At 30.6% G+C, this 72,089-nt stretch overlaps 9 protein-coding genes across 9 annotated transcripts; 5 read left to right on the plus strand and 4 right to left on the minus strand.

Annotated features, from left to right (window-relative positions):
• Positions 1-4,447: 4,447 nt before the first annotated feature.
• On the minus strand, positions 4,448-7,688 carry LOC112694396 (actin, muscle). The gene is made up of 4 exons (XM_025569850.1): positions 7,581-7,688; positions 6,897-7,045; positions 5,209-5,695; positions 4,448-5,129 (listed from the first exon to the last, which is right to left on the minus strand). The coding sequence occupies exons 2-4, from the start codon at positions 7,020-7,022 to the stop codon at positions 4,612-4,614; spliced, it is 1,131 nt and encodes a 376-aa protein (XP_025425635.1). The 5' UTR covers positions 7,023-7,045; positions 7,581-7,688; the 3' UTR covers positions 4,448-4,611.
• A 12,882-nt stretch (positions 7,689-20,570) lies between these two features.
• Positions 20,571-23,108, minus strand: LOC112694373 (the record flags this gene model as incomplete). The annotated part of the gene is made up of 4 exons (XM_025569819.1): positions 22,629-23,108; positions 22,286-22,390; positions 20,886-21,054; positions 20,571-20,794 (listed from the first exon to the last, which is right to left on the minus strand). Coding segments are annotated over exons 1-4 (735 nt in total), but the record flags the coding sequence as incomplete, so codon positions are not given.
• Positions 23,109-23,233: 125 nt separating this feature from the next.
• Positions 23,234-27,722, plus strand: LOC112694372 (regulator of chromosome condensation-like). The gene is made up of 12 exons (XM_025569818.1): positions 23,234-23,411; positions 24,780-24,904; positions 25,108-25,179; positions 25,257-25,393; positions 25,460-25,552; positions 25,631-25,708; positions 25,772-25,959; positions 26,019-26,207; positions 26,267-26,477; positions 26,546-26,797; positions 27,189-27,338; positions 27,448-27,722. The coding sequence occupies exons 2-12, from the start codon at positions 24,795-24,797 to the stop codon at positions 27,606-27,608; spliced, it is 1,641 nt and encodes a 546-aa protein (XP_025425603.1). The 5' UTR covers positions 23,234-23,411; positions 24,780-24,794; the 3' UTR covers positions 27,609-27,722.
• A 429-nt stretch (positions 27,723-28,151) lies between these two features.
• LOC112694371 (gonadal protein gdl) lies at positions 28,152-29,962 on the minus strand. The gene is made up of 4 exons (XM_025569817.1): positions 29,577-29,962; positions 29,165-29,325; positions 28,958-29,091; positions 28,152-28,321 (listed from the first exon to the last, which is right to left on the minus strand). The coding sequence occupies exons 1-4, from the start codon at positions 29,678-29,680 to the stop codon at positions 28,175-28,177; spliced, it is 546 nt and encodes a 181-aa protein (XP_025425602.1). The 5' UTR covers positions 29,681-29,962; the 3' UTR covers positions 28,152-28,174.
• Positions 29,963-30,879: 917 nt separating this feature from the next.
• Positions 30,880-41,464, plus strand: LOC112694376 (sodium-coupled monocarboxylate transporter 1-like). The gene is made up of 11 exons (XM_025569821.1): positions 30,880-31,271; positions 33,209-33,368; positions 33,453-33,570; positions 34,763-34,830; positions 34,909-35,063; positions 36,359-36,608; positions 37,315-37,424; positions 38,720-38,906; positions 38,999-39,085; positions 39,593-39,756; positions 40,913-41,464. The coding sequence occupies exons 1-11, from the start codon at positions 31,093-31,095 to the stop codon at positions 41,178-41,180; spliced, it is 1,746 nt and encodes a 581-aa protein (XP_025425606.1). The 5' UTR covers positions 30,880-31,092; the 3' UTR covers positions 41,181-41,464.
• Positions 41,465-41,734: 270 nt separating this feature from the next.
• LOC112694375 (39S ribosomal protein L20, mitochondrial) lies at positions 41,735-43,038 on the minus strand. Its single transcript, XM_025569820.1, has 4 exons — positions 42,817-43,038; positions 42,577-42,687; positions 42,112-42,255; positions 41,735-41,943 (listed from the first exon to the last, which is right to left on the minus strand). The coding sequence occupies exons 1-4, from the start codon at positions 42,901-42,903 to the stop codon at positions 41,836-41,838; spliced, it is 450 nt and encodes a 149-aa protein (XP_025425605.1). The 5' UTR covers positions 42,904-43,038; the 3' UTR covers positions 41,735-41,835.
• Positions 43,039-47,926: 4,888 nt separating this feature from the next.
• On the plus strand, positions 47,927-49,206 carry LOC112694380. The gene is made up of 3 exons (XM_025569826.1): positions 47,927-48,129; positions 48,191-48,369; positions 48,685-49,206. Exons 1-3 carry the CDS (start codon positions 47,986-47,988, stop codon positions 48,758-48,760), a joined length of 399 nt encoding a protein of 132 aa, XP_025425611.1. The 5' UTR covers positions 47,927-47,985; the 3' UTR covers positions 48,761-49,206.
• Positions 49,207-49,629: 423 nt separating this feature from the next.
• On the plus strand, positions 49,630-53,094 carry LOC112694385. Its single transcript, XM_025569836.1, has 3 exons — positions 49,630-49,965; positions 52,316-52,528; positions 52,820-53,094. The coding sequence occupies exons 1-3, from the start codon at positions 49,881-49,883 to the stop codon at positions 53,092-53,094; spliced, it is 573 nt and encodes a 190-aa protein (XP_025425621.1). The 5' UTR covers positions 49,630-49,880.
• An 8,372-nt stretch (positions 53,095-61,466) lies between these two features.
• Positions 61,467-65,018, plus strand: LOC112694366 (something about silencing protein 10). The gene is made up of 10 exons (XM_025569807.1): positions 61,467-61,597; positions 62,851-63,007; positions 63,191-63,458; positions 63,525-63,643; positions 63,720-63,879; positions 63,947-64,064; positions 64,134-64,313; positions 64,385-64,560; positions 64,622-64,776; positions 64,869-65,018. Exons 1-10 carry the CDS (start codon positions 61,581-61,583, stop codon positions 64,959-64,961), a joined length of 1,443 nt encoding a protein of 480 aa, XP_025425592.1. The 5' UTR covers positions 61,467-61,580; the 3' UTR covers positions 64,962-65,018.
• The last annotated feature ends 7,071 nt before the right edge of the window (positions 65,019-72,089 follow it).

A 72,089-nucleotide genomic window follows, 5' to 3' on the forward strand; every position in this document is an offset into this window, starting at 1 on the left:
AGAAATCAATTTTGGCGATATCATTACTAAGTTCACTGAGCTCAAATCCCGCAAAATAAAATTTTAACTTAAAAAAAAGTATTTAATATAAATTAAAATATACTTGTTTTTTTCTTTTTTAATTCAAATAATATTTTAATGAAAAAAAATAAAATAGACATTATTAATATTGAAATGCTTATGAATCTTGAATTTGAATTAGTATAATGAAAAAAAAAATATTATTCTTAAAATTGTTATATATACCTATATATAAATAATAAATTGTATTTTTAGAAGTTAAATTGTATTTTTTTATTGTATTTTTAGAAGTTTTATAAAGGGCTCGGACAAACATTTAGTGTAGGGGACCGAAGTTTTATGTGGGAGCCCTGTGTACATGATCTCGGCACTAGGTACAAAATAAATCATTTTCATTTGACCGTTCAATATTTTATATTTTACCGCTCTTTTCGTTACCGATATTTTGATAACAAAATTATTATCAATAATATAATTCTAAATAAACAAATAAATAATATTTAACATATTTTTAACATACATTGACATATGCATTTTGAATTATTATCAAAAACGTTTATAACTAAATATGTCTTACTACATAGAGTCTATGCTTAATATATTTGAGGAATACAATGACGTAAAAGAGATTATCTGGATTAGCAATTTTATCCATAGAAAATTAAATGGCTTAAAAACTCAACTTAAACTCAATAATTGATGATTTTGCAGCTAAAAAATCTAGGAAAAAAATGTTTTCATGATCAATCATATTTTGTTCTTAATGTATAGTTAATCACTTGTAAGTTTAAATCTATAATTACATCTTTTGTTAAAGAAATTTGTTTTTCTTTTAAATCTATATATAGTATACATAAAAGAAGATGTCCTGACTAACTGACTTACCATAATCAAATTTGTGTAACTACCTGTTGGACTGAATTCTTCTGAGATATTAGGTATAGTTACACATTTTTGGTCATATAGACGTAGGTTTATAGTCAGAGGGCTATACTCTTTAAATCTTAAACGCTATCCACGCTTTTGATTTTCATAGTCTTATTATTATTAGTGATAGGAAATCTTATTAGTTTTATTCTACAATAGATTATGGAGCCTCGCATTTCGCAATTTAGATATTGCCTAAGGCCATGCAAATAGTAACGACGGCCTGTCCATTATTAGTAAAATTTGTCGTTTTTTAACATATGTTGTTGTCGAGAAAAACAATGAACATTATAGACAATTTAACAGTTAAAAAATTGCGTATTTCATACGAAGAATATTTGTAGACAGTACTGTACAAATACAAATACATCGAGTTTCTCATTATCTAATCGTTTTGAAATGTACACAGGATAAGAACTAAAATACGTATAATATATAAAATGTAATATTTGAACTATAAACTATTTTTAGTTCTTGATGATTTATTATTAGCTACCCGCCTAATCCAAACTAATACTCGAAAAGGATTACTCTGTTCGTTATATTCTATAAACTATCTGCTAACTTGTTATAAATAGTTTAGGTATTGTAGATAATTCAATTATTTTCTTGTGATTTTATTTTGTTTTTTTTTTTTACAATTGCAGCTTTTTGTCACATGCTGCAATCGTATAAAAAAAATCATTAGTTAAATATGACAGTTATCTAGTGAAAATACAAATATTATATTATAATTAGCATATGAAATTATATAAATAAAAAGATAATAAGTATAAGAGAAGTAATAACACTATTATGGTTTCTTAACTATGAATTATGTATACTTCGAGCACAAAAAAAAACTATTTTAAATGTTATTTTCGATTGAAAAATGTTGAGGCTGAAGTGGTTAAAAAACTAAAAATTCAGTTTTTTGTTTAAATTAAAATAGTACATTTTTATTTGATTTTAAAATTAATCAATGATGCAAAACCAAATTCTCATCAACCAAATAATTCATTAAAAATGTCTAAAAAATTGTATCTAAAGAAAATATTCGATTGTTGATCAATAGTGAGATTTAAAACTCGTAAAGTATTAAAAGTTTCTGTATAAACTATACGGACATTGATGTTCTCATAAATTTTTTTAAGAGTATACTACGACGATGAGTATCTGTATATGATAATTGATATGATTTATTTAGTGATGGTAGTGGAGAGGAGGTGTAAAAAATAACAAAAAAATTAAAACCCATACTATCTCTGTTCCTTTACAGCATTATAAATAAAAATTATAAGTTGCCAAAAAAATTCGGATTGACATTGACGTCGACCGTCGCGTGTACATTTCGTAGATATAAGTAACTCATTTATCTACTCAGGTTTCTGATATTATAATAGCCAGTAGCTAAAATATCCAACAGTAATATTAAAACATAGAAATACAATATTCTATCGTAAATTAAGCCATAGTAATTCACTGATTTTTCAAGGGAAATATTAATGTCCAATGCCAATGTTGGTCAAAATCGAATCATTTAACATAAATTTTAAACTTAATTTTGTATTTCTTCACGAACCGTCCAAGATTATACGTAGTTTACCCGTGGAGTTTCAAAATAATGTTAAGAAAATTCGGCAAGTATGTAGTATAAACATTATTAAATATAAATGGCGTTTACTAGTTGGGTCCCGAATACCCTTATTTAGTCTACTTAGGTCCCATTGTTTTTCAGATAGTACACTAGTTGGGTCCTACGATTTTACAAGCACTACTCGATTTGTGTACATACAAAAAAAAATTTTGCTTCTAACTTTTAGACTTAGAACTGTCAGTTACCTATAAATTAGAACACAGTAATGATTCTTCTTTTAAAGTTTCTAATATATGGTATATAATTACTAATTGACAATTAGAATACTGGTACATGGTAAATAAATAAATTAAATGATTAAAGAATTAAAAAATTTAAATTATAGAGTTTTTACAAACTTAAATCTATTAATTTTTTAACATCGATTTGAATTTGTAATTATTATTTTTTTAACATTATCAAGCGAATCTATAATTGTAAGTTACAGGTTTTATTGTCGTAGTGGTTGGACCGAACTAGTATGTTATGGTTATTTTAGTCGGACCAAACTCCTATATTATTGTTTTTATGATCGAACCCAATTAGTTGTTTATCTTTATCATAAATATTTTCTGAGACCCAATTCGGATACGCCCAATATAAATAAGTATCTACTTCAATAACAAATATTTTAATATTTCACTCTTTACGAGACTACTTAATTCAAACAATGGTAAATTAAATTAGGTTTTCTATCATTTTGAATGCCACCCAATTTAAATAATAAGTACTCTTAATAAGTCAAATACGCCTATTATCTTACTATCACGACTAAGTACTTTATCTTTTTTTTTAGGTTACTGATTATAGTATATATTAATAACTCATTTAGCACATACACAGAGCTATACGCACATATTTTGTATAACTTTAAATAAGATTATTTAAGTCATTAAAAATAATTTTGAATAATAATTATTGTTTCATACGTTGTGAAAATTTAAACAAAAAACGTATAAATTTGTTATAAAGTTATCTATTGTACGTCAAGTTGTAAAAAAAACTTGTACGTAATAGTGGCGTGCCGAGATAAATTTTTTTTGATTTTTGCAAAGTCTAGCTTACCACACACCCACCCATATTTAAATTCATCTCATTCAGAACTCGTATATCAATATTTCTCTACCTAAATATATACGATAATTATGTGATTTACATATTATTATCCAACAACCACCCACCCCTTTTTAACTTGATGCCTGGGCTTCATTTAGACCTATATTCGGCACGCCACTGATACGTAACATAGACGAAAATAACGTTCAAAAATAAGCTTTAGTATTATAACATTATTAATAGAAGCCAAGTTTACCTTATTTGGCCACCACCGCTTTAGAGGCAGCTCGTGATATTTTTAAATCTTTAGCATTTGTTCTAATCAAAATATATGATCTGTAAACATTTTTTCGAATAACAGAGCATATAAACTTGTCATAGTTTTCAAAATATGTATAAAAATATATCTTTTCATGCGGTCATATAGTTAAATATACTCGATTATATATGTAAAAAATTATAGTGTTTTAATATTGTATTTATATTATAAAATGATGTGGTATATATTTATCCCATTAGTGTTGAAACCAATTGATTATTATTATTATTTAACAATACTGTACTTACCATATAACGAGTGTATAATTAATTTATCCTTGAATTACATATTTTTTTAGATTACTTTTTGTATGATTAAAATGTTCTAGTTGAGTACTGGTGAATCATTCATTATTGCCATACCATTATGATAATGTTTCATATTTTTATTCATATATAAATATATATTGATGGCAAAAGATTTAAATATTTTACCAAAAGAAATAATGTCAACAACAAAAATAGTATAGAAACGTTTATTTCGAAACGATTAACGCGCTAATAAATACATTTTTTTTTTTTCAAAAATTGAACTGTTATTTTATCCCCGTGTAAAACGACGCAAAAATCGTCTCGATATGTACAAAAAGAAAAAACACATTGGTTTTCTTCAGTATAAATGAACATAAAGCGTGATTGTAATTTTGATTTTGTATGTTGTGGGAGGTGATGACTTAGAAGCATTTACGGTGGACAATGCCTGGGCCGGATTCGTCATATTCTTGTTTGGAGATCCACATCTGTTGGAAGGTGGACAGAGAAGCCAAGATGGAACCACCGATCCATACGGAGTATTTACGTTCTGGTGGGGCAATGATCTTGATCTTGATTGTGCTGGGAGCCAAAGCGGTGATTTCCTTTTGCATTCTGTCGGCAATACCAGGGTACATGGTGGTACCTCCGGAGAGTACAGTGTTGGCGTACAAGTCCTTCCTGATGTCAACGTCGCACTTCATGATGGAGTTGTATACGGTTTCGTGGATACCGCAAGATTCCATTCCCAAGAAGGAAGGTTGGAACAAGGCTTCTGGGCAACGGAAACGTTCGTTTCCGATGGTGATGACCTGTCCGTCAGGTAATTCGTAAGATTTCTCCAATGAGGTGGAAGCGGCGGCGGTGGCCATTTCCTGTTCGAAGTCCAGAGCGACATAGCACAATTTCTCCTTAATGTCACGGACGATTTCCCGTTCAGCTGTAATTGCATAAAAATTGGTTAGCTACGAGTAAAAATGTTAACCCTTGGGGTGGGTTCGGAAACCAAGATTACATACCGGTGGTGGTGAAGCTGTAACCTCTCTCGGTCAAGATTTTCATCAAGTAGTCGGTCAAGTCACGACCAGCCAAGTCCAAACGGAGGATAGCATGGGGTAAAGCGTAACCTTCGTAGATGGGTACTGTGTGGGAGACACCGTCACCAGAGTCCAAGACAATACCAGTGGTACGACCGGAAGCGTACAAGGAGAGTACAGCTTGGATGGCAACATACATGGCGGGTGTGTTGAAGGTTTCAAACATGATTTGGGTCATCTTTTCACGGTTAGCCTTTGGGTTCAATGGGGCTTCGGTCAACAGAATTGGGTGCTCTTCTGGGGCAACACGCAATTCGTTGTAGAAAGTGTGATGCCAGATTTTCTCCATATCATCCCAGTTGGTGATGATTCCGTGTTCAATGGGGTATTTCAAAGTAAGGATACCACGTTTGCTTTGGGCTTCATCTCCTACGTAGCTGTCTTTTTGTCCCATACCGACCATGACACCCTAATGAATAAAATAAATCCATTGGTCAGAAATCGAAACGACGTAATCAGAGCAATAATAACAATAAAAACAATAATAGCGATCTGACGGCTTATATCTCGTAACAGCTGTTCGTAAAAAAAACGTCCCCCTTAAAAAAAAATAAAAATTAAAGCGGAGAAGTAGTACATTAAATATAAAACACCCATCGGAAATGTAGTGTATGAACATTTACGTATTGAGTCTCATAATCAAATATTTTCCATGATCCTATTAACATTTTAAAATTTCGGAAATATTATTCCATTTGAATTTTTGAATTAATCAATTGTAAATATATGTACTGGCTATTATTATATAGTCGCTCAGATGTGAGAAACAAAATGAAATAATAGTTCATTTATCCTCTCAAATAGTTCCCTAAACGATTGGTTCTTAATTTGTTATAATTTTGTTTAGTGTGAATAATTTTTATTTCACCAAACGCGTAAAATAACAGTGAGATTATCTTCGATGTATTACGCTCGCGCTTGTTTCGTATCATCGTTTAATTTAATTAATGAAAAATCTACTTCGAAAGAATTTGAAATTACATTCAATGGTTAAAACGTATAAGATAAATAAACGAAAGTGAATAAGTTCACGTTGTATAGTTTATGGCGTTCTAAATTTATAACGCAATTAATACTGCACTGCGCTCTGGTCCAGCTGATGTGTAACGTTTATTTATACACCGTTCCAGACCCCCTCCAAGTACTTCCAGATGCACAAGTGTTATCTATTTTTAATTAGACGGCACGAGATGCAGCGAAAAGAGGAAGGGTTTGTTTGAAATCCGAAAAAAAAAACAACAATATAACGTAAAATCCTTTGGCTCCCGCACAGCATACACAGCTGGCGACGTAGACGAGTTTATTTTTACCCCGCCCAAAGACGGGTTGGTGAACGGCCTCACGGGCGGGATCGGGTGGCAGAGCTTCGCTGTCCTATTTTCAGGACGTTACCATTTATAGTCATGAATTCTGGGGGATCTTATGTACACGAAAAATTTAATGGTAATAAGACTATGAAAAATGCATAAGGTTATTACGGATGGGCACGGAACGCCAAGAGGTTTATGAAAACGCGGAAATAACGCGATCTAAACTAATCCCGGATTTTTGCAGATCTTTCAACGTTTTCGCGTTACGAAATGATTTACAATATTTTATGATATACTAACTTGATGACGTGGTCTGCCGACGATGGATGGAAAGACGGCACGGGGAGCGTCATCTCCGGCGAAACCAGCCTTGCACATACCGGAGCCGTTGTCGACAACCAAAGCTGCTACATCGTCGTCACACATTTTGCTGGTTTGAGTTTTAGAACCTGAAAGAAAACCAAAAACACCGATAAAATAACGGTTACACACTGTACAGATGATTCATGTTTTACGAAACGAACGCGGGGAAAGTTATAATTTTTGATGTGATAACTCGTGAAAATCGGACGAAAAAAATAATACACGGAACGTCAGACTTTCGTCGTTGGAATCGAAACGAAAGATTTTTTTTTTTTTTGTGTTTATCGGATTGACAACTCTTTCAGAAAATGTTTTAATGCAAATCACTGGAAACGTTTTACAATTATTTTATTCTACACTTGAATTTGAAGAGCGGACGAGAAACATTTTTGGAATAACGTGAAAAATGTGTTGGTAAAAAATGTTAAAAAAAAGTACGTATCGTGAAAACGGTGCGGTTTTTCAGAATCGATGTTCGGAAAAAAAGAAAGAAAAAAAAAAAAAACTGTAAGTCCGTTGAAACTACGATTCCCGTTTGTATTTTCGTGTTCGAATCGCACGGTTTAATAAAAAAAATCGCACTCGTACCGCCGCGGGGTACGTATCGCCGCGGGTACTCACCGGTTTACGATGGAAAAAAGAACTGAACGACTGCGGCGGGTCTGCGGCTGGTGTGTGGCTGCTGATCCTGTGCTGATGCGCTAATGAACGAACTGACGGTCGGTGCCGGCGGTTTTATAAACGGGCCCGGTCCAAAAATACCGGCAGCCGCCGCCCATACATGGCTATGCGACGGGGGGCACGGAACACTATTTTCGGGGCGCCGCCGGTGCGGTCGGCTGCGCGGCGGCCCTACGCGCGGCCGGCCCGCCATATATGGCTCGGGCCGGCGACCCTTCGTCGGAGGCGACCGCACGGTCCCCGGCGGCGGCGTCGTCGTTGCGCGCGCACGGGTGCCGGTGTAAACACAAGCGCGCGGGCGGGCGGGGTCGAGGCGCGAAACCGTCCGAAATTCGGAATCGTCCTCGGGCCGCCCGAACCACCGAGCGATTTTTGTTTACGTCTATTTTTACGCCGCCTGCGAACTTTCAATGACCCAATATGGGGAAACGGACGCGCCCGCCGGTGTATTATATTTTAAAATAAGGCACGCGCGCGCCGATCGACGCGCCCCGGCAACGGTCCCGCCGAGGGATTTCCGCGGACCGTTTTCGTTTTTCACTCCTGAAACGGTAAACGCGCGGGCTCAGGTACCTAACCGGCGGTCGGGCGGCGGAAGGGCGCGCGTACGTCCGGTGCAACTGCAACCCGCGCTCGTGCGTCCCGTCCAAACGCATCCGCGGTTGAAACGTTATCCTCGGCGAAACGATCGACGGTCTTTCGGCACGAAAACCCGCCAAACAATGCTCTTAACACAGCTGTTCAACTGTTTAGAATATTATTTTTCTGTTTGTTTTTTTTTTTTTTTTTGTTGTTCGTACGCTTACGTTTTTCCAACGTTTGGTAATTAGTTCGTACAAACGGTTGAATAGCATGTCGATTTTATAACACGTTTTCGAATCCAACGTGTAAAAACAATTCCTCGAAGAGGGGTGGCAACCGAACGGCCTACGACTGGGTAGTGTGTCGCGTTCGGCCTGAATAGTTGCTGGAAAGTCTCGAAAATGCGACGGCGTGTTCCGTACACGTTTATTTACCGTCGTACGTCACCTAGAATCGTGTGTGTCTTGTGTGATTTAAAAAATAAAAAAAAACCCTTCTTTTGACAGTCAACCGTATTTCGCACAGTCTTTCGGACGCAAACTGTCGACTGGGCGTCAAAATATTTTCACAGGGCGACTTTTTTTGTCTCCTCCTGGTTAACTGGTTTAGAAAATGCCCCGACGATAATATTCCGTACTACGGTGTACGATGTATAATATAACTCGTAATGGTCATGCTACGATGGAGCATTATTATTATTATTATCACTATTATCGCTTTCGGGGTGCAGAATATTTGCTCAATAACGTAATCGAGAACCCGGTTATAGCTGGTGTTATATCAGCGCTGGAATATCGTACATTACTCGGAAATGTATACCGACGGGACAAATCTATCGACGACTATGTGACGAATAATGAATTGTTACCAAAAATATAGTTGATAAATTATTAGAACTACAAAGGTTTTTTTAAAGTGTATTCAGTTCCATCGCCGGCCACTGTATTTTTATTCAGTCTACACGTTTAACAACATTGTGTATGTAGGTGCCGTATACATTATTTTATTGTTACTGCTCAATTGGACGACTGTATCGCATCAAAAACTTCCACGGTGTTGGTAGGGCTTACCCTGTGGCACTGCGTACGCTTGAGGGGGTGTATTGCAACCGAAAAACGGTTTCGGATTTGACCGTTTACGTTTTCAAAAGATTTCTAAAATAAATGTACTCGTATAATGCGTGCATGCAATTTGTCTTATCATTTCCAAAGAATACAACGTATACGTTACAATAAAAATATATAAATATATTTACATTAGCGTAATATTGTTTGGCTCGTTTTCATCAAAAGAGACACCATCAGTGGTACCAGTCCACCACACGTACAATTTTCCTGTTTTACTTGTATCATCCCCCAATAATTCTAATTTAAAATAGACACCCTATTGACATAACCCTCTAGTACATATTATTATTTCGCGATCTTACTTGTAAGTATAATCGGTTAACTTAATACAATTTTGTATTGTACGTCTTGAAATGTGGGTATTTACGCATATAACTTCCAGCAGTGTTTCGTATAATCATATTTTGCAAGTATACCAATTTTTTTTTTAACCAATAAATAATACTTTTTTTAGTAACTAGCTTCAAAAATATATATATATATAAAAATGTTTCATAAAATAACTCATACATTTTATTATTTGAAATTATATAAAAAAAAAATCAATAATTTGAATAATTACCGTTAAAGTTGATTACAAATATTTATGAAAAGGATTTTTTCCGCTTAAAAATAAGTATTATATTTATCATTTTCATTTAGTATTGTATAACTCGCTGTCAATTATTTGTTTACTAATTATAAGAAGTACGTCAAACGTACGGGACAGTTATGCATACAAATATAGGTCATATTTAAATTAAAAATAGACGTGCATTTAACATTTTAAATATAATTTTCAAAAAATTTATATTTTTTGAAGTCCACAGAACTTATTCGAATCTATAAATGCGAAGGAATTTACTATCCAGAGTGAATATTTGTATAATTTCATAAATATTAGTATTCGTTATTGTTCGATCATAGATAAAATTGTATCAATTAAATATTTTTTTAAATAATAATATCACTTTAAGAATTATTTTATATATTTTATTTATTTAATATAACATTATAGAAGTATATACACTTCTAATATGCATACATATTTATGAAGTAAACATTCTAAATTTTTAATTAATTACAATTCAAAATTGATAGAAAAAAAAATTCGATAGCGATTTAAAAGATATTTAAAAAAAATTAAGTCGAGAAATCTAAAATGCTTATAATGTTCATCCCTTGAATATAATATAAATTTTTTTTTCCAAACTAAACGATTAATTTCATTAGTTTATAAAACAACTTAAGTTATTATCAACAATTAATTATTTTTTTGACAAAAAAGTGAGCGTACATGGGGGTAAAAGTAAAAGAAAAATGATTATTTAAAAACTGAATTCTTATTATTTTATTTTAAAACTTCACGTCACGGACAGTCTATGTTCTTTAATTAAAATACCCTTTTCCGAAACAAATTTAACATTTAAATACTTTTTAATATATATTTTTTTAAGTGTTATGGGTATATAACATGACTGTACTGTGTCATAGTAGTGTACTTATGCATATGTATACAACGACCGTAAAGTGTGCACAACCAATATAGTAAATCAAATACTTTTCGTTCAAGCCACGTAGGCAGTTGTCCAAATTCTATACAAAGATTTATTTTTTGATTGACCATTAGGTCGGCAGATTAAAAGTGAAAGCTTAAGTCATAGTTAGCACGATTCCAAAGCGAACGAATATATAAACATGTAGGATAAATAATAGGTTCATATGTTATTACTTTTTAATTTCCTCGCAATATATAAAGATAAAAAATAATAAAACTATTGCACTATTTTTCTCGTTATATTTTTCATTGCGATCAAGGTGGTCTTTCCTTGTATCATACAGATAATAGGAAAAACGAAATAGTCACGTGCCTATTAATTTTGGTCCAGTATGGATTAATAAAAATACCACTGACATTACAATCAATACAAATTACAGATTTGATATTAATTTAAGTGAACGGAGGGGGCTAAAGTTAATGGAAACCAAATAATCTTGCAAATAATTTTAGAGTTCAGATGCTAGATTCATTTTACTTAGAGGTATATACCCTCCCCCCCTTTCTATGCTTATAGTACAAATACGTAATTCCCGTTTTGATTATTTGCAGATATTTTCGTATTTATAAATTAAACAGAAAGAGAAAAGTTATATACACAAATGCAAAATAGGACGTCATACAACGAATAATATTTGTCACTAATATTAAAATTATTTAACTATGGATTTCATTATATTGAGATCATGGTTAATATTATAACTAGCCAGTGAAGTGTACTTAAATCTGCGTTACGGGAGGAGGAGAATTTGCAAATTGGATAACCTAAACAAAAAAATACATCTTCCAAAAATGATTTGCGGGGAAAATTCCCCCTCACCAGTTTAGAATCTACACCATATCTTATACATAGTTGTATATAATCGATTTATTATATTCATAATAATTATAGTATTTATTCTGGTGTGTTATGCACTCAACGTAGTATATTTTTGCTCGTTACTATATAAGTTAAACAAATTACGACCGCCATAGACGCATAACAAAAACCTATTTAAGACTTGAGACACGTAGCGTAGTGGGAGAGGTATGCATGACTGTGCCAAAAATCGTTTTGATCCATTTTACTATTCCCGAGTATATGTTAATCGGTCAGTTTACTTATTCAGTTATGACGTGAACGAAATCCGTTTAAGTATATTCGCCAGTTTTTATTTTTCTGTTAAAGTCTATCTAGAACACGTACGGCTTTTACAGTCCAGTCCAGCTTAATAACACTTCTCGAGTTTTAGTGATTTCTAGTGATGAGCAAAACAAGACCAAGGCGTTGATATAGTTTCGGTCTTGGTCTTGGTCTTGTTATTGCCGAATCAATATTGGGCTTGTTGTAAGATTCTTGTAGTCATGATTATTTCATCAAATTCATAAATAACAAAAACTCTTTGACATAGCTTTTAGCAAGCATTAAATTGAACTTCTCTGACGCATGAAACAACTAACTCATATGATTGTGTACGCATTAAATGATTATTATCAATATATATAAATATATAATTCCAGAAATATTTACAGATATAAATATTAGTATTGGATTGCTAGTCTTATTCTTGATCTTGTATTGTGTATTAAATGAAGATCAAGGCTTACTTGCTCAATACTTGTGCTTTCGATTAAACCCTGTAAGCCCTCAACTATTCTCGTTTTATTTTCGGTTTTTTTGTTTTTCTATAAATAAATTCTTGGAGATTTTTCTTTATTTACACCATTAAAATTTATAAAAATGTAGTAATATATTAATAATGATAGAAAATTGAACTTTTATGATTTAACTACGTTCAACGTTAAAATTATCACAATTATAACATACGGGCAGAATAAATAGCATTTGCAAGAAATGATATATACTTGACTTTTCGGTTTGATTTACAGTTTAAATCTAATAATTATTGTTGATTATAAAATTAAACTAAGTTTAAATTTTATCGTTGGTTATTGAATTTTTGGTTACATCAGCTTCAGTAAGACACGAGATTAAAATGTAATATTTTTTTAATACTTTGCGCGTAATTACTGTAAACGAATATTTGCAATTGCTGCAACTTTTCTTAAACATACTTTTATTTGTAAAATAATTAATTCATTACTTTTAAGACGTTTGAATTACCTACTTAATTATTATAAATTTAAATATTATATTGCAAAATATTTTTATGATAAACTATTTTTTGACAATCTTTATTTATTTTATATTTTTTTGTTTGTTTTTTCCGGCCTTTAAGACCATCCCGTATTTAATATACCATTTCCCTCCATCTTATTCTGTCTTCAGCTAATTCTCTCTAGTCTACTTCTGGGTCTACTGCTTTAACTTTTCTTCTCACAGTCTTCCCATCTGAATTGTAGTCTGCTTAGTAGTATTTTTCCTTCCGGTTCTTCTTAATTACTGCATTTATCATTGCGTCTTTTTTGCTCCAGATGTGACCGGCCCACATCAATCTTCTTTTTGCGACTTTCCTTGAAGTGCTTGGTCTTTGAAACATATTTAGAAGTTCCTCATTGGTTCGAATTCTCCATTCTTCGAATTTTGAGTCGAGACAAAGTCCAAAAATTCGTCTCAGAACTTTTCTTTCAAATGTCCCCAATCTTATTTCCTCCATCTTTCTTAGTGCCCATATTTCTGACTCATATAAGATGACGGGGCGTATTAATGTCATGTACATTTAAATTTTTAAATTTAAAAATATCGATCTGGATTTTAGCAGAGTTTCCGTACTAGAAAAGCAGTTGTATTCTTTTTGATATTTCCTTCTTTAACTCATTTTCCTGAGTTAAGAGGACACCTAAGTATTTAAATTGTGGCAACTTGTGGAAAATATGTCTATCTTCATTCATACTCTCTCCATGTTTATACGTCCCGTCTCTTCTGTTGAGTTTCATATATTCTGTCTTTTCGTCATTTTTTATAAGACCGACTTTACTCGCAGCATCCATTAGTTTCTTACAATGTACTTTTATTATCTAAATATTGTCTCCTATAATGGCAATATCGTCCGCATATTATAAACCTTTATTTATACTTTATGATATATTAGTTTCCCATAAAAAAACAAATAAGAAACATTATATCTTTAGGTATAATCTAAATAAAATATTAACATACATAAATTATAACCCTCGTGTACAAATACATCCAACAAGTGGTTTCCACACTCTTCGTGCAGTTATACGACGCTCGTACTTGGTCAGAATTTAGCCAGATTAACGATTGTTATAATTTTTTTATTATTATCCTATTGTATTCGTAAATACTTTTTTATGAAATGGATATAACGTGAGAAATTGTACTACTGATTTGTACGTTATATGCTCGTCAAAAACTGACATTTTATAATCTGTGAGGTTATATAATGCCACACGTAAAACACTGGTAAGCATTTTGTGTTTTGAGAACTTAAACTTGTCATCACGCATCATAAGACTAAAATGTATTAATTTTAACATAAAAAAAAAAATACCTAATAAAAATATACTAACATCTTAAATGCGTTAATCAAAATAATAATATTCGTATGGGAATCTATTTTATATTACAATATTATTAAATATTATGAAAGCATAGTTAACAAAATAATTAATAAACATTTATCTAAAATAATGGTTATATTTTTTTTGTTAAATCCAAAAACACTAAATACATATTTAAAATTACTGTGGCAGTCGCATGATTTTAATAAATATGACAATTTTGGCATGCATTTGTTTTATAAATTATATGGGTTTAAACACGATCCATTTTAGTCATAGTTTATTAATAATAATAACTGAAGTACCCATAAAAATACTTAATAATATAATTTTATATGACACATAAGAATGGATATAAAATAAACTCTTTTTATAGATTTATATTCAATTTGTACTTGACATATTGACTTTACGTTTATATTTTCATGTAGTATAGGAGTATAATTTTAAACATTAATTACTTCTTGAGCCTTTTCCAACAAACCGTCTGAAGGGTACGTACTGTACCTATATAATTTATGTATACATAAATATAATGTAAATTTGTATTCGACATTTCGACTATTTCATTAAAATAGTATTTATTATAGTAATAATAAATCCTTAAAATAAAAATTTAATTGAAATCGATAAGTATAATTGTCAAGTATTAATATAGTGTTTAATTTTAAAAATAACATTACAAGCAATAAATTTACAATATTAAAATTTTTAATTATCTATCTTCTTTATACTAGACTTATGATGGAGATATAGAGCTACAGATTTGCATTAAAATAGATTATAATATAAAAATTAATAGGTCGGTACATTAAAACAGATAATAGAGTTACAAAAATTCAATAATGTAGATTATAACTTATGAAACTCATACATAATGACAGTTTATTAATGTGATACAATACACTATTAACACTTAAGAATAACTTTATAAATTGTTTAAATAAGAAATAAGAAAAAATAAAAAAATAAAAATAACTTAATTAATGTTTTTAGTTTTTATAAAGACTTTCTACAACCAAATGTATAAATGTTTTCCGTTTATTAAAATAACATACATTTCCATGGAATCTGTGTATTCTGTAGTTTAACGAAAACATAATCAAAAAAAAAAATAAATTTATATTTATGTTCTTAACTACATACGCAGTGTATTGTAATTTGTAAAATCATCATTATTTGAATATATTCATTATCTAATAATTAGGTACACCGCACTATAATATTTTGGTGGCTAACATTTAACAACATAAAAATTAATGAACTTGCTTATAGCATATATTATCATTAAAAATATAAACTAGGTAGTTTTTAAGATTATTATACATATTCAAATGCTCCGTAAAATAAAATTGTCATATATTTTGAGGAATTTGAAAAGAGTGGTTAATTCTTTGTTAATACAAAATAACTAGGTACATATTTGAGTCATAGTGAAGGAACGGTTTTTGTTTAACACTATTAGTAACAGTAAATCAAATTACAACTGAAAATTGAATAATATTGAAAAAAAAACAACAAAATAATACTTTTATCACTTAACGAAAAAAATCGATCTAGTTATGTAATTAAACAAAACAGTTGATTAATGTTTACTACATATTGCCATATAAAGATTGTATTTAACTATTTTAATATTTAAAACATAATTTGAATATACCGATTAATGGTAAACTGTATATAAATGTTGTGCATCAAATAAATTGACAAAATTGTATAAAACAGAATAAAGAGTTACCAAAGGATTATAGATATTTTTATTTTTTAAATTTAAAACGTTATATGTACCATAATTATTATTGTAGAACCGAGATAAGAAATAAAACAACCGTTCATTGGCTGATTCAATACAATTAATTTAAATATATGCATGACATTAAATTATATTATTTAAGAACATATAGATTTATTTTGTACATCGACCTTTTACAAAATAATATTAAATATAGGTAAACCTTCAATCACTGTCATATTATCGTTAATGAAAAATCCTATAGACGTGTCAATCGTGCAAGCATTATACAAAATAAATCAATGAAAATTATGAAATAATATGTGATTAGAAAACCAAATTGATTAAACCATGCATTAAACCGTAGATCCCGTTTGAGAACTCTCATTAAAAGTACCTAAAATAAAAGAAAAATCTCGATTCGTCGTACTCATACATGTTAATAAATGGAACGTTGAGAAGGAACTCGAGTTTAGCATACTTACAATTATATGAATTTTGTAACTGCATCAACGTGAAAATTATAAATACCATTAAGATTAAAGTCAAAAATTATTTTAAGATATTTCAGCCATTAGTTCATTTATAACCATAATTTAGCAAATGGAAAATCAAATTTTAAAGGATATTTTTTTTTTTTAAGAAACATGTAAATACAGTCTACAGACATTTATCTAGATGGACGGTATAATATTACGTACGATAAAAATATATAAAATCTCCTATTATAACATCATAACAAATGTCAGTATACATTATAGCATTATACCTAAATAATTGTCTCGTTTTCTATACGTCATAGAGCAACCGTTTTTATTATAAAAAAGAAAAATAATGTGACTGCAGTTCTGAATAATAATTATTTGTTGTCGTGTTGAATAATTAATGTTTAATTAATAATTTGTATGTGCAATATTCAATAATAATAATAATTAGTACCATTAACGTTAATATCAGTAGTATTACAACATTAATAATAATCACAATCTTTATAGTATAAATATTAATATGTAGCTTATGTATTGTGTAAATCACCCGACAACATAACTATTTGTTATTGTAAAATATAATTATGTGCCATCTTATCATTTTTTATTTATTATCATTTCGAATTGTACTTGGGAACCTGCAGTAATTATTTAACTACAAAAATATTTTCAATGAACCAAAATCTGTAATCGGAGACAAACTTATAATATTTTATCAATATTTTTGAGACGTGATTAAAGATTGAAAAATTTCCGGCCGATTCTCAATGTAAATATCCAAATACCATTAAAGGCCGAGAATTTGGAGATGGAACACTTGTGTAGGAAAATAAAAACACTATAATATTTAATAAATGAAAGGAAGTACCCACTTGGTGTACACCAATCGATAGGAACGAATAAGAAATGCTTAACAGTTTAATAATAACGAACGGGAAAATTGGACTTCTTGTGTAGATTAAAATAGCACATGTGATAATATAAGTACATGTGTCTTGTACTGCAGTATAATTTTTATTTCGCAATTCAGACCTAATGTGAAATACGTTTCTATATATATATATATATATATATATATATATATATATATATATATATAACGTAGGTATGTACATTTATACATTGGTACACCTATATCCTCGTCCTTCGCTGTGTATGCACAATGGCTTAGTATATGCTGAAACCTTTAAATTATAAATAAAAAAGATACTGTGACGTTCGTGGTTGTACGAAAATGACCACATCAACGCTGCAGACTGATACACACGTGCCCAGTGGCGTAAATTGAATCCAATTTCTGGTGGTGCAGAGGCATATTCTCAACTTATAATTTCCAACACACCAATTTTCCAATTTCCTAAGTAAAATTCTTCCCAATAAGCTATATATTTTCCCAAATATTTCTTTAAATAACAAACAAATTTTGAATTAATTTTAACATTAAAACCTTTATTATTATAATATTAATAAAAAAAAAAACAATTAAATTTTGTTTATAGTATGCTGATTTCCTTGGCTTTTGAAAATAATATTAGAGGTATACAAATTTCAATGATTTTCTGGTGGTACAAAAACATATCTTTGCATCACCACATTTTAGATGTGGCGATGCAACTGCCACATTTGCATCACTCAGTTTACGCCACTGCACGTGCCCAAGCGGACATCACGATTTTAATGAATTAGCGACGCTGTAGATCTATTATTATTAATTTTAATTTCGACAACAAGATAAAGAACAAAATCGATTTTTCACGAGATTTTATAACTTTCGTCGAGAATGTTGATCACTGTGTGTACAACTGACAGTGGGTTGGTCATGATTTCTAAGTTAATTAATAAAAACTTGTTAACAAAATTTAATTTTTATAGCTAGGTATTCATTTTTTTTTTTTAACATAACCGTTGGGGCTCCCATCCAATATGCCCATTTATGATTAGGCTACTGCGGGTATACTGTCACCATGTGTGTAAAATTAACATGCATTTATGGCACTGAATCAGAAACTGGCTCAAGCTGTGTTAGTTCAATAATTATTTAACGACGCAGTAAATGTAAGTAAGCTTGACAAACTTAATCATATTTTTAATCAACTCTACAGAATAATTTAATATTGCTTGGATCTTATTATTTCGCACTTAATATTCCAACTATCAACTTGTAAAATAATATAAATTGAATCACAGATTTACTTTTATGGTCACGTGGAAAATGTTGGCAAAATGTCACAAAACTTGTCATTGAACATCAATGTGTATATTTACACATTTTGGTATTATATGTTCAAATATTTTTACTATTTCATGAGCGTGGAATAATTATATAAATATTAACTATAAGAGATGTAATAAATTGAAACAACTTGAAATATTAAATGCAATTCCATAACAGTTGATGACGAAAATCTTCTTCATAATATATCTCCTAGAATATATCCGAATTATAAGTGAAAGCCACGTACACTACATAGAATATACAATAGTGTTATACAACATGTATTCATATTAACATTATTTCAAACATACTTTAAGATTTAACATATTTTATAAAACACAGTGACCAATTAATATTTAATAAATGTCACACATTTTAAATAATATTATAATTGTAAAATGTGTAGTTATAAAGCAATGAAGTAGACATGTATGTATCTATATACTTAGAGGGTGTGAGATATACGAGAGATGGGAAAAAGTACCACGTGGAGATGGAGGACAGGAGTGGTTAAGTAGTAATAATACTTATAGATGAGACTCAATAACTAGAGAAGATAAGAGTACAGAAATAGTAATGAAGCCTATATGATAAATTAGTCATTACTCCTAAAATTAAATTAAATTATTTTTAAACTTAAATAATGAGTAATGCACAGACTTAAACACATGGTAAAATATTAAAATATACCATATAATATACAATTAAAATTGTGAAAACATGCAACAAATAGACATAAAAAAAAGTAAACTGGTATGTATAGAAAAATAATACACAATTTTTATTTGATAATTACTATTATTGGGTAGCTTTTATATATATGAGGTATTAAAAGAAGTTTAAACAATGTAAACGACTTATAATTAAGTATTTACTTAATGAACACAATAGAACATTTTGAGTAAAATTTCTGGACAACTAACTGTGTTTTTTAAATTATATTAATTATTAAAATGAAAAACCATATTATGCATTTTGTTCTTTGCATAGTTGTAACATTGAATAACATATAGACTGAAAATGATAGTTCAACGTCAAGCTTAGTTATTGGAATATATGCGAAAGAACTTAATATTGTTGTATATTGGTGTATATTATCAAGTTGAACGTTTTCAGTTAATAGTAAAATATATTAATTTACTGTAATACTATTATTTATATACAACAAATAAAATTGTTTTGAGGTTACATCCATAAGAAAATATGATATTGTTTAATACATAAATAATTTGTTTAAAATAATAAAGTTTTTGCCTGAAGTATTATTGTAAGTACAAATATATTGAATTAGTTTATCTTATATTATTTACATATATAATAATACTTTATTTAATTTATAACATAAACACTGCATCAGACACATTGTTTAATAGCACATGAGTATTCACATTCCTATGTATGTAGTACTACACTGAAAGATATACTTAGAAATCAGGACAGTTTTCAATAATATTATGTTGTTTGAAGGTATTATAGTTAACATTGTGAATAAAAAATTCCCAAACCATCTAAAATTAAATTGATTCTTATTGTGAAATAGTACAATAATAGAGAATATAATAGTTTACAATGGTAGAACGTGCCACTGATGCAGACTGACTAAATTTTTATTAATGTTTAAGAAATAAAGGATCATATTCTCAAAATTTGAATACCATAAAAATTTAAGTAAAAATAAAAACAATATTTTTAACAAAATTAACCATTTTATTTATAATAATAATTAGTTATAATTTGATAATCATAGGTATCAAGGTAAAAAATTAATTAGTCAACTTATGTTTTTTACTTTTTTTAACTATTTTGGGTGATTGTATTTCAATTTTAATATCTTTATTTATTTGAGTATCATATTTATTTGATAATCTTTGAGTTATTCTTGACATCAATTCGGATCTACGTCTGGTAGCATCTTCAATTGTGTCAACAGGAATTAACTTCTGAATTGCAGGTTTTTCCTTACTAACGCGATTAGAAATAATTAATGTTCCAGCTAAAGGGACCACATCTAAAAAATAAAACAATATCATCGTTTAAAAATAATAACTTAACAACAGATAGTTAACCATATGGATTGATTCTAAAAATTGATAGTTTACTTAATGATAAATTGCTTGTGTTTTCACTGGGAGTTATTATTGTGATGTTTGTATCTTCTTGACTTCTATATGGTATCATATCAATTTTATTAGATAAAGAGTTAATAATGTTTAATTTTTTAACGTCATTGAAATTTATTGATTTTTGGTGTAATTCATTTATATCTACCTGTGAAAACAAATGATAGTTATTAAATGCAAATAATTACAAAAAAATAATCTGTCTTAAAAATATATTATTACAACACATTGATAATTATGTATGAATGATTTATAAAACAATCAATTTATTGGTAAAGAGTAGAAAACAGGCCTTTAGGCATAATTTTATTTTGGGGAACGTCAAAAAAATGATAATTTTGTCCGACTAAAATAAGAACCTTTACTAAAATAATTTTTAATTCAATTTTCTTAAATTTGAGACAAAGAAAACTTTTATTTTCAATTACTTTTCAAATTAAGAATATTGTATTTACATTTAAAATGTAAAAGATTACTTTTCAAAGATGGATAAGCAAAAATGTAAAGGAAAGATCTATACTTCATGTATCCCACTTTGGAAACATCCTTGATAGCGAATGGATTTATCCACAAAAAAAAATTAATAAAATACTTTAAAAATTTTATCTGCTACAAAATATACCTTTATTTCTAACATACTCTCAAAATGTATTATGTGGTAAACATTTTATTTTATTAGATATTATTCTGAAAATAACAAAATAAAAAGAAAAACTGTATAACTTAGGTTAATAACCGTTTAATCGTACTTTACCAACTATATTCTTAATATACATAAATATGTATACAAAATCAATTTTTTTAAATATATTTACATTATCAGTTGTCACTAGGGCACAGATTTCAATGCAAAATGCATTTTTTTTCAGTTTAACAAAAATATGTTTCAAATGGTATAGATTCATATAATTCAATTTTTATTTTGTATTCTTTTGCATTTTTTGTCATATTTACTTCTTTAATGCATTTTTGGAAAGAATTAAAAAAATTTCAAGTATTCAATATTTTTCTTTAATCAAATTATAATTACATTTTATCGTCTTATGTTATCGTTATGTCATTAAATTATGGTATAATAGTTGATAACAATAACAATAAAATGGACTATGTGTGTGGAAAGCATTGATTAGGTAAATAAAATAAAAAAATGTTAGTGCACTTTAGGTAGTCATTTTTCACATTTTAATACATTTTTTACATCATTAATTCGATATTTTCTGAGGCATTTTAAGGTATTTTGAACGTATTAAAATCTGAGCTCTAATTATCACCAACCCTAAATATGTTATTTTACCTGCTAAACTGGTTTGATTAACTGGCTGGTCTTGTCTATGATAAGAAATAAAATAACTATACTATGTACTTGATCATATACTTACGTCATGAGGACACTGCAATGTCCAAACTTCATATTCATCTATTAGATCTTCAGAAAATAATACGCCTTCATTTCTGTTCAATTGAGATGCATCTAATTCTATAACCTTTAAACAGAAAAAATAGGCATTCAATAATTGATAGTAATAATAATTTAATAATATTAAAATCAATTTAATACATAAAACCGTAAAATAGATTCTTTACACAAAAATTGATAATTTGTAAAATATAATAAATAATTTATCTAGAAACGATTGAAGTCTAACCTTTAAATTATGACAATAAAACCAATTGTTGACTACCATAGTAGCTTAAGGCATAATAAAAGTATATAACGCTTACTTTTATAGGGGTTATACTTTCTGTGGTAGACATCATATCTTCGTCGCAGCTGAATTCGTCGGACGGTTCCTCATGGACGCCGTACGCCAAACTCGGCGACAAGTTGGAAGACACATCGGACATATTGGATTTGAATTTCTTCGGTTTAGACCGACTAGGCGACTCAACGTCGGACGGGCGCTTGCGTTTGGGAACGTGCACGTTCATCTTGGACACGTCCTTTATGGATCCGGTCATTTCGATTGTAAGTTTGACAACGACGGTTGAGTAAGCCCCAAGTCGCTCCCTGGGAAGAACGGAATCGCCTTGTGTTCAGCCTAACCTAACGTTGTTGCCGGTCACCGAACAAGTACGTGAGGCCCAGAGGTTCGACGCACGCGACGAAGCCGCGTACGGAAAAAATTACGGACACAAACGACGAGAGAAAGGAAACACGTGTGTCACTCGGTACGATAACGCGGGCGGACGGCTGTGTGATAACGGCAAAACAGCTGATGCCGATGACGGTTGCCCGTAACCGTTCCGTTACGAAACCCCCACCGGAAAAAAAAAAAAAAAAAAAAAAAAGAGAAAAACACCGGTCCGCCGACCCCGCCGCGTCAAACGTTCCCGTGCGTTGCCCATCGTTTTTCTTTGCCGCGAAACGCTCGTACACGGGGCACGTACGCTCTACACCTGCGGTGGACCGACTTAGAAGAATCGAATCTTGACAAAACCTCGTTGTGCCGTCCGAACGAACGTTTGCCGCCGCGCGATCGCCTGCTGTTCCGACCAACGATTTCCGTAAGTATTGCAATCAACCGTACGACGGTCGTGTGCAGCTCGTCAACGGAATCGGTTGACGACGGCCCAAACGGTCTCTGAGGGAATTCATTCGCGGTGCCGCCGTCAGTATTGTCGTGCTTTCCGTTGGCTCCGTGTCGCGCGCGCGTCCCGTTGAACGCGCGACAAACTCGTGTCGTCGCGATGTTTCCTGGCGCGCGAAACGCCGTACGGATTGTCCGCGGGACTGCTTCACGTCCGCACGGTTTTCCTTCGGGTAGCGGAGAACGCGAATGTTTTCCATTTCGCCACCGGCGCATGGTCCTGGAGCCAACCTGATGCTCACCCGAATTCCACGTTTTGGCGGCAAACTCGTCCGTTCGCCCGCCAGCCAATAGTTAAGCAGTGGCGCGGAAAGACTCGCCAGCGCCCCTGGCCAACTTGGAAGAATAAAAAGCTTTTTAACCAGTTATAATTTGATGTTACGATATTTTTTTTTATGGACACAATTTATATTTATAATTTATTATTACAGTGTTAATTTTAAACTTTGAAAATTCGCCTTTCTCGCTTTATGACGACCAAATTCATCGATAATTTCTTCGTATGAAATTTATTATTCGAATGCCCTAGTGCTATTTTCATAATTTCATCATTAAATAAATTGTGTACAAATAAACGACATCTACTTATTTCAAAAAGTATAATAGAAAAATTTTGATTCGACTGCAAGATGAAAATACAACTTGCACAATTTTGCGTCCCTTTGCAATTCGCTCCCCTGGCGTAGGCACAGTTTGCCATATCCTTGCTATACCACTGTAGTTAAGTTTCCTCCACTGTCCTTTTTCTTTGAAAACTACCTACCACCTTCTTTGCTGCGGTGTCCGGTTATATAGCTCCTTAAAGTCATTATTCTTAGAATAGGTCATCTACGTTTGCAGATGATGCAGACTATTGTCATTCAACTGCTGCTACTATTGTGATGGTTCGATTGTTACATTGAAAATATGAATTTTTAACCATTCGATATCAACACATTTTTTATTGATTTTCAGTAAAATTTTAATTGAACCACTGTTCCTAAAATATACTTATTCTTGGTATCCTGTTTCTCTTCATTGTATTTGAGATTTTTCTATGGTGATTTAGAACAACAATTTTAGATATTAAGTTCTGAATATAATGAGGATAATTTTTTTTCCTTTAAACCAATTTCGAATTTGAAGTCAAATGATTGACGCTCGTGTAATCTATTACTTGATTTGTTTAGTTTATAAATTAATGATGATTACTGTTTCTTTTTTTCTATTTTTTTTTTTTTTTTAATAGTAAAATAAATAAATAAATTTTACTAATTTTAATGCATGATTTTTTTTTTTTTTTTAGTAAATAACTAAAAGAATGGCTGGTAAAAAGAAGGGGCCAACTAAAGCTGTAGCCAAGAAATCTATAAAACTTAAAATTGATAATGAATTGTTAGATACTTTAACCAAGTCATCTGAAGTAACACAGTATGTATATAATTTAATTAACTTACATTATTATAGTTACACTTGAGTTTATTACTATATTATGATTTTCTTAATAGCAAATATATTTATTTTAATTTGTTATTAATAAAATTAATTTATACAATATATATTTTATTGATATTTGATATCTATCTGTATAAATATATATATTTTGTAAATTGGTATTTTATTTTTATTTTTAGAGAACCTAAAGATGTAAATGGTATTGCTAATGTAGAAGTACATTCTGAATCAGATATTTCAAACACTAATAGGTAATTTACTTACATTTTAATTTTAATTTATTTATTAGAGATTATTGTTAAATAATTTAACAGTGTTTTATTTGTAGCAAGGAAACTAACAGTAAAAAAAATACAAAAAAGGGTCAAAATAAAAATGCAGAAATTAAAATTCCTAATGATAAACAGGCTGCAGTAAAATCTAAAAAAGTTAATAAATCAACAGAAAATGCAAAACAACCTTCAAGTACTTATCTAAATTGTTTGAATATAGATTTTTAATATGATTTTATAAAAAATATGTTCGTGATAGGTGTTACATTAAAAAAGACTGTTGTAAGTACTGAATCTAATAACAAACGTAAACAAGAACTAGAAAGTGACCCTGAACCTACTAGTTCAACAAGTTAGTAATTATATTTTTATATTAATGTATTCCAAACATTAGTATATCATGTTATAAACGTATTATTTATTAAAACAGGATCAAAAAGAAAGTCTACGAATGTACAAACAACTGAAGTTAAGAGAAAAAAGACTGAAAAAACAATAGATAAAATAGGTATTAATTTCTAAATTATTATTTGTTTGATGATCAAATTATTACTGATTGATATATTTCTAGCCATTGATAATCGAATTGAAACATCTGGTCATGTGATGATTAAAGGGCGAGACATAGTGATTGCCGGATTATTCGGTTTAGGCCCTGATCGTGAACAACTTACAAATCTTACTGAACTAAAGAATTTGAAATTCAAACTTATTGCTGCTGGGAGTATGCATGTCTTAAGTGTTACTGATGATGGAAAAGTAAATTATAGTCAATTTAAATTTCTCTATTTAATTAATTATCTACATTATTATTAAAGCTTATGTCATGGGGTTGCAATGATGAAGGTGCACTGGGCCGTGATACTTCAGTTGAAGATAGTGAGACTAGACCTGGAATTGTAGAAATTCCAGAAGAAGATGCTGAAATATATAGTATTTCTGCTGGAGGTTCACATTCTGCAGTACTCCTAAGTAATGGCAATGTGTACAGTTGGGGCACATTTAGAGTAAGTTATTATTAATTAAAACCATTCACCATAATATTAACTATTCATTTATAATGCAGGATAAAAATGGTGATATGGGTTTCCATCCAAATGGAGAAAAACAACTAAAGCCTAAATTAATCATGAGCAACGTTAGTAGAATTGCATCTGGTATTAATCACCTGGTCATGTTGTCTAAAAACAAAGTGTATACCATGGGTTGTGGAGATGAAGGTCAACTTGGTAGAATATGCCAAAGACATTCTAATCGAGAATCACGTGTTGGTAAACGTATGTATTATAAAATATATAAAAATATAAATTATTAAATATTTTAAGTTCAACATTTCTACTTGCAGAGTTGCTGTTAAATCCTCAACTGTTGAATTTTCGGAAAAAAGTTGAGAACATTTGGGCTGATTACGACACTACATTTATCCGTTTAACGGATTCTACTATTTACTCTTTTGGTTTGAATGCTAATGGTCAATTAGGTGTTGAAAATGATGATAAATGTGTGTACTTTCCACAAAAATCTCAATCTTTAAGTCGTCTTAAAATTAAGTCTATATCAGCTGGAACTCAACATGTCACTCTATTGGATGAGCAGGGTTTGTATATTATATAAATAATAATAATTTGCTATTTCCAATAAGCTACAAAGTAAATATAATACATGATTATTAAATATTTACTGAACTATTAATTGTATAACTTTTATATTTCACTCGCTTATGTTAATTAAAGAGCAAACTGTATACATATTTTATAATATATTTATTAGTTTTCTATGATATGTAAATTAATCAAAAAAAAAGAACATTGGTTTGGTAAATAAATTATCTTGTATTCAAGCTGTTCAATTAAGTATGAACTTTGGGCTAATATTTTAAATGTATTGTATTTCTTTGTACTTTACCATACATAATGTATAAATATTTTTTTTTTATGGTATATACATTTTATTATATGCTATTTATTAAAGATATGGTTTTTGTTTAGGTGCTGTTTATGTAATGGGTGACTATAGAGATGGTCGCTTGGGGATAGACATCGCAGAAATTCAAAAAATACCTAAAGTGTTATCATCATTACCACAAATTAAACTGATTTCATGTGGATCAGACAATACTTTTGCAATAACAGAAAATAGTAATAAAATTAATTATTTCAATTCTTTAACCCATGTGTATATATATATATTTATATATTTATATATCTATCTATGTATTTATACTTTCGATTTCATTTAATTTTCTAGATAAATTGATGGCTTGGGGTATTGGTTTTGAAGAAAAAGATGATTCTGATGTTATTTATTACACACCAACTGATATTGATGCAGCCAACCGATTGGACCAAAAAACGGTAGTTCAAGCAACATCTTCTGATACAGCTATATTTTTGCTATTACAAGATTAAGTTTTAAATATTGAATGAATATTTTTTTCTTTCCTTGGTAACTTATATTTTTTATATTTTATTCTAAGTAGACAAATTTTCTACAATATATTGGTATCCATTTTCTAAAATTAATTTTAATGTATTTTTACACATTTTGAAAAACGAACGAACATTTTTTTTTTGACAGGATGATCATATAATTTTTTTTATTATTATTATTATTTGTCTTTTTATTTCATAACACCACACTTATTCACATGTATTATTTACATGAAGAATGAATCCTCTTTTATATATTAATATTATCAATTATTTTTATTATTATTTGTCTTTTTATTTTATAACTTTTATATTATTTACATGGTATCCATTTATTATTACTACTAATTAGCTGATTTGTACATTTTGAATTTTTGAAGTGTGATATATTTATCGTTTTAATTGTTTATTATTATAATTTTTTTTTTTTTTTCGTAATAACATTTAGTTATATAAATAATTTGGAATTAATTTATTCAATAGGGTACAATAATTTTTAAATATTTAGCTCAAATTATATAATATTCTTTTCAAAACAGTTTTTTTTACATATCAGTTGATTTTTTATCAATCAAACTTAATCTTATTATAAAATCACATAAACGTATCTGCACTTGAATACGACTAGCATCATCGGTGACATCAAATCCAGGTACACCAGCCATATGCAATGTGTTTTGTTGTTCTCGTCTCTGTTAAAAAAAATTTCAGAAACCATTTAATAAATTTATAAAAAAAAATATCAGGTTCATCATATGTTAAAAATCAACATTTAGTTGTTTATTTGAATACATTACCAATATCTAATCTTATCTTATATGTAAACAAACATTAACATATTGAAGTCATGCACAGAAAATTTACATTAATAATTAAGATATATGAATTAAGAAAATTAAAAGAGAACAAATTTCTCAATCTCTAATTATTATTTATAGATTAATAAAAATATTCAGATTTAAATTATAAATAGTAAAGACAAATAAGGCAAATAATTTAGGACAAATTATAATACTCAACATCAGCTCAACATGTAATGCACATACAATACTTTCAATGGCAGTACAAAAAACCAAGGAAATAATATTTATTAAACTATATGATTATATTATATTTCCTTTTCTGATATAAATGAAATATTCTGATATGTGTTGAGATTTTGAACAATTGTTTTTAATTTACCAAACATATACAAGGTATTAAGTACATCAATTCATAATTGTATAGTTACTTGATATAAAAATATGTCAAAAAACAACTTTTTCAGATAATCCTATCAAAACTCAGTTATAAATAACAATTAAGCACCTACTTATGACAACTAATACCTTTTCATCAAGTTCAGTTACTATTTTTTTATCAAAATCTCTTAAATTTTTCCGATGTTCAGCTTGAAGTTTCAATCTTGTTTCAGTCTTGCCTGGTTCAACTAAATCAGACTTGAGTAATTTTTGTATACCGACTTAAACAAAACAACCATTTGATTCTCTATACAAAATCATTTTAAAAATAATATGTTCAGCAATATATTTTACCAGAATGTTTGTTAATCATTTCTAACCGTTTTTGAAACATTTGCTTTTCGGTTACATGTTGTATATCAGTCAGTTCTTTGACAATTGAATATAATGTCTCATCCAAAAGACATTCAGCTAGTTCGCACAGTAATTCGTTGGGAATACGTTGTTGGTATTTCCTAAAACATGAATATTTTTTATTATCAGACAAAATTAAAAATTGTTATTTGAATTTTACAGCTGCACAATGTAATCATGTTTAATTATTGAATAAACGGGATAAGATAAATTATTATTAACTGGTAAAAAATGAGTATTGTAATTAATAAATCGTCTTGACATTATCGATCGCCTAGATTAAAATGCTAGTAAGTGAAATCGTAGAAAAATATGGAGGAGTAATAACTTTGTTTAATTAAGCTTTACTTACCTAGGTAGTTCTTTAACCATTTTCTGTAACTGTTCGTTGAGGAAATACAGTCTGGACTGAGTCTCGTTCTGGTTGTCGGCGGAAGATGACAACGACGACGACATGATGCCGAACGCAACGTTTGATCGGACATCAAATGACAATGGGAACTAAGACGTGTAACGAAAGTTTGAATTCCGTGCGTCTGAAATTCTGTTGACGCGCAATGAAGTCGACTACATTTAAGCCGGTATTGTGTTAACAATGGAAGTTATTACAAATCGTCATGCGCATCAAAAGTAAATCAATATGAATATCTTATAAATAATTGAAAAATACGGTTTTTAAAGAAAAAAAATGTCAAAAACATTATATTCTCGTGTTATCGCTCATCTATATTTAATGTTATCAGTGACATTTGTTGTGCTAGGCATAGATAATAGAATATTCTGTTACCCATGGATATGAGCAAAAGTCACAATGATAAGAAAAAGTGCGCGCATTTCATGATTTTCAAATTTTATTTTTTTGCTCTTCCCGGCCTAGACGCCTAGAATTGTTTGATTTTTAATTTCGACGATTCAATCGATTAGCAATAAATAATAAATTCATAATTTTTAATTTACACATATAAATATATAATATGTTCTACTTTACAAAAATATTTTTAAATATTATATTGCCGGCCACTAATGGTCCTCTCAATATATTAAAAGTTCTATAAAAAGTAAATTACTCAATTATGTGTTTGTTTCGTCCCAGTTTAGCTTTATAAATTTATGACAATCCTGCCTCTTCCTCAAATACGCCCCCCCCCCCGTGCATATTTATTCTATTTATTTTATTTCCAAATAATCTTATAAGCTTTGAGGTCGTTGGATTGTCGTCGACAACAACAAGATTATAGATGACCTTTTGCCGGCGACAACATAGGTCACGGGATTATTTGTTAGCAAAGCTATGCGTTCGCGATTTGTAGAACGCCGGACTTCCGGCAGGGAGTGAAATCGTCACACGAACCGTCAGTGTCGTGCGCGGGAGAGGGATGATGGGGGATAATCCCCCCATGGGATTTTTTTTTCCATTTCTTTTTAATAAATACGACGGGGCAGCCATGGTTAAATGGATTGCGTTGATGAACATACATCGAGACATTCCATTATCTACGGAACAAATTATCGATGAATATAGTGTAAAAGCCAGAAGGATGAATTTCCGTCTTGATTGAATTTTTTTTTTTTTTTTTTTGTTTAACATTAAAGAATACAAATTGAAAATAATACATTTTTATGTACGACATCCCCCCCCCGCCATACGAAATTCCTGCGCACGCCACTGCGAACCGTCGACGTGCGTTCGTCGCAGCGATCTCAACGGGGACAACTCGGTCCCCTACTCCATTCGTTCCGACCACGCATCGCACTCTTGCTGCATCCCATCATTCCACCGCAAATCGCTCGACGCAACCGTATCGCGTACCAGCGTGTGTGACTCGTCCGACCGTTCCGTCGCACCTTCGTCCCGCGGTTCCGCACGCATGGCCGATCGCGTGAACTGGACGGCCGAGTGCGCCGCGTTCGCCGTCATGCTCGGCCTGTCCGTGGCCGTGGGCTTGCACTTCGGGTGCGCGAGAGGCGGACAGAACGCCGCCGGCGCTTACCTGCTGGGCGGTAAGCAAATGTCCGTGTTCCCCATCGCCGTGTCGCTGATCGCCAGGTTCGGTACATCAGTTGGGCTTTTCGTTTCGCGCGTACCTGCGACTGGAGCTTAAAGGCGGGCTTACGCGCAGGACGTGAACCACACGATCGATTGGCTTAAACAATCGATTCGTACCATCTCACCAAAGGATAATTGCGTTCATGTATAAACACCTTCACGATTCGCGTGATGCTTTTTGAAATCACAACTCACAGGAGATGCGAACGTGCCTCACATCTCGCGTAACCCCGCCTTTACGTTTTTTTTTTTTTTTTTTCTGCTTCGGGCGAGCGCCACGAGCATCTCGGTACAGCCTTCCGATTTGCGCGCGGAAAATCGCTTTCGCGGTTTTCAAATGGTTATTATTAATATGTTTTACTTAATTATTTACTTTACTTTTTAATATCTTTAAACATTATTAACAAGTCAAACAGGACGAATTTTATTGTATTATCGTTTTTTTCTAATTCAATTTATAAATGTTATGAAAAGTTTACGAACAAAAAAAAAAAAAAAAAAAAAATTATAGATACCTATATAAATTACAATAACTATAAGTGGACCTGTCCTACGTTTTGATCCTGGGCACGCCTCTGGTTAATGTATAAATAAACAAATGGTTTATATCTGTATAAATAAATAAATGCTTAGCTTTGAGTGTTATTATATTTTCAAAGCACGACCGGTTTTGAATTAAAAATTCAACATCATGAAATTAAAAAACCATGATCATTTATGTATGTATGAACTATTTGTTTATTTATTTATGTATTAATTTACCAGTACTAACCATTTACTATTTTTTTATTATTTTATAAACTAATTTATATTTTCTCCATGCGCTTAATAAATTCTAACAAAACTCATACCAGACACGTTGGATTAGCGTTCGTATTGCCATGTGTGCTGCACTTTTCATCGAACACAACTTCAATAGATCATGTTAACAGTTTACGCTCCAATGATACCGTCTTAAAGCATAGACTTGAATTCTAAGGACACCGATTTTTTTAAAATTATATTATTTATAATTTTTTTTTTTTTTTTTTATAATACTCGAATGAAAAAATATTAAAATTACGATATTAATGTATAAAAATCATAACATTAAATCCATGAAAACTGTATTCTAAATGAAAAGCGTAGTTAGTGCTATTTATATACATGAAATATTTTTAAAAAGGACAAAAAAATTATTTTAATCAGAATTTACAGTATAAAAAATATTGTATTATTTGTTTTTATTTCAGTTAATTTATTACATTACTATCATACGTTCACATTCTAAGAATTCATGTACAACTTAATTAAAATAAATTTGAACAATTGTATGCCCTTTAGTTATTCGTAATCAATTATTAGTTCAATATTTCTAGTAAAAAAAAAAAAAAAACGATGAACAATACGCCGAAACCACAATAATGATAATAATAATACTGCATAATCCTTTTTACAAATATACACATAGACACAATATGATGTATATGATTTCGATGTAAAATTAATTAGTGTACGTTTTCTTGGTTTGGTTGTTCAAAGTATTAATTGGATCAATTAATATCACATTTTACTATAAACAAAATTATTAAAAACTATTTATTTGTTTTAAAAACCAATTTTATATATATTATAACGTTAGATAATCTATAATGCATTAATTAATTAAAAATATTATTATAAATGACATAACATATAACACCAACATAAAAAGATGTACAAAACATTTTTCCAAAAAATATAATCAACATTAAAGGGTTGTCGCACCGTTCAAGTGAAAATTATTTGTGGTACGAACGAGGTACGAATTATGGGAGAATGTTTCATCCCAAAATCTCAAAATGAGGGTACCAAAGAAATGGACGTTGAACATCGACGGATCCGTCGAGTTCAGATTCGTCAGATCGATCTGTTCGGCACTACGATTTTAAGTCGAATTCGTATTGTTGTTTTTACAGTCATATCTCTGGTATTTCGCTGCTCGGAGTACCCACCGAGGTCTACAGCCACGGTACGCAATATCTGATTGCCGTTTTGATGAACGCAGTAGCTGTTGTTGTGGTCTTACACATATACTTGCCAGTGTTCTACAAACTTCAATTGACATCGATCTACGAGGTAATCGCGTGTCGTCTAGCCATTTCAATGACAAACGGATCCGTTCGGAATACACTAATTATTGTTTATAATGTATGTACACAGTACTTGGAACTGCGCTTCGATTCCAGCATTCGAGCACTGTGTTCGCTTATCTACGGCGTTTCTATTGTACTGTTTATACCGCAAGTGATTTACATATCGGCGTTGGTGTTCAATCAAAGTACGAATGATCGAGTAAAGTTATAACTGGTTTAGAAATTTAGTACGGATTCGCCTCGTGGATCAGTTAATCGTGTGCACCTAATCATCATTACTTTCAAGCTAATATTTTTTAAATTATTTTACTAAACGGTTTTTTAAACGTTAAAATTTAGAAATTTCACGAAATTTTGGGTGAATGATTTTTAAACATCATGGTTTATGAACATAATAGTTTTATACTATTATTTAAGATCTGCCTGTATGTATTATTGATGTATACAAATAGAAGCTAAATACCTATAAAATAAATGTTATCAAAAACATAAATAAACCAATAAATGAATGTTTAACGTTAAATAGTCTCTACATGTTTACAAACAACTGCAAATATTTATCAAGGCGGGTGCGAATTTACCTAAAAACATGATTTTTTTTATACAATATTTCACCTTTAACATTATCTTTAAAACTGTATGGATCATAAAAAAACCACTAGTAGTACACGAGTATGTACTATGTACATATACGTAATACTAGTGGCGTAGCCAAGGGGGGGGGACTAAGGTGGTATAGCTATAGGGTGTTTATGTGAATGTACTAAACTAGTATATTACTATTTGGTATTTAAATATTTTAAAACTTTGGTACTAACTAATCGTTGACGAATAACGGGTATTTGTCCTTTGTAAATGCATAAGCATATTACTTCCATCGTGATTACTATTATATTTTTGGTAGTTATCGTGAACGTTGTGCTGTGACTCTCGTTTAACATTTACATTTTATAATCACTGTAGTTTTAATACCATGTTACGTCGTGACGATGCTACCGCAGCTGACCACCGTTAATTTATTATTATCATTAATTGTATTTTAATAAATATTATTAAAACTAGGTATTTGAAAATGATGGAAATACATTTTCAAATTTGGTACTGAGGGAGGGGTGATGGGTGAACTCTCAATGTTTTTCTTACCTAACCTGCCCAAAAAAATTTTTAACCCCTCCGATTTAAAAATTCTGGCTACACCACAGCTATACACTGCATACATTTATACCAATTAGTACAAATGTACCTATAGGAGAGTTATACGTATATGAATTTCAAAAATAGTTGATCCCTATTTACAATAACTATATAGTCGTGTACATCAAATGTCTAATATAATAATGATCTATTTATTTAATATTGGCAATGTTTGCATTACAGTATCGGGATTCAACGTACATTTAATAACTCCCATTATATGTTCCATTTGTATATTTTACACAACCGTCGTAAGTATAATATTTTACAGACGTCCATAAGTATTAAGATAATGCATTTTAGTGTCACAATGAATGTACACTTCTCAGGGTGGACTGAAAGCAGTGGTGTGGACGGATGCGATTCAGAGCGTGTTTACCATCATGTCAATCGTAGCAGTGATCGTCTTGGGCTTCATACAAGTCGGAGGGTTCAGTAATGCGATAAAAGCTAACATAGAAGGAGATCGAATTGAACTTTTCAGGTACCTACCCCACCTATCAGCAGTGCTTGACTTGGGGAAAAAAAATAGTAGAGGTGCTCTGATGAGACATACAAATTGTGCGTCCCTAGCTAATTAAAAACTAAACATAACCGTGTACGCCAGATTATGACACCCTCCTCAAACATGTTACTACGAACCAACGAATATTTCATAAATCATAATATTCACCTTCAAATGTTCAACCATGACCTCAGTATACAAATATAATATGTATGGTTTTTGTCTAAAAGGACTAAAATCGGTTTAAAATTCTAATTATAACAAAAAGTAAATAAACCACAGACGTTCTGTGTATTGGTTATAAGTACGCGATTGTGTATGCCAACAAAAATTGTCGATGTTGATGTTTGATTATTAATTTATGATGTACGTACCGCTGTACAAAAAAAACTAATACTCAGGTATACCTACACATTTTGTAAACGATTTATTTGCTTTTTGTAATTTTGTGAAAACTAAACTTAAATAAAATACCATCTCGGGTCTTCTCCTCTCCTTTTTTTGACACAATAGTAGAGGCATGCTAGATTATCTGATCATTTAGCTGGGGTACTCAGTCCCCCTGCTTCACCCCCAAGTCAAGCACTGCCTACCTATAGTATTCACGTTTTGCATTTAATTACATACATGATCAACAGCTAATATGTTTTGCCTTTTGACTACAGCACTGCTGTACAAGTGTACCCTGTATGATTATAGTAAACGTGTGCTTTTTAATAGTATGATTTACAAATATTTTTCTCGGGTTTTGTATTTTAAGTTTCTATCCTGCGAAATTCTAATGAAAACTATTTGAAATAATTTATTTAAAAAAAAAAAAAATTATTTATTTTATCAATCATATAGGTTTAACGAAAAAAAAATATTCTCATGCAAGTGTCATGATAAATGTTCTAAAAACTATCGTTAAATCAAAAATATGAATTATAGAGGTATTCGTAAACATGACTTATGATAACTGTAGAGAACACTTAACTGCGAATAAGTATATTCAGATTAAACGTTATAATATATTATTGTGGTCATTATTTACATTTTATGTAAGTTCACAGGTACGTAAACAATCGAGTCTAATTATTCAGAGTTCCGTGAATTTATTGTTTCCTAATCAAATGTTCACGAAAAAATATATGATATACCTGTACGCCTGACTATAGGAAAAGTCAGAGAACTAACTACCTGTTCATTTAGTTACTTATGCATTGTACACATGATAGCTATAATATTCTGAGACGTTGACCTTCTTACACGATTTGGAGTAATATTTTATTCAGGATGAACCCGGATCCGTTTTTGAGACATACATTTTGGACAGTGAATACAGGCACGGCGTTTACTTTGATCATTTATCTCGGTATTCACCCCGGTGCCATTCAACGGTTCGTAGCGTTGCCAACGTACAGCAAGGCTCGAAAAGCATTGATTTATTTTGGCATCGGATTGATTATCGTTAAAGTTCTGACAGGAACGGTCGGAATGCTGATTTTCGCCACGTACAAAGACTGCGATCCCGTTTCGGCCAAAGTGAGCAAACTTTTTTTTTTTATCATTTTTAATAATCAAAATTAAATAAATTTAAATAAATTATTAAATAAAATTAATTAAAATAAATTTAATAATCAATAATTAATTATTTATACATAATATATTATATACGATATATTATATACGTATATATACGAGCTTATGTCCGAGAATGATCGTTGTATAGGATTCATAACTTTGGTTTGGATGGGTATTGTCGCGACTACTCTATGCGAACACTTTATCGTTTTTAGCCGAATTGGCCACAATACTGTACGACAGGGGTGGAAATGTATCACGACGTCAACGGTTAATCATGACGTGCACATCAGCAGTTGACGTAATACTATCCAACTTAATTAATTTAATCTAATCTCAATTTAGCCAACAATATTAAGTGCGTCCGTGCGTGTCACATTCGGACCATCATTGATCAACGCTGTGGTCCAATAATCAAAACATTTAAACTTTTTATGGATGTTTTTCAATCATGAACCTTTCGGTATTTCGTACTGAGCAAATATTATAACAGCTGCCTAGCGAATAACTCTGGTTCTGATTTGTATTTTTTCTGGGGTTAGAATTTTATGTTTATGCTTTTCGAACCTCCTCACTAGGACTTATTTATAAGATTAATATACAACAGAAGGATATCAAAACTTCGAAGGAAAAAGGTTAAAAAAATTTTACATTTCAACTGTTGCAGTATGTGACTAGCGATAAACATTTGTTACCGTATTTCGTTATGGATGTAGCAGCGAAATATACCGGACTTACCGGTTTGTTCATTTCTGGCTTGGTTAGCGCTGCATTAAGGTAAGTACTTGTACCTACCCATGTCTATATGTTTTATGTTCGTAAATGATTATTTATTAATCATTGGTTTAAATTAAATGTTCGTATTTTGTATCGTAACTGGTTGGAGTTAAAATGATAATGTAGAAAACCTATTGTTGAGTGGGATTCCAGATTGTTCTCCTTAACTAGGTATAAATGGTTTTTATTTTTTTAACATGACGATGTAACGTCCCTTCTTATAAGCTTGGACTTTGGACTTTGTGTAATTTCCAATATAATTTCATAAGTTTATTTTGACAAGTTCCCGAACACTAGATCTCGGTGGGTGATATGTAAATATGTTAAGACCTGAAATTCGTTAAAACTTGTTTTCACAAATCAATTTCGTCAAATCTAGTCAACCAGAAGCAACGTTGATTAGGTAACATTTAGCATGATCATCAATAGACGTGACATTCTATGGGGTCAGTATCGTATATCAAACCGATTAGATACTTATTAACATGTGATATAAACATAGACCTTATACTCTGAGTATAAGGTCTTTGGATATAAATGACAAAAACTTGTTGGTACTAAATTGACGACGGACAGAGACTCGTTTCGTCGGTTCGGCGTTATCTCTTATAAAATCAGGACAGGTGCAAGGAGAATAAGTAGATTGATAATACGTTCGTTGCTCGTTGCGTTATAAATCTAAAACGAACTACGTGTACAAAACATAGCAAGGGAGAAATAATATGTTTTCAATGTTGATTCTTAACAGTTCAAACATCGAGCTTTTATGATCTATACACGTATATATATATGACCTCTCCGTAAGCAGATATTAAGGAGGAGGGGACTTAAACTCCCCTGAACGTTATCAAACTAAACCATTCGTCAAAATAAAATGCGCATTTTAATATTTGACATTAATAATTTTTATTTTACTTTGTCGTAATGGTCTGGAAAATTGACGGTCCATCGTTGTTGCGGAAAACCATATTTTGTAGGTAATAAATGAATAGATTTATACAATTAAAATAAAAAATAAAAATGAGTAGTTATTTAATATTTAATATTTTAATTTTCCTGTACGTGGTTGGTACCTCGACTGGAATGAAGTAGGAGAAGCCACTAGTTGGTAGGTTGAAGCGTTCAAAAACGTCCGTTCACGCTAATCGATACGACGAAAATGTTAAGCCCCCCCCCCACGAATATGACCAAATATCCTCCTACGAACATCCCCCATCCGCCATGGTACGCGGGGAACGCGTGCTTGAGCGCATCGGAAAACGCGGTTTCAGCAGTTTTCAGGTTTCGTGTTTCAGCACGATGTCTGCACAGCTGAACACCGTGTGCGCTACGATTTACGAGGACTTTCTCGTGAAAATGTTGGGCGTCCGAGTGGTCGTCGAGTCGAGAGCGAACGTCATCATGAAATGCATCGTCGTGGTCGTCGGCGTCGTTTGCGTGCTCTTGGTAAACGTGGTCGAGCAATTGAAAGGGATCGTTCAAGTGAGTTCGCGCACACTCTCTTCGTTGCGAAAGAACAAACCTTTATTTCTGAACGCGTGTTTTTACGTTATGCATGCGCAACGACCGCGTAGATGACGACCAGCGTGAGCGGCATAACCAACGGAGCCATACTAAGCGTGTTCACATTGGGCGTATGCTTTCCGCGGGCGAACCCGAGGGTGAGTTTGACATTTACGAAAGGGCCTCCGTCCGGCACGCGCGCCCGTTGGGGAGGGGGCCAAAGGGCCATTGCCCCTACTGGGAATTTTTCTTTCAAAACTATTGTTGATTTAACGCCACGCATATTAACTGTTACATAATTTTGTTGAGATCCATTTACGAAGTACGGTGAAATGTATTGTACTCTTAGACAATCTCAAATAATCTTGAACGTATTTATTGGTTTACAATGTTTTCACATGACTGCGTATCGCTTAAAACTACAAGTTCCCCCGAGTACCGATTTCTATGGTATTTGATTTCGTTCTCGTCTATTTTTAGATACACGTCGTTTTGGCCCTTAGAATTTTAACCTTGCCCCAGGTGGGATCTTATCCTGCGGGCGCGCTCGCCGTCCGGTGATCGTGCGCTGCGTTAAAAACGTGTACGATCAATCCACGTCCGGACGGTCGTTTACCGCGCACGGGCGTCGACGTTTATTTATACCGTCTGGTTTTCATGAGCAGGGAGCGATGTGCGGCATGGTGGCCAGCCTAGGAGTGATGGCGTGGATCGTCACTGGAGCTCAACTCGCCGTGTACGATAACCAGTTGAAATTCGTCACGAAGAGCGTTTCGGTGGCTGGATGTCCGGCCAACACGACTTTTAGGAATCCGGCGAATTACTCCGGGTATGCCGTCGGAAATAGACGATAGCATAAATGTTTTTATTTCATTTTCCACCGTACTAACGTGTCGCGGCGTATAATGTCCGAGCAGTTGTGCAGAATCGCAACTGTGTTCCATGTAAAAAGTGCGCTATTCTCAGGGGGGACTCTTCGACGCACGTAAATTTTTTTCTCTTATTGTAGAACTGTAGCAATCTTATAGTTGTAGAAAACGTGTCCCGAAAAGTTATCAATAAGTAACACGAAGACATTTTTATTTGGCGCTTTTCGGTATTTCTCACAATCAGAAAAAAAACAAAAACATGAAAATATTATTACTATGAATTATGGTTTACTTATAGTGTCGTCGAAGCATATTTTAATATTATTCTGTTTTGAATTTGCTACCATAGAAAATTCTAAAGTTTTAATTTTGTTTAGATATTGTCATGTCCTCGAGTGGTAATAATGTCGAAACAAATAAAATCATTTTTAATTCTACTGTAGGTACAATTCAGTTTGAATAAGATAATACAATAAACATTAAATAGTAGTGATTCGAAATTCTATAATTATTAGCTATATTGTACCACTGTTGGACATCTACCTTGAAAAAATCCTGATTGTTTCACTGGTACAACTAATGCAATATTTAAGACTGTGTCATCCAAGCCCCAAGGGAAACAACACGAAATATTGCCCTTAGATAGTCCAGCACACAAGGGAAAGTTAAAAACGGGGATTTAACTATATCTGTTAAAAAACTACTTGGTCTACTCGCGGTTATATTTTCCCATTTCAGTGAACTTTTACACAATATGAATCATGCATATGAAATAAAATTAACTGTCTTATGACAGTATAACACATGTCTAAATAAATAGTTGTAAAAATTATCATTTTGAATGTGTAAGTATTTCTTAGATTTTTTTAGTTACCATAAAAACTATAGCAACCCCTCTACATATGTGAAGGTAAGAAATTGTCTTAACTCCAAACCATCCTCTCAATGCAACCTTGTTTATAACTGTCTACATTTTATAAAATATATAATATCAACACTGAACATTTATGTAGTTCTACATTATGATTCAACCTATTAACTCCATAACAATTATTGATTTTTACCATGAGTCATGAATAGAGTTTATACAGTTGCATTGATGGATTATTGTTTCAGATTATATCAAATGAACGATGATGTGTATGTGAGTCCAAATGTATGGAAAATGTTCACAGTATCATACATGCATTACAACACAATAGGCACTGGAATAGGAATAGTTGTTGGACTTATTGTCAGTTGGTTGTTTCCGATAGATCAAAATATAGATCCCAAACTTTTGGCACCCTGCATGCGAAAAAAAATTACTAAACAATCCACCAAGATGGTGGAGATTTACTTAACTAAAAGCGATGACAACAGTCCAGTACCTCAAGATCAATAGAATGCATATTATATAGTGTAAGACTATTTAATATTGGCAAAACTGTTCAACTGTCTATTTTGGTGTATGAGAGTACCAGTGACAATATTATTTTTCGATTAGCTTAAATACCAAGTTAAGTAGTAGTTTAGTAGTAATATTTTTCGAATTTAAATTATGTTATATTATTTGTAATACTTATTAGGAATCTATCACTTATTATAAAAATACTTAATTTACACAATTCAAAGTGAAAGCACTTTAACTACTAAATAAAAAATACTGTAACACAATGAATATATTATTAAATAGTGTTTATTTATAGACGGTATTTATAAAATTGTGTACTTAAAATATATTAGTTTAAACTTTCACAATTACTTATTTTACTGTCTATTTTTTTTATCTATCATTACATTTAAATGTTATTATTTTTTATGTTAATAAATATAAATTACATCGGAATAATAATCAAACAATTTTGTTTGTTATATAACTTAAATAGTGAAATATAATGCAGACAAGTGTAAAATTATACAAAATGGTTCAAGGGAACAAAAACGAACAATAAAGAATTAGTTAAATTCAAATTAAAAATATTTATTCTTTTTCTACAAAGTATTTCTTACAGCTAATTTATTTTAGAGTTAATTTTGAAAAACAATACAAAACAAAATTACTTTTTCAATAAGCCTCTTGTGACTACATTTGTTGGTACATTGTATTTTTCACTCCCTGGTAGTTCATAATCTATTGATACTGACTTTGATAGATCAGATAATGCCTAAACATTTTTTTACAAAGTTATTAAATTTAAATATTTAATATTAAGAATGTGAGTATAGTATACATTATTTATAGTAAATAATCCAGTTATGAAATATTTTAAATATTACAAATATGTTAATATATAAACATAAAATGAATAATTGTCTGTATGAAACACACTTACTTTAAATGTGCTAGGTTCCCAAATGGCTAAATCTGCCAAAACTTTCTTATTTAGTTGAATATCACATCTGGATAAACCTTCTTTAAAAGTATTTAGTTCGATTCCGTGTTCTTCACAACCAGCTCTTATACGAGTGTTCCACAACTAAAAAACATAAATTAAACTTATAGATATATGTAAAAAGTAAGAAAACTACAAAATTGTGCAATTAATAATTAAATAAAGTAACAATTATTATTATTGATATTAATAAATAAAAAAAATATTTACTTGTTTATTGTATACTAAAAGGATAAATAATCCTCAGAGTAATAGTATTTTTCCTATTATAAATGTTTTTATCATTTAAAATTAACACGGTTAACTTAAATAAATATATAGTATATTACAAAATACTCAACCGATTCAGTAGACAATATTAACTAGTTTCAAATAATATAATTTACGTTGAATACAGTTACTTACAACAATCATGTCACTTTTTCGAAGTGCCCGTCCAATTGTAGCAAATTGAAGAGCACGATGCACAGCTTTAATGGCAATAGAGTAGCAGTTCCTTCGGCGACCAGAAAAATGCTGTAAACACATTTGTTAAGCAAATTACCAAAATGCAATAGATAAACATTGTAAGGTATCTAATACAGGTACAGGATTATTAGTCTATACAATTCGTATGATCATTAAAATATAAATATGTTTATTTACAGCAGCTATTTTGAATATTTTTCTTTTTCTCCAAAACTCGTCCGGGCCTCTACTCCTAACCAACATCATTGCTGTGGTGAAAACCATTGCGAAAACAAGAAGAAAAAACGTAAAAAAAACGTATATAATTGTATGAATAATAATTTAAGTTCAATAAAAAAAAACTCAGAAATTCATCGGCCTCTGGTTATCAGCGGCGGATTGATTCATGCGATTCTTTTTCGTCGGATTTGTTATCACCGTTATCAACAACGAGGTTAGAATGGTGCATTGTTGCACAAAAACTAGGGCTGTTCGATTATTTCGAATTAATCGATTATTACGATTATTTTTTTTCCCGTCGATTACATATTTTACAGTTTTTATAAAATTCGACGAATCCCCAAATAATCGAATTTCCGATTAATTAAATAATCGAATTTCTGATTAATCAATATATACATAATATTAGAATACTTGATTTCATACTTAAATTTTAAATCTGTGCTAATATGATGTTCTGAGTTCAATGATTCGTAATTTATTAAGGATAATATTGTAAAAATAGACATTTACATCAGCATTTCATCCTGCAAATCTTGTTGAAAATTCTGTGGAAGTTAAGGAATCAATTTTTCCATTGTAAAAAAGTCGATTAATCGGTTATTGAGATATTAAAAAATTCGGTTATTGATTAATCAAATATATATAATAATATATATATAATCAATATACATACAAAACGGCACAGAAAATTTTTCTTATGAAGTGAACACATAATTATCTTTATTTTTCCATCGAAGGTTTACATTTGGCTATCCAAGGAAAATGATAGTTAATCTTTTATAACAAATAAGTCGAGTATAAGATTTTTTTTTAATTACCTATGGTGGCATCATAGGCGGTTTGAGATTTTTCAGTTGGTAGTTCAATCATAGTTAATACCACCAACCAAAAAGTCATATTAGGTACAACGGACGGACTGGAACACGTCCCGGCAGAATGCTCGTGGACGACGTGCAAGGGCATGCATAGACTTTTTTTCCGTAAGGGTTCAATAAATCCGGTAAGGATGAAATCTATCATATTTTGCTAGACTCAATCGTCCAAGAGCGAGCCGAATTGGTTGCAACGCAGCAATCGATACGATTTATAACGTAAGAAAAAAATCGTTTTCTACACCATTTACTGGCCGAAAAACTTCGAAAATACGTTACTACGCTACATGGTATCGTAGACACGGTTGTACCTAGTCGAAATAACATATTTGGAAAAGGCATTTCGACTTGTCAGCGCCTTTTGTAGTGCAATTCGAGAGCAACATAACCGGAATCGAATTATATCATATTATTATTGTACATAATATTCAACTCTGGTGACCACTGTTGCTGCAAACCTTCCGACAACTGTTACGAAGAAATATTATCAGCAGCGACATCATCGCATCACGTAAGTACACTTGTCGCATGCCCGCGCTGTACTAGACCCTCGGCCCAGGGTACACGGTCGCTTCTACCGCTCGCGCTGGACGCACGTTCGTCATCGGGGGCGGAATACTGGCCGGGTGGGTTGACGCAGGTGCGGATATAAGAGTAAGAATATGAGGCTGAACCCCTCCCCACCCTTTGAAATTAGTTAGAACCATATCGGATGTAGGTACTTAAAATATTTAAAAAATCAGACGTAAGAAAGATTTTGTACGAATCGGCGTGCGCAACGAATCATGGCAGTAACTCAGTTTACTATACCCAGCCCCCTTATTTCATTTATATGATACGCACCCGGGTAGATTCATCCGAGTCGTTCGGAAATTTTAACGGTCGGACCCAGGGCTGACTTTAGCTCTTTCAGCGCTCAGTTCAAGAATTATTTTGGCAATCCTCCATCTTAAACAACTTAAACATATAACTTAAACAGGCAAAATTTTGGGAACTGGAGCGACCTCATTATAAATATTATAACCTAAGCCTCATTCATAATCATAAATGCTCAATATAATTTTTCAAACGAGCATATTTGCCACATATTTGTAAATCATTCAGTGAACCAACATAATATTACTTGTAACAATATAATGATAGTTTATAAAACTGTAATTGTACCTAAGGCAAGCCCGGCCAATCCTTACCTTATCTATACGTCGATAGAATAATAAATAATGATAATTATAATAATAATCAAATTTGTATTGAATCATATCGTGAAATTATTTTTTCTATTTATAGTAGATAATTTGCGTCGCCAATGATTGATAAAATTTAATTATAATTTTGATGCCGCTCACGCATCCTTCAGATTTTGGCACCCTGTGCCATCGCAAGCGTCGATCATATTTAAAACCGGCCCTGTTCTGACCACAAGCTAGGTTTGTGGTCGTAACTCGTGCCACTTGTTCGCTAGTTCGTACAATTCGTACCCGTCTGGGCTTTCAGAGCATCAACCCACCTCTGTACGTCGTATAGATCCCCTCGGGATGAGGGGAGGAGACGAAATTTTACTGCAATTGTAAACATTAGCATACGTGCACGTGCAGGAGTAATATTGGACACAATTGCTACATACGTACATACGATTACGTTCCACTGGTTCAACCCGTGCATAAATTGGACAAATGTTCGACGATGGTTTTAATCGGCCAACAAGATTTTCCCGGTTCGCACAGTCTACGGCGGATACGTCGTAGTGGAATGAATTAAATCTCCCAAAAAATTGTAATAATTGAAAATAATTTTGTTATCTCTTTTTATACCGTAGGTACTTACCGTTTCACCATTTGATCGCATTGTATAACTGATGCACCCACAATGTTTGTTTTAATTTTTTTGGTTATTTGAATACTAACGTGCGATAGGTATTAGGTATGTCTTAGAAAGTAAACCCACCGGAGACTAATTTTTTATCTATTACATTGATATGTAATCAACTTAGGAAACGAAAAAAAAACAACAGCCGACTAACCGTATATATAGCGTTACCGTTTATTTTAGTTTCAGAAAAACCTATTTTCAATTCATCGAGAATGAATACCCCAACGAAGAAGATGAACAAAAATGTAAATCATTGTACATAAGTTATCATTGTACATAAGTTCATTAGTTTGTTACTGTTCACCACTTGTACTAATTTAATACCGTATATCTTTACACATATAATTGAGTAATCAGACAAAAAATAAAAAATAAAAGTAAATTTAACAAATTATAAATTTAAAATAAAATTAAACTTTATTCATAAATATGATATGATACCTGCATAGTTACAGTATTTATGTTAAATTATTTTTTATTCTTGATTTTTTCACCTTGATTACACATTGAAATATTTCCTTTTTCAGGACTTTGTCTTTGGAAAGAATTGATACTCAACAAAAAAAGTAAAGATATTAAGTGATTTTTAACTCTGGAAGTATCATAATTATTTTGCCTTGCATATAAATTGAAAATAGTTAATTTTAAATTAAAATAAAATAACTAAGTTCAGCTTGTAGAAATGTATTAAATACTTATTTATTATAATATAGAACTAAAGTTAATAAAGTTAATGAATCTGAACCGAAAGGACAAATGAAGAGTAAAAATAATGGTTTGTTAAACGAAACAGCTCAAGTTTCATTAGTTAAAGAAAAAGGAAAACGTGATGTACCTAAAGCATCCATAGAGACTACACAACTCATTCAAAAGTATTTTATAATAATTTAATAAGTTTAATTTTTTATTTTTTAATATTATACAATTTTCCTGACAATTTTTATCTAAACCTAAGTTAAATAATTACCTAAGTAACCTTAATAACTAAGTGTAAAAAATGTAAATTTTTAACATTTTGTAAATTGGATCATAATGGTATAAGAAGTTAAAACTATGGATCTAAAATGCACTGAATATACAATTTGATTACACGAAAAATTAATAAATTTATAATTTATTTATTTATTAATAAATTTATAAATTTATTTATATATTTTTTTTTAATTTATAGGTCGATTAAATATTAGATTTTAAACTTTGTTCTAATCTTTACCGATAGTAATTGAAAAAATGTTCAAAAAAAATTACACAATTAGAAGAAAATAAGATTCATTAAATGACATAATTAATATACGTTTTAAAGAAAATTTATCATTTAGATTGATGCATAATAATATATCTCTTATATTCATAATATATTTTTATTAATACTAATTTGGCTTTTTTACACTTAATAATAACATTATTTTGTTGTTTAATGCTCTCCTATAATATACGTATTTTATATTATTCATGTACCTACCCTTGTTTATATAATTTGAACATAGAAAAAATAATTTGATACGATCAGATTGATAGTTTTATTTTTTTTTACGTTTAAAATAATTTTAAATGCTCTAACTACGATCCAAGACTTACAAGTTTATAAAATAATATGTATATTTAAAAAATTACAAAACAATTATAATTTTTGAAAATAAGTCGCATTTATTTGAACATTAGTAAATCATACTGTACATTTATAAATATTAAAAAGCCGTAGTGTTCTTTATACTTATTATTAAATATAATATGAAATTATCATAAATGTATAACAGTGTAAGTAAAACTAAATATGCAACTAGTTGTGATACAAGTTCGAAGAATGTTATGAACTCATCTTTGAATGATAATGCAATCGATGGAAAAAATATTCAAGACAGTAACTTAAAAATCATGAGTTATGCAAACGTTTGTAAACAAATAAAATCAAAGGTCGAAAAAATACCGACAATAGAAGAGAGAACTTGGTATGAATTATTAGTATTTTATGAATAAAAATATTTTCAATTTCTTAAAAAATATTTTTGAATATTTTCAAGTTACCTTAAAGAAATAGATGAAAATTTATTCAACATGCCCAGATATGTTGCTCTGGCTCATTGTGTAGCCGAAGATTTAAGAATGGGATTAGGAAAATATAAAATATAAAAAATTATATTGATGAAAATAACAATGATTGCGATCGATTGCTAGACGTTATTTCGGCGGTGTTGGTCAACTGTTCGACCAAAACTTAACCGTAGGAAATGTTGCCGTGGTTGTCAACGTAACCGTAGGAAATGTTGACGTGGTTGTCAACGAACGTAATGAAACCGCTTTTTACTTGGTTACAAAACAATACAGTGGCAAAAAACCTACAATACAATCGTTAACAGTAGCTCTCAAGTCCCTATTAGAAAAAATGAAAGCAATGATCTTAACAAAATTAGGAATTCCGAAAATCGGTTGCGGTTTTGACGGTTTAGATTGGAAGCAAGTCAAGGAACTTATTGCTAGTATATTTGCTGGAACCCGAATAAGTATAACAGTTTGCATCCCCTCTAAAGTAAGTGTAAGAAATTACCAAATATATTGTACCTTTAATTTTATCATAAAACCTTTGCAAGATATTCAATCACGTACCGCCGCCGCAGTTGAAAGCCTATATCACACCGAAAGAAATATTGGAATTAGAAGCGAAGAGCGATATTCTACTCTTCATCGACCTTGAACAGTCTAAAAAGAATGATTGGACAGACGATCTGGTGAATAAAGTAAACGCTGAATACCCGTCATTGAAAGAAAAGTAATTATGTTTAGAATGTCCTTGCACTTTTGTACTGAGATACATCAAACCTATTTTAATAATAATATTATTACCAGAATATATAGATATTATAATATCTTCGTATACGAGTATATTTGATTTTTATTGTGTTTCGTGTTTCATAGATGTATAAATTATTTATAGTAAATATAATTATATTTATAAATTATTTATCATTCGATACATATCAAAGCTATATATATATATGCTATACTTCGTATATGTTATACCTGATTGAAAGGTTTGAAAAGTTAAATTTGATAAAAACATAATTTATATTTTGTCCGTCCATAGGTTATTGAAAGATATCAGAAGAAATGTGTTGTCCTGGAGACGTAATCACATATTTCATACAAAAAGTGAAAATTAATTGCTTGTTCACCAGTTCAACGGCATATTTTAGTTCACTTGAAAGAGGCTTTAACAACATAAGGAAAGGCATTAGAAGCTATAGACATTTTGCTTTTCAGAGTGGACCTATTAAACCCGTCGATAACTTCAAGTGTATATCACGGATGGTATCGATACTGCGATTCATTATCTATGGCTCTGAATTGTGGCTGTGTGGGGCACAAACCAAATAAAAGAGAAAGAAATAAATGAAAATTACTGCAGGGTTGTTATTAACGAAGTTAGACTTGTATCTAAAGCAACAGAGTTAGCAACTTACCGAAAAACGTAGGTCCGAAACAGCGGAATGTTTCGTCAAATAATCAAAAGTGATATTTTCACCTTTTCCAATCAATACAAGATTTATGATTTTCTGTTCCTAATAAAATATTTTAACTCCAAATTATCAAAAAATTATTAATTATGAACTCGTCAATAGTCAAACATTAATTGTAGATTAATAAATAAGATTTTTAATAATTTTTTATAATTTATTAATAATATATATATATTTATTTTCTAGAGCGCAAATAGATTTCAACATTAAACTTTTTCCAAAATGTACACTATTCCGTTAAATATTTCGTTAAATCAAAACGAATTCAATTGATGTATAACAAATTCAATGAGAGCATGTGTGATGTGATGACCCATTTTTAAACTCATTTTGATCTACGTATAACAATACGAAGAATGAATACATACATCAAATTGAGTTCATCAATTAATAATAATAAACATACTTCTAATTTATTAAACATTTCCTGTATTTTACTTTAAAAGGATAACACCGTATTTATGACTATTCGATATACGTATATAACTATGTATATATAAAAACATAAACTGTACAATAATATCAATTTATTATTAAAATATTTATATTATAATTACTGCAGACATATCATTGTTAACAGCGATAGGCTGAGCTCGTCGCTGACGAAATTGGAGCATATTATATATTTCGGTATAGACAGATTTCTCTAATCTCACGTCATATTTCTTTTCTGTACATACGTGTGCGATTACGCTATTGATGTTGAATCATTTTTCAAAGCCGCAGTCCGGTAACAATATATTGAGGAATTATACATGATATTATGAAAAATTTTTTTCGGGTCTGGGTCACTTCACTTTCCGCGGTGACCTTTGCGCGCAATGAAGTTAAGAACATTCTCGCCAGGTGTAAGTAAGCATTGAAGGTAATGCGTTATGATTTTTTTGTTCTTCGATATGGCATACCAGTGGCGTCATTTCAGTTTTTGATAGGGGAGGGGGCAATATTTTTGACCGGCCCATACTACCGAGGGAGTTTTTTTTTTTTTTTTAATCATATTTTTTTAATATTAACGATTTATATAATGCACGTTAACACAGATGTCAAAATGTTATCGACGTATTATCTTTTCGACGCACGTACAACGGACGTCGAACATATCAACGCCCAATTTAAATTTGTACTGTATTAATATAATATAATCTAAATTTTTTTTTTGCCGTAATTTACATATCGACTTTTAGAAAAAGGTTAATGTTGCCGCAGTTTACCATCTTCCTGCATTAAGGTCAATTCACACATGTCCGGTCCGTATCCATACCGTCCGGTCAGTGATAGTACTGTTCGATGGCATCTAATTCACAGAAATCCGTGTCGTCCGATATTCCATTTTGTGCACTAAAATATGACTAGGTTTGATTACGAATTTCACGTTCGTTCAGTGACAAACAAAACTTGTGTAGTTAAGTAGGTATACTTGTGTACGAGAATTTTTTTTCATGTTCTCTAACAGGTTCGATCAAATTTTCGTTGTTCATCATCGTGGTTGATCAAAGAAAAAAAAAAACAAAATACAAGTTTTGGTATAACTTTAATGATTTTTGAAGGCTGTTGGTATGAACCAGTGGCGTAGCTACGCAGAAAAGGGCCCCGTATGTAAAATAGGCTTCCTAACTGATATTATCTTTACATGAAAATTCAAGGTATACTATTATATTGTTTGTGTTTTTTTTTTAATGTGATTACTAATTTATTACGAAATGACAAATAAAATTAATCGTCAGATAATTAACAGATGCACAAAGAAAAATAATTCAGTTTATTAGGTAGGTTACCTATTATAAAAAACAAACAAATATTGCGTGTATTATTATTTTACTTCAATACTGATTGTTAGTGGAATCACCACATACGATTTAGAAAGTTATTATTAAATACCAGCAACATTGTTAATTATTTTAGGAAAGTATAGTTTCAGAAATGTTCAAAATGCCCCCCCTGTGGCTTGGGGTCCCAGGTCACTGTCCCGCTTTGCCCTTATGGTAGCTACGCAATTGATATGAACAACCGTTTGTCGTTTGTTACAACTGTTTATGAATCATGAAATAGAGTTGTTAAAGATCATACGGCATATTAGCATAGGCGGTTTGAGATTTTTCAGTTGGTGGTTCAATCATAGTTAATACCACCCACCCACCTACCAAAAAATCATATTGGGTACAAAAATTTATTTAATTTCTATTAAATTACCAATTTGATATTAACTACCGCTGCCAGTTGCCAAGACCAAGAACCACCTATTAAGATGACACCCACCCCAAACTTTTTGGTAGTTCAGTGAACCATAAAATGCATGATAAAGCCGCCTCTGGGTGGTATTAAAAAGTATCTAGTCGTTTAAGACATATGTTAGTATTGTTCAATTAAAACTTTTTTTAAAGACTATTATCAAATAAAAATGTTATTGGATGGTGTTGTAAAGCTCAATCAATGCATTAAAACTTACTTTACAAGTACTTACATTCAAGTGTAGAATATTTTCTACGAAGTTTATAAATAGAAAAAAACGGTTGCAAGAGTACCCCTACTATTTGTTTTTCTTTTTTAAGAACACACTATAAAATAAACTATATATTTTTTTATTCAAAGTATGAAAATGCAAATAATTAATTTTAACATATCCAAAACAAATATGATTTTATATTATTATTTATACATCTGGCTTACATTAATATTACAATTTATAATTGTCCATGACTACGGATCAAACAAACGGCTAGCTAGTGTTCAGATAATCATTTGTTTATTTTTTTATTTATATATTTTTTTTTTATTAGCTTCTAGTAAAATCATTTGTTTATAAATCCATTAACCGTTCTAAATAACATTCAGTTCGATTCATGAGTATTTGATACACAGCATCATTATTACCTATATCGAATCCATTAAATACGGTCTGTTTTCCACAGGTTTGTTATACTTACTCCAATGTTTACTACCGTTTGAAGTTTCGTTTAAAACTTTTCTTTAAAAATCTTTCACATATCTGTAAATAATCTATTGTATTTTAATTGTATGTTACAATATACGAAGAACTTAGTCATCCAAAGCATGCATAAGTGTTATATAGGAAGACAAAACTTCATTGTTGCACGAAAATTTAATAAGTTATTGTACAATAAACTATACTTTACAAGTATACTATACTATACTATAAAAGTAAAAATAATTATGTTTTTAATAAACAAATTTATTTAGATGCTAATGAAAGAATGGAATCGAACATTACTCCTTTTACAGACTGCCCCCCGTTGGTAAAAAAACTTGATCAGTGTCAACTATATTTTGAAAGAGGTAGTGATGGTCGAAGTAAAAATATTTACAAATGGGTTAGTCCCGAGTACAATGCGAACCGTCAAAAAATGAATCACCCAAAAATTAGTAAAGAAAAGCCATACAACAGAAAATACGGTGAGCCAAACAATAAAAGACCAGGTAGCTTACTAGTTTATGTAAATTTTTTACAAAACAAAGTTTCTGAAGAAAACCAACTCTTCATTTTTACACTTCAAAGTTTATATTTTCCATCCCTTACTTTTTTTCGAAATGCAAAATGAGCGCATTCGAAGAGCAGGTGACCGTTCTAAATATTTGTACACAATTTAATGTTGTTCCGTTATGAGTATGAATAACATAGTATGCATTCGAAATAAAATCATCCAATGTAAATGTATATAAATATATATTGGTTATATATTTCAGGGCCTCCGATGAATTATCATCAATATTGGGTTCAAAATTTTAAAAAAAGTGACGGAAGTCGAGGTCACTTAAAATGGGTATATCCTGATTCTGACTCGTGTAAAAGAAAAATTAAAGACAGTCAACATCGGGATCAAGAACAAATTATTTATATCAATGGGCCATCATCACAGTTTGTAATAAGTCGTGGTGTCCGTAGTGATTTAAAATGGATTAACTCGGATTATAATTCAAACAGAAGAAAAACGAACGGTATAAAAGATGCAAATGCGTAAAAATAATTTTCTCATCCTTACTATTTTTGTATTTTGAATCTTAAATGCATTTGCATGTAAATATTTGTTTAATTAAATTTTATAATTGTTCTATGAATGTACTTTTATACTTCATTTGTAAATTTAGTTCATAGTTTATAGTTTTTTCATCATCAAAGAGGTAACTTTTTGCATTTCTTAATTATTCCTCCACCCAGATCGCCCAGGTCCTATAACTGCTAGTTATAATCCATACGAGTATAACTTTGTCATTCTGTTATACCATATAAAAAAATCATCCAGTCGATCATGCGACCTTGAGCTATAATCGCACGACGACGACGAATAACGAAATAACTATATGACAGTGTACTGTCAAAGTATGGAAGATTGCTTACATTTCAATTGTACACTTATCTCATTTCCGTGACACAATATTCATGACAATTCTGGCGCACATCTGAACCGGTTCGAAAGTTCAATACACAAATGCGAACCGTTTAAAACATTTAAAACAGATGACAGTTATTACATAATACTTGTTTAAATATTCTTAATTTTTGTAAAAAACTTCTAAATTACATCAAGTCAACATCAAATACTAGAGGACTATTGCAGACACTCACAAATTGACAGACGAATACGAAAATAATTCTTGCCTATAGAATTCAATTAAGTTCTCTTGAAAAAAAAAATTTATATCCAATTACGTTCCCGTACATTTCTTGTCTTCCGTTTATTTTTACTCACATTAAAATGGTTGCTAGTTACAACAGCAACGGCAATCTTTTTATGTTTTGAAATAATTTTTAATACATTTAATTTTAAATGTATTCTTCTTTTTCTTTGTCTTTCTCCCAACTATTTGGGGTCAGCCACCCTAGTCCTAAGTCTGCATCCCTTGCGCATACACCAACAGCCCTCATATCATTCTCAATCAGGCGTGGATACAAGAGGGACTATGGGGGCTGAAGCCCCCTCCCTTAGACATTAGATAGAACCATATCAGACGCAAGAAAGACTTCGTTCAAATCAATATGCGCAACGAATTATGGAAGTAACTCACTTTACTAAATCCCCATTTTTTCATTTCTAGATCCGCCTCTGTCTTCAATCGTATCCAACCATATCTTTTTTTGGTCTTCTTCTTCCTCTTTTCTCTTCAACGTTCATTTTTGTAACTATTTATAAATTAATTAAAAAAAGAACATTTCAATATAAATGTTTGGGATACTAGGTTGAAACCGTGTAAACTATAAAGGTAGGTACATCGTGCGAACAGTTCCGATTTTTCTATCGAAACGCTATAAAACATTTACGTCTTTCCTCAATACTTTTATGTTATGACAGCAATTATCACAACATTCATGTCTTTAGTTATGTTAGCTCATTAGTTACTCTATGTTCTAGTATCAGTGTTCACGATATATATTTCATACGGTTTAAAAACGTTTCACGGAAAAACTGTCATCGAGTGTTGCCTATGATATTTACTGTGCCCATACCCCAAGTGTCGGGATGTGACAAAATGCTTGGTTATTCTGTACCCTTACATGGATCTAAATATCCCTTTAACCAGTTTATCAAGTTATTACCTGTATTTATCTGTTGATTATTTAGTTTTATAATTGTGGATACATTTTCTGAATCATTCATATTTCCATAGACCTATTAACTAAATGCACTGCGCCTTCTACACCCGTTAAACGGCGAAAAAAGAAATTAACATCTAATAAGTAAAAACCAGTATTCGTCGGGGAGATAAAATCAATATTTAGTGTTTCTTCCATTCACTATTATGTTTTCCGCCAATATATTTAGTTTTAAGTTTCTGTGTATTTTGTATTTTTAGAATTATCGTTCGTTGTCTGTCGAATCCGATCGTTATCGCGATAGCATTTATAATAATTAATATTTTGGACTTAGGTTAGGTTACAATTTATACTATCTGAATTCTAAATAAAGTAATTATTTTACAAGTGGAATGCGGATGCTGATCGAAAAATGTAGGCAGTATAATATTGAATGTTTGAAGTACGGGTTTTTACTTTTATTCTATCGCTAAAAAACAGTTTCCTAAAAAAAAAAAAAAAGGCGCAATGCTTAACAATTAAGGAACAGGAAAGAGTTATACAATGGACAAATCAAACCAGAGAAAAAATATGGGTTTCCATCGAAGTGTTACCACCAGGGAATCAGCTAGAATGGCCCATCTGGTGAACGTCAAACCGAATGAGAACAGGACGTTCATTGGACGCACTAAGGATAACATGATGAAATTGAGACTACTCGAAGGAACATCTACAACTTGTAAATGTGGGATGGAACAGACAATGAAACATATTCTGCCATGCCCAATTGTCCTTACTCATGCATACAAGATGATGTTATGAATGCAAATGACAACATCAAAGACGTAGCTAGTTTTTGGGCTGAGACCATATGAACCAGAGAACGACAATTAGTTACCATTTATATGATTTTGAATTATTCTAATCTGTTTATTTATTTTATCTACTTGTTTGTCTCTTTATATTTATATTTGCAGTTTTGATTTATATACTCTGTTAGTTATAAAAAAAAAATTATAAAAAAAGTGTACCTGACATGAGAAAAAAAAATTTTATCGCTTACAAATATTAAATTACCGATGCGCCTTATTTAGCAAAAAGTTTTTGCAATTGAAGCTATGAAATTTTGAAGATTGCAAGAACATTTAATACGAGTTCATGGTAGGTAATAAAAAAAATAAAGTTTTGTTTTATTTACAAGCACTTGAAAAGACATTTTTAAAACAGCCGACATTGGTATTCATGTTTTCAACAACGTTGAAATCGTACATTTCTTTACTTATTGCCAAATGAGGAACACTCGAATACCATATGCTGTTGGCAATGAATTTATTTTGTCAGCTATAAATGAGGTAATACTTTATATAGTACTGGTTTATGCAGCGCTGTGTATATATACAGGGTGCTGCATAAACCAGTAAAATATTCAAAGAAAAATTGGAGTGTATCGATACGTATCGGGTAAATTTTTACACCGTTCAAGTAGTTACATGTACAATATACAAGCCATACGTACCGTACCGTAACGCATTCGGTATATAACTATTCCCTGTCCAGTGACGTGGTGAACAATTTTAATTCAAGGAGCCAAATATATTTATGCCGTCTAACCACCCACTCAATACAGGTTGTATATTAAAATACACTTTCCATTTGAGAAACATACAAATTTTATCAAATAAATAAATTGTTATCAGGTATAAATTTGTGATTCCGTACAAAATGAAAAACACTAAATAAAATACACATAAAACTATTTATTTAAATTTTATTTAAACATAATGTATAACGATGTAAGCGTTTAGCATACCTTATAAAAACTAAACATTTAGAAAATTCAAATTTTTTAATTTTTAACATGACATTTTGGTACGCAGTCAAATAACAGTTCAAATTTAAATTTATCACAAATAGGTATACAGTATAATATAAAAATATATACTATAAAGAAAATAATAAACATTTTCATTAAATATAGTTTATAACAATATTTAAACTTTCATATTTTTTTTATCTAGACATTTATTGTGTATTATATTGTATAAATATCTTTAATACATTTTTGCTATATTTTATCTTTATCTAGATAAATTTTAAGTTATTTGTGCTCAACACTGATAGGGGAAGGAGTTCCGATCACAAGGGTTCCCTAATATTTGTATGATGTAGACAAATTGAACACTGAAACTCAATGGAAATAAAATTTACTGTAAATAAAAAAACCCAATGCTTTAATGGAGTGCAATTAACACGTTTATAATGTAATAACAATAAATTACAAAATTTGACTTTAAACACTTTATTTGTAAAAAAATAAAAAAATTAACAAAAAAAAAAAAATCAAAAACACATAAACACTTAAAAAAAATAAATACAACATATATAATCATTTTGATTGGTTGACCAGGTTTAAACGAAGCCTTTTGGAAGGCACTATACATTTCTTTAAGTTAAACTTCGAACAATATCCTTTGGGCTATGGCCAAGTATGATAAACATACGTATAACAGTGCGCTGATTCTGAAATACATATATTTTAAAAATACATTAATAACATGTATTAATTATAAATGTTTGAATGGACTTATCATTTAACATTAACATTACCACTTAACATTTCTTCTTTTTTTGGTCTAACCATGGAACCGTGTCGCATTGGGACACGCCTTTTGACTACTTTGTAGAATATCATCATAATTATCTTGATAAAACTGAAAAAAAAACAAATTAATATTTAAGATATTAGAAATTTATTTCTATTTTTTTTTTAATCATAAATAATGTTATAATTGTGTACTTATACTTGAGCCTACCAGGCGTTTATCCAAATAAATAAATAAATAAATAAATAAGTTATAACATACGTTTAAACGAGATGGCTTTATGAAAAATGACATTTCCCTCAGTCTCTGCGAAGTTTCAGGAAACTTAAATTTTTGGGCGACAGCTATAAAATAAAAATAATCCAATAAAAATCTTGTTTTTCATATTTGTTTTATTAATTAATATATCGTGTTGTGATTAAAAATTAATTTATGCTAAGACAATAATATTTAAACATTAATTACAATTAAATAAAAATTTTCAAAAACTATTGTTTCTATTTTTAAAATATTGATGAATGGAAAAATAATTTTATTTATTCATGACAAAAGATACATATAATGATTTCCAATTTCAATAACTTTGTTTGACTAATATTATAACTTGATTTGAGTTATAAAAAATTTTATACTCATTATATTAAGTAATAAAATTGTAATTATTTCATTATAATTGAATACCAGCAATTACATTTGAATTTATATATATATTTATATCTTACTTGGTAATATTTGAATGTTTGAAGAAAATCTACGTTCAGGTTTTTCATTACCTAAAGGAAAATTATTTGTAGGTTTATTTTCCTTTGGATAATACGATAAATAAGTAAATCGTTTTCTGTCTCTTGGTATACGATGGATTGGGGCCATTGCAGGCAATCCTCTTGATTGGACCGTAGAAGGTAAGTCATTCAATTTTTCAGTGATAGAAATTGTGTTGTTTATGCAGACGAAAGTTTTACCACAAGTAATTTCTTCCATTATCTTTAAGGAAATTTAATTAAAATTAATTTTATTTTTAAATTTTGTTTTAATAATGTAACTTTTAACATGGTATTTTTAATATTGTTATTTTTTTGCTATAGTCTTAGTATAATAAATGCATTTTTTGATATCAAAAGTCTTTTACAACCATCTTTTTTTTTCATTTATCCCTTGAAAGTTTTTCATGACTCCAAAACCTAACTATCATTATTTTAATATTTTATTTACTTATTATTTTGATATGAATTTAAAATATTTTTTCAATAAAAAGTAGAATAGAAATGTCCATTCTGAAATATTCCATCTCCGCATACTATACAACTTATCTTCCACTAGTAGCTCATTCATTATTTTTTTCAAATACGTGATCATTGTCAAATAAAAAATATCAGTGGGCAAAATCACTTATAATCACATTAAGTATTATCACAAGATATATCATCTATTATAAAAACTGATAAAGATCGGTAGCGGACGTTGGTGGTGCGGGTCGTAATCATAAGCGCAACTAGGTGGAGGGCTTAGACCCCATAAATATTCCATGTTATACATGGCATACTTAACTCACAATAGTGCACGAACAAAAAAATACACATTGCAATAAATCCAACTTTGCTCAGAATCTAAAATATATTACCATGGTATATAAGAGTAGGGGTAATCTACAGGTTATTTTAAGTTTTGGTAGGGGACTATAGCCACCCCCCAAATTTTGTCCCCTAGTTGCGCCTATGGTCGTAGTACGGGGGACGGTGATAATGACGATTTGGCAGCGACGGTGGCGCCAAATGTGATAGTGGCGACAGGAACTTGGATGAGGAGGAGGAGTTGTGGAGTATGTAGAGATGGAGTGTTCCAGAATCGGTATTTCTGTTTAACTAAGTATAATTAAAAAAAGGTCTACGTTTATAAATAGATTTTTAATTTTTGACAAATATATCATGTAATATATAAATTATAGGTACTTTTTTCGATCATTGTTTAAAATTAAAGTGTTCAATGTTTTAATTTTTATTAATGCTATATAATAACATATTGTTTGACATTTAAAATACGGTTTTCGCAAATAATTGACTAAATAAGTCATCGAAAAACCAAAAATGTTTTCAAAAATATATTTGTCATTAGGTTTAAAGATCGGTAGTGTATGTGTAATTATATCATAAATTAACTAAAATTATTATATTATAATGGTGTTGGTTAATTTTTCCAGATACAAATTGATGTTTATGACAATTTACCAATATTATTTACACTTTTTTTGATAACAAGTGTTTTTATAATTCGTATGTAAAAAAACATAAAACTACTATAACTATCTACTCGTAAGTATAATATTACCTGATATTTTCAGTTAAGGATTGGTTTGAGTATAGCTTATAAATTAAATTAATTTTTAAATGTTATAAATGAAAGGAACGTTACTTCGGAATCAAATATTTTTCGACAAGTGTGAAGAATATTGTTTTATTATAACTAATAATACTTTTTGAATTACAGTAACAACGGAATTTTGTGGCCAGTATTTATTTTTTTCTTTACACTAATAAAATGTATCTATTGATTTATTATTTATTACAATTCAATTATTCAATTATCAATTAACCTAAGTAACTTATTGATTTACTAATTTACTAACAAAATATAATAAATAAATAACTATACATTATAAAACATTTTTCATAATCTATTTTATGTAAGAAATAAATTTATAAAGTTAGTTTACATATAGTCAAAAGTATAATTTAATTTTTAGTGGCATTAATATGATCTTAAAATTACTTAGTTGATTCAAGGTTTTCGTGTGCAATCATGAATTTTTTTGATAATCCAACTACGTTGTCTTATTCGATTAGACATTTTGACATTATTTGAGAGAAGTTTTACAAGCAGAAAATAAATATAGATAGAAAGTTTTCCCAATACATTTTTTCCTTATCGCGATAGTTTTCTTTAAGTGTTATTTACAACACTAAACAATCGAATATTATGATATAGCTCAATATCAATTATTATTGCACATGGTTGGTTTATACCAAATAATACGTGCATTAATATGTGAGTTTACATGAGTGTTATATTTTATATAGCTGTCACAATAATATAAGATTCAATTAACCATGTTTAAACTGTATTAGGAAAATTGAATAAGCCATTAACTATTGGAGTATCTAAAATATTAAAAAAAAAATATTTATTTTAGTTAATTTTTTTCGAAAAAAAAAATAAAATTTACTTACTGTAACTAGGTTTTTTATACGTTATTTCAAAAACTCTGCAAGACATAAAGCTGAAATCAGTGTGTAGCATGTACAGAGAAGTGTGTTTGAATTAAACGTAATGATAGTATTAAAATCAGATTGATAAAGATTTCCGTAAGAACTTGTTCAATGCTACATTTTTTAATTGTCCGTGCTTTTTTTATAATCCGATTGAGATGTTATTTTCGTTCCACTCAAAATTGTTTGTGTTTATTTCATCTATTACGTATAATAATTAAGGAATTAAAAATGTAGCATATTTATTATATTCTAAACTTATGGGATAAGCTCGTTACATAAATTAAAAAGCACAAGACATAGTCATTTTGAAAATTTGGCAAAACACTTAATCATACAGTGTAACTCAGGTAAAATAAGGTCTATACGTATTCTCTCATATACTTATTACCACCCAATCCAAAACTGACAAATATTAGCGGGGCAAAAAATATTATATTCTAATAATCTAATAGTACTTGAATACAAAATAAAAGTACTTTTCACAAGACTACAAAACTAAACTGTGTAAGATATCTATATTTAATTAAAATGTACTGTAAAGTGAATTTTGTAAGTATTATATTCAATTAGGTACTTAAGAAACTGAAGTACTAAATTATATTTTGAAATTATACCTATATAATATGTACTTATTATTATAAATATAGGTAAAATTGAATGTGGAATCCCGCCAAATGTAATAATTGATCAGTAACGAAATGAAACCGATTATAATATTGAAAAAAAAAATATATTACAACAAGAAAAGACATATATAACATTTCTAATTCTTCACTTGATGACATTGTAGTTTGTACTATATAAATTAGTTATACTAGATAGTTAATACATTACAATTGATATAATTATTAAATAATTTGTTTAAATATAATATTTAAATGTAGGTAATCAACCGATTATGTGATAAGGCAACTGTAGTGATAGTGTAATACTGATAATAATAGTGCAGATAAGAGGCGCTGTCTCTGGACGCTCGTGATTGTTTAACCTAAACCTCGAGAACGTTCAAAATCGTCATTCAAACGTTCGTCAAGCTCGTCGTTTTGGAATTGTTGTTTGGACCGAAAATGAATAAAAAACCTTGGTACGTACTTTCGTAGTAACATTTTAACATTATATCACCTTCACGTTTTTGATTTAAACTGTTTTACCGTGTGTACGTCATACCCAGGGGTGTGTTGGTACGTGCACCCGTGTCAGCGGACTTTCGATTTTACGGGTATACGCTACCAAAATAACTGGTAAACCAAATAAAACTTATTTAATTAATAGTTATTGGAAAAAATTGTTATGAACCATGAAGTTTGAATGTATTGTTCATCTGTTGAAGATTACAGCGTATGCTGTGTTTAAATGCATTTCAAGTTCAATTTAGTTGTATAATATTTTGAAAATTAGATGTACATAATTAAATACAATATGGAGTAGCGACATTCATCCCGTGGTTCTTAAATGTTCATGCGATTTATTAAACGCAGCAAATGTATATCCTGTGTTGTTTTATAGTCTTCTTAGAAGTCATAAACAGTAAGGGATTAATTTAATTTGTTCGAGCTTAGCAAGAAAAATATTGTCAAGCAAAGCGAAAACGTTTTTTTTAGGATTTCATTATCCATATTTTATTAATGCCTATACTTATAAATATGTTTACCGATACACTACTGGTCAAACCCTATTGGTTACTTTACTTAATGAAACAACTCCGAGTACTGATTGTTGTAATTTGGTTATTTTATTTGGGTATCTTAATTCTTTAAAGAACAATATTTGATTTGCTAATAAAATTCATGGCAATAATAGTCTTGTGATTTGTATAATCTGAATATTTAACTGTGTACCTAGGTATTTAAAATAAACATTTTTTAAGAAATAATAATTGTTTATAATAATACCTTATAGTTCTGCAAATCAATATTATAACACTAATGATAAATTGTTTACAGCTCATTTTTCTAATTTTTATGATCTATGAAATATGAATTTGTTTTTTAAATATTTTAGTATTAAGATACCAGACATGGTTGAATACTATGTAAATACAATTTTTTTGGATTATAATTTTTATTTTTTAAATGCCTTGTAGGTTTTCGTGTATTATATACTTAACAGCATATTATGCTGTTAAGTAATATCATATTATGACACCTACCTATATTATATATTTATTATTTTTGTAATGAAAGATATTAAAAAAATTACCTGTTGTTATTTTCTAAAATTTTATTTTTCATTAAATCATAAATTATTTTGCATGGGTTATTAAAAAGACAATTATCATATGTATTTAATATATAGCAAATTCAGTGGATTCTTTTGTTATAAACTATTTATTTTTAGGGGTCGTAAGCCGGCAGATGATGATGATGATGATGCATCTGTTGATTTTGATGGTGAAGATTCAGGAAGTGATTATGATGAAAACGAAAAACTTCTTCTAGAGAAAACACGAAAAGAACTGGCATCTGGACCTTATGATTCTGATGAGGAGAGCGAAGTAATTAATTTCATTTATGATTTTGTAAATATTTATAAAAAAAAATATTTATTTTGTTTATGAATTTAGAAAATATGTTAATGAGAGTGTTAATGCTTTAATTTATAAATCCACACATTTTGAAATAAATATTTAATTTTTTATAGAATTTCTTAATAAAATATTACTGTTTAATTTGTGTAGGAAGAAGTATTTCCACTGCGTAATAAATTAGATCAATATGAAGACAGTGAAGAAGAAGAAGAAGAAGAAGAAGATGATGAAGAAGAAAGTGATGATGATTATAAAGAAAATGTTGAACAGCATTCTAATGTCAATGAAGGAAATCATTTTAGTGATAGTGATATAGAAGGCGCCGAGAGCGGTTCAGATGATTTACCAAATGATAAAGCTTGGGGTCAATTACGAAATTCATTTTATAATACAGATTATTTGGACAAGGATCATGGGGGTAAAATATATAATAACTTAAAATATTAAACATTTTATACGTATATATTAATTATAAAACTTTTAGGTTTTGAGGGGGAAGAAGATGAAGAAACTGCTAAAATGGAAGAAGAAGAAGCTCGTAGAATCCATCAAAGAATGATGTCAGAATTAGAAAATGTTAACCTTGATAATGAACTCTTTATTGTAATAAGTTTTTGAATATTTTTTGTTAAATCTTATTTATTCAATATTTATTTACCGATATGGTTTAAATATTTAGGGAACTAAAGAAACAGAAAATGTGAAAGGAGTTGACACTACTGACTTAACACAATTGATGACTATCAAAAAAGATTTAAGTTCCATGAGTAATCGTGAAAAACAAAAATTATTAATGAAGGAATCTCCTGAACTATTTGGATTGATTACAGATTTTAAAAGTAATATATTATTTATTGTACTTTATTTTTTATAGTATATTTATTAACTTTTTGCATTGTATTTCAGCTCATATGAAAATTGTACAAGATAAATTATATCCTTTTTTAAAATTTAGCAAACTTCAAAATTTACCCAGGTGTAACTTTACAGAATATGTACAATGTTACTATGAAATTGTTATGAAGTAATTAAAATTTTCTAATTAAATAATTCTACTTTAAATGCATACAAAGTAATTATTTTTATTTCATAGCTACTGTACCAACATTGTATTTTATTTTCTTCTGAAAGCTGTACGCAAATTAGTTAAAATTCATCCACTGATGAATACCTTACTTCGATACCGTCAAATGTTATGTGAACAAGATGAATGTTTTAAAACAACAATTTTACCTCAAATCAATAAAGTATTGTCAACTTTCGATTTATCTAAGTAAGTAATTATATTAATGTACATTTCATGTTATATAATATTTTTTATATTAAATTATTTTTTGTATCTAGCTTTAATGCAAAGAAAAATAAATCGAAGAAATTACTCAACCTTATCAATAAACCAATTCAGCAGCAAGTAAAACAAGTCAACTCTAACAAAAATATAGCAGAAAGTGTAAATGACAAGAAACTAAATGAACTTCATAGTAGTGAAGATGATGATGAAGATGAATCAAAAGTTACAGGTATACCAAATTTTGTAATATTAAATAAGTCTTCAATTAATATAATAAATTTATTTTAAAGATGAAGTTATGGAGACAAATGATGAAAAACGTGGAATCACGTATCAAATAGCCAAAAACAAAGGACTAACACCTCGGCGTAAGAAAGAACTTCGAAATCCTAGAGTTAAAAATCGAATGAAATACCGTAAAGCAAAAATCCGTAGGAAGGGACAGGTTTGTTTGATTATTTCCAAAATTTAGATTTTATTTTAAATTTATATATGTTTAATTAAATAAATTATTTTTTTGGTGTATTTTATTTTTAGATACGGGAGCCACGTAAAGAAATGCGTCGTTATGATGGAGAAATATCTGGTATTAAAGTTAACCTTTCAAAGAGCATTAAGATTAAGGCTTAGTTGTCACATTATTTTTTATTTTATAATGATTAATTTAATACAAAAATATATAACGAACATTTTTTTTTTTTTTTGTATTGATTAATTTAATTAGTTAATCTAATTAAATAAATATATAAATAATCTAATTAAATTTAGTTTATTAATTAATTAATTAAATCAATCAATCAATCATTGTCTAAAGAATAAACCGTTGTTTGTACAATCAATTTTTGTGCACTTTTTCGTGGATGTATTAGCAGATGATTACTTTATTTTAGAATTTGATTGAAATAAGAAGTATATTAGCTTAAAATAATTTTTTATTTTTTTTATTATATATTATTCAATACATTTCATAATTATATGAGCATAATAGAGTAATAAGATAATTTATAAGTTTAAAATTGAATTCATATAATAAATATAATCTACTCTAAGGTGTCACTACAATCTTTTGTGATCACCTCTCCTTCTTTTACGAATCATGTTTCGAGTGGTGTTGAAGTCCCTAAATCGCTTTATTTTAAATCTTTTTTTAAATCGTTTAAAAAACGAACCTTACTAAGAATAGTTTCAAAACCAAGAGCAGATATTTGGGGATTTGAATGGTTTGATGGATGAGGACGAAAACGTATATTTAGAAGATTTTGAACAATTCTTCTGCTGCATTAATTTTAAGGTGTCAATACAAAAAGTGGATTGGAGGACAATTGTGAACACAATTTTTAAACAGTAGAAATTGCATTATTTCATTGCATATATGTTGGGACTGAATACTTTTCCTGATCGATTTCGCGTATCACGATGAGGATTGGTGTTGGTGATAAAATTAAAGCTTCCAAAAAAAATTATTTTTTTCATCTACTAGAGGTTATTACTGAATCATAATAACGGGTCGCTCAACAAGGACCCCGAATACATATGCACGTATGTATTTATGGGATTCAATGTTGCTGTCCGTCCAGCGGACGTCAAGTAATGCGCTACGTTTTTCACGAGTTCACAAAGGTCTGACTGCCGGATAAAAACGCTGACGGACACACCTAGTGGCGTATTTTGGAAGGAAGCCAGGCAAGGTAGGGGCAACCCCCCCTCCGCGCGATGGCCGTATCAAAATGTGTTAATTTAATTTTGATGTACTATTAAATTGCATTATCGTGCGTAATAATAACATTCTAATGTATTGTTATTATCATACATTTTCGTCTTTTATTTTTATAACATAAATTAATGAATAGTTGATATGAACAATATTATTTTGTAACCGTATGATCGACGACAACCGTCAGCCTCAGCCGACTCATAGAGTCAGTGGCGTTCATACGGAGAGGGGTTTCCGGGTTCAAACCCTCCCCAGGGCCAAAAAAAAATTGTTTTTTTATTGATGACGTGTAATATATTCGTAGTTTCATTATTACGCTTAAAATATACAACTGTACAAATATTATGATAATTAAATAATTATATTGATGTAGGCGTATGAAAAGTTTTGTTAACTATGCTGTTTTTGTATTCCAATAGCTATTGATTTACTGTAATGTAAAAGTAAACTGTAAATTGGTAAAAAAGTTGTATAAAATAATATCTATTAATAGCGGTTATTTATCTTATTTATCTGTGCAACGAAAAAAAAAAAAGATAACGATTATTTTTGTTTAACCCCCTCCCCCCCGAGCAAAATTGAATGTACGCCACTGCATAGAGTATACTTATTTATAATCCGCCCCTCCCGTTATGGTAGGCTGGATCCGCTCCGGAAGGGAGCGCTCCCTGGATCACGACCTCCCCCTCATTAAAAGAAAAAAAATTGGTTCAAAAGTCATTATTTACATGCTACGAAGGTACAGAAAACGAGAACATTAATCTTGCTGGTTGCATTGCTCGTTTGAAAATATTTGCATAACAACGTAATTATTAATTCATACCTCATGCCATTGATTTTATAATAATCTATGTGTAATAATATATTATAAAATCAATGCTTACACGTATTTCTCATAATTAGGCTTAGGGACTTCTAGCATTTGCACACTTTTTTTAATTATTGTTAACAGTGGCGTGTTTTAAATTTTTTCTGGGGAGGGATCCACAGTTTATACGTAATTAATATAAACTATATATTATATTGTAATAGTTACGTCCTTATGCAGTTTTTGGAGGAAGTTAAACTAAATATATAATATAATAATCATATAGTCTTATGTAATATTATATATATATATACCTATATATTGTATTTAGCATTATATATTATAAAGTAGATATTGTTATAAAATAAATTCCAGTTGTCTCGATTTTTTGGCCAACTCCTCTATCGCTTCATCAACAGTAATTTCAACTTCCCTGTGAATGTTTAACATAGCCAATTCTGCAAATGTGTAAGAATTTTAATTTATTTTTTATTTTTCGGAGAGGTTCAGGGGTCCAGTACTCCTGGACCTCCCCTCGTAAATACGCCACTGATTTTTAAATATAGCAGAGTGCGAAATAAATTCGTTTCCCGGTGCCATGATATCAGATCAAAAATTTGAAAGTGCATATTTTTGCATATTTGATAGATTTTGCTGGAGAGTGCATATTTTAAAATGTTTATGCTTATTTTGCATATTTTGACAAATTTTTCAAATTTCAAATTAAAAACTATAGATACATATTTCAACCGATCGAAAAAAAAAATTTAGAGGACTTAATACTTCCAGTAATATGCTATCTGCAAACTACCTCTCATATCTCGTTATAATTTTCGTGTAAGTATAAACAATACCCCTTAATAAATAATAACCCTTATCGATCGTATAACCCGCTGGATATCGACCGGATGTCGATAAAGGTAATGGTCGATAGTAGAATAATAGATTATTCGTTTAGTGGTCAGTTCAGTCGATTATTATCCGTCGTTGTTTCTTAACCCCACACAACGTCGAATCATACGTAAAACGTCGTACGCGTATGTTTCATAACGTTGTGAAATGCCGAAAGTACAGCAGTGTACGAGTAGCCTATTACAAAATTTTGTTTCGGAGTTTAAATGCATATTATAATGATTTTATAAGCATATTTGTGTATTTTTTAGAACTATAAATCCCTAAGCCTACTTATAATATTACGGAACGATTGGTAATACTTATTATTTAGAAAAATGTTGAACCCGCAGCACGAAAAATTTGAAAACACTGGTCACACCGTTGCACCGGCGATTTCGCAGCTCGTGGATTTTCGAACAAACGCAGCGGTAGGCGCTGTGAAGACCAGCCGAGTCGTACACAGGGGCATCATTTGGGGTAGGGCAGGGTGTGCAACGACACCTCTAACTTGAAAAATGTTGACAATCGGCCAGCCATTAATACTCCAATGTGTCGTTATAATAAACTTATACATTATGTTTTCGTATATGTATGTATATATATATATATATATATATAATAGTAACTATATATTTTTTTTAAGTTTTTTTTTTATTTAATTTTTGGTTTATCAGCTTTCTTATCAAATGTGTACGGCCCGTGGAGTTGATTTAAGCGTGTTGGTGAGGTAAACTACATTCGTCGGTGTCTCCATATATCAATCATCTATCGTGAATCTATGGTGCCTTCAAGCCTCCACGCGCTCGTCAACGACGCGTTGTGGAATCAATTCATGTGTGCGAACCTTTTTGTATGACAACAACAACATCTTAGAAATGGAATGAATTTTGTTGATTTTACTCATTAATAAAAAATATTTTTACTATTTTTTAAATTTCACTTTTTTAATAATTTTCAAACGGTTTTATAAATATGTCATGAAATAAAACTGTCAAATTTTTTAAGGCTGAAGAATATGTTAAATTGATGTACATTGTTTATATATATAATTGTCTATTGATATTATTGTATGTATGGTCAAAACGATTGACAAATTGATTATTTTTAAAATCATATCGTTTTCGTCATATTGCGATTATTGGATTACAATGCATACAGATAAGATTATATATTAAACACAAAAAACAATGAAAAGTTCATTAAAAATTATGAAAAAAATAAAAAAAATAAATACCTTATTTAAAACCATAAGTATTATTATACTTATGACTTATTATTTTATACTACTGACTGGAGAAAGAAAACTGTTGGATGGTTCACTCGAAGATTTGACGTTAAGCGATTTAGTTTATTTTAAGTATGCGTCGCTCACATCAACCAACGTAGAACGATGTTTTTCAAAGTATAAAAACTTACTGGCTCCTCCAAACCGAAGAACATTGGATTTTGAAAATTTAAAAAATTAGTTTCAGTTCAATGCAACAACATTTTTAAGTATATATTTATTTATACATTATACATGCATGTTTATAAATTGTAACTAATGAGCATAGGCGCAACTAAAACCCAAATATTGGAGGTGCTGAAATTACGCAGCTCACACTAACCCTCACACACACCCTCCAAGTACCATATCTCAATTTAATCATTAAATATATCATAACAACACATACTAATATTTTAATTCATAAATATTAACAAGCATTAAAATGTTACACAAATAATAAATTATTTTATTTAGGCCATGCAGTACTAAGAAATACACAAATTAAAAAAATATTACAGAATATACAACATACAATATTCACTCTAGTATTATCTTGTGATGATTAATGGAATATTTTTCAAGTATTTATGACGATGTAATTAATTAATAGCATTGATTATATATTACTAGTATATAATCAATGCTAATAGTCATGAATTATTCATCTTTTTGATAAAAGCGTCAGTAAAAATAACTACATAAATTAAGAAAAACATTATTTTTATATAATTTTTCAATTATTAATTTTTGCTGTAACATCCCCAAGTACCACTCTATTTGCGCCATGCTAATGAGTCTGTTATTTATAATATATAAATTGCAGTAAGTTATTGGAAGATAAAATAAACGTAATTTTATGAATTATAACGAAACATTATTTTTTTTAGTGCAATTTTAGATTCTTTAAAATGCAATTTTCGATGTATTTTAGTGCAATATTGTAATCAATTTTATTACTATCTTACTACTACATCATCCATGCCCAATTTATTAATATTACAAAAAAATTATCATTACCAATCATTAAAGAAAAACCGTAGGGCAGTAGAATTCATGAAAATATTAAAAAAAAACTACATATTATGTTCCAAAGTGAAAATTGTGAATTTAGGATAAAAAAAAGGTGAAAACTCGGTAACACTGTAATATTGTAATATAAATATAATAAAATAATAATATAATAATTATATGTAATATAATTATAATTATTAGAGAATAAGAGCAAAAAACCCAGTGAAGAAAGAAAAAACTAAAAAATAACAAATCATATTAAATATATATATGTATATTTATTTATTTATTTATTAATTGATATTAAATAATTTATTTAATAAAACACTAATTTTAACATCATAAAATATAGCATTTCTACACAAAAAAAGGTAATGTAGTAAAAATTATGAAAATATAAAAAAAAAGTGGAAATTTTTAAAAAAATAAGAGAAAACTTGGTAATATGAAAAAATAAATAGTTATGAAATTGGCAAAAAAAAAACCCTGTGGAGGGAAAAAACCAAAAAAACTGACAAATTAAATTAAGTAGTTGAAAAAAGTAGTACCATACAATAAAAGGTATAAAAAATGTATAAAAAGAATCTAAAAAAAGTATAAAATGTATAAAAATTTATAAAAATTTATAAAATGTATAAAAATGTATAAAATGTATAAAAATGTATAAAAATATATAAAATGTATAAAAATTTATAAAAATATATAAAATGAGTATGTTCTACATCCCGATGCCTTTCATCAACTGCTGATTAAATATGTGATTACGCATATGGTCTCTGTTGCGTTACTACCGACGTCGGATTTAACATCACTTCTTTCAACCGCTCCTTCGCCTGCACTTAACCTCTCCAGGTAGAGAACAGCGTTCGAGGAGTTCTTCCACCCCTCAACAAAAACGTGTTCGATCTCCACGCGTCCAAAACCATGGTCTCTCGACACATCCACAGTCTGAGACATGTGGATGGTTTTGGGCACGTGGAGAACGACAACGGGGGCGATCTCACGCGCAAAATCAAGAATGCCGGCTAGTCCGCCCTTCTGGCGGCTGTACAAATCCTCGGCACTGAACCGCCGGTTTCGATCCCACGCCGGGGCCGTCCACGGTGGCGAAGTGATCACCGCGTCGGCCGTCACTCCGGATAGTGCCGCGAAGCTGTCGCCGACCCGAAACTCGATCCGGTGGGCGACTCCGAGCTCCGCGGCCTTCCGGCGGGCCAACCGTATTTTGGCCGGGTCGATGTCCATGGCGATCACCTTTCGGCACGTGCGTGCCAGCCGAACGGCCAGACGGCCGACACCGCACAATGGATCGACGACCGTGCCGAAAGCGCACCTCCGAGCCACGTGCGCGGCCAACACGTCCGGGCACGCGGACACCGAAAAGTGCAACTTATCGGCAACAGGTCGTAGCTGGAACCGCCAAGCGGCCGGTTTCGCCACGGCGTCGTGGAGGCACGGGTCCCGATGTCCTTGGGCGGTGATCGGCGGTTTCGGCGGCTTCAACGCGGAGGACCCATCGGAGGGGCCCGACGGCAACGTACTGGGGAAACTGAAGGTAGAAGCGGTCTCTTGCACCTCAGTCACGACCGAGTCCTCCTCGGGCTCATCTTCTGCATTGGTTCGTGTCATATGGTCCCTTACGGTTCTTAGACAGTGCTTTAATGTTCCAAGTTCCGCGGGCGGCGTCAGGTGTTCCATCTCGGTAAACGCTTCCGCAGTCACCGGCAGCTCATCCACCTGAACGCCGACGTCCGCGACTTTATCTCTCCCATTTTCTTGGTCGTCGAAGCACCTGTATCTCGGTCTCCGGACCTCCGACGCTCCGTCTGGGTGTAACCATCCCGAATGGTGAAATGCAGTTTCTCGACAGTGGTCGACTTGAGGATCACGTCCGGTGACCAAGTCGCTCGCTGCCGTCGACGTGGCCCACAATTCTTCGCACCGTTAATGAATAGAGTAACGGGGGCCTGGACGGCCACCCCCGCACCCTCGCGGTCACTTGATGACGACCGGAGTGGGCCCGCTACGTTGGTTCCGGTTTTGACACCGGAACCACCCACTCCT

Source organism: Sipha flava, unplaced genomic scaffold (genome assembly GCF_003268045.1).
Source record: "Sipha flava isolate LNK unplaced genomic scaffold, YSA_version1 128_pilon_pilon, whole genome shotgun sequence".
Lineage (NCBI taxonomy): Eukaryota > Metazoa > Arthropoda > Insecta > Hemiptera > Aphididae > Sipha > Sipha flava.

Excerpts from the sequence above, each read along its gene's own strand:
- LOC112694396 (XM_025569850.1), bottom strand. The coding sequence starts at position 7,022 with ATGTGTGACGACGATGTAGCAGCTTTGGTTGTCGACAACGGCTCCGGT. Across the intron at positions 5,696-6,896 it reads TCGGCAGACCACGTCATCAA|GGTGTCATGGTCGGTATGGG; the intron begins GTTAGTATATCA and ends TTTATTCATTAG. Across the intron at positions 5,130-5,208 it reads TTACAGCTTCACCACCACCG|CTGAACGGGAAATCGTCCGT; the intron begins GTATGTAATCTT and ends ATGCAATTACAG.
- LOC112694372 (XM_025569818.1), top strand. The coding sequence starts at position 24,795 with ATGGCTGGTAAAAAGAAGGGGCCAACTAAAGCTGTAGCCAAGAAATCT. Across the intron at positions 25,180-25,256 it reads GATATTTCAAACACTAATAG|CAAGGAAACTAACAGTAAAA; the intron begins GTAATTTACTTA and ends TTTTATTTGTAG. Across the intron at positions 25,960-26,018 it reads GTGTTACTGATGATGGAAAA|CTTATGTCATGGGGTTGCAA; the intron begins GTAAATTATAGT and ends TTATTATTAAAG.
- LOC112694371 (XM_025569817.1), bottom strand. The coding sequence starts at position 29,680 with ATGTCGTCGTCGTTGTCATCTTCCGCCGACAACCAGAACGAGACTCAG. Across the intron at positions 29,326-29,576 it reads ATGGTTAAAGAACTACCTAG|GAAATACCAACAACGTATTC; the intron begins GTAAGTAAAGCT and ends TTCATGTTTTAG. Across the intron at positions 28,322-28,957 it reads TAACTGAACTTGATGAAAAG|AGACGAGAACAACAAAACAC; the intron begins GTATTAGTTGTC and ends TTTTTTTAACAG.
- LOC112694376 (XM_025569821.1), top strand. The coding sequence starts at position 31,093 with ATGGCCGATCGCGTGAACTGGACGGCCGAGTGCGCCGCGTTCGCCGTC. Across the intron at positions 31,272-33,208 it reads GCCGTGTCGCTGATCGCCAG|TCATATCTCTGGTATTTCGC; the intron begins GTTCGGTACATC and ends TTGTTTTTACAG. Across the intron at positions 37,425-38,719 it reads TTGGTTAGCGCTGCATTAAG|CACGATGTCTGCACAGCTGA; the intron begins GTAAGTACTTGT and ends TTCGTGTTTCAG.
- LOC112694375 (XM_025569820.1), bottom strand. The coding sequence starts at position 42,903 with ATGGTTTTCACCACAGCAATGATGTTGGTTAGGAGTAGAGGCCCGGAC. Across the intron at positions 42,256-42,576 it reads GAAAAAGTGACATGATTGTT|TTGTGGAACACTCGTATAAG; the intron begins GTAAGTAACTGT and ends TATGTTTTTTAG. Across the intron at positions 41,944-42,111 it reads GGGAACCTAGCACATTTAAA|GCATTATCTGATCTATCAAA; the intron begins GTAAGTGTGTTT and ends AAAAATGTTTAG.
- LOC112694380 (XM_025569826.1), top strand. The coding sequence starts at position 47,986 with ATGAAAGCAATGATCTTAACAAAATTAGGAATTCCGAAAATCGGTTGC. Across the intron at positions 48,130-48,190 it reads CAGTTTGCATCCCCTCTAAA|ATATTCAATCACGTACCGCC; the intron begins GTAAGTGTAAGA and ends AACCTTTGCAAG. Across the intron at positions 48,370-48,684 it reads TACCCGTCATTGAAAGAAAA|GTTATTGAAAGATATCAGAA; the intron begins GTAATTATGTTT and ends GTCCGTCCATAG.
- LOC112694385 (XM_025569836.1), top strand. The coding sequence starts at position 49,881 with ATGAAAAATTTTTTTCGGGTCTGGGTCACTTCACTTTCCGCGGTGACC. Across the intron at positions 49,966-52,315 it reads TAAGAACATTCTCGCCAGGT|ATGCTAATGAAAGAATGGAA; the intron begins GTAAGTAAGCAT and ends AAATTTATTTAG. Across the intron at positions 52,529-52,819 it reads GCCATACAACAGAAAATACG|GGCCTCCGATGAATTATCAT; the intron begins GTGAGCCAAACA and ends TATATATTTCAG.
- LOC112694366 (XM_025569807.1), top strand. Across the intron at positions 63,459-63,524 it reads TTTGGACAAGGATCATGGGG|GTTTTGAGGGGGAAGAAGAT; the intron begins GTAAAATATATA and ends TAAAACTTTTAG. Across the intron at positions 64,777-64,868 it reads AAATCCGTAGGAAGGGACAG|ATACGGGAGCCACGTAAAGA; the intron begins GTTTGTTTGATT and ends TTTTATTTTTAG.